The sequence below is a fragment of the Acanthochromis polyacanthus genome, chromosome 12 (genome assembly GCF_021347895.1).
Source record: "Acanthochromis polyacanthus isolate Apoly-LR-REF ecotype Palm Island chromosome 12, KAUST_Apoly_ChrSc, whole genome shotgun sequence".
Taxonomy (NCBI): Eukaryota; Metazoa; Chordata; class Actinopteri; family Pomacentridae; genus Acanthochromis; species Acanthochromis polyacanthus.
In genome coordinates this window covers 39,945,467-40,017,555 of record NC_067124.1, presented here as the reverse complement: position 1 = coordinate 40,017,555, position 72,089 = coordinate 39,945,467, and the positions used below count along the sequence as shown (strand labels likewise).

Below are 72,089 nucleotides of genomic sequence, written 5' to 3'. Positions count from 1 at the left end.
AAACAGCTTATTTCAGATTTTACAATGATTTTTTATGTAGATGTAGATGTTCTCCCCAACAAAATATTATTCCTTCTTTACAAATAGTTCTTCAGCTGCTGAGAGCTCCTGTATTCTTTTTGATATAAATGTTGCAGAGAAACTAAACCCTGCAGTTTATTCTAGCATCATTCAGCCTTTAGTCTCTTCCGTTGCATCCTCATCATCTGAACTCTGCTGTTGTTGTGCATTCCTGCTGAACTTCTGCACCAGAGTCGGTGAAACGGTCGTGATTGTTGTCGTTGGCGTTGAACGTCCGTGTTTAGAGATCTCACTGATTCAATAACTGCAGCTGGAACTGCAGCAGCGCAGCTTTTATCCACAACTCTGTGACCCGAGCATCAATTAACTCTCAGCCTCAGCGGTTAAAAGCGTCAGGTTCAGCCTCAGAGAGCAGAGAGAGGCAGAGATTCAGCAGCAGCAGAGATGGTGATCAGTAGACCAGTCGGTGTGCAGCAGCATGCACACACATGTGGCCTGAACATGCACACACATGCGGCCTGAACATGCACACACATGCGGCCTTAACATGCACACACATGCAGCCTGAACATGCACCCACATGCAGCCTGAACATGCACATACATGTAGCCTGAACATGCACACACATGCAGCCTGAACTTGCACACACATGTAGCCTTAACATGCACACACATGTAGCCTGAACATGCACACACATGTAGCCTGAACATGCACACACATGTAGCCTGAACATGCACACACATGCGGCCTGAACATGCACACACATGCGGCCTGAACATGCACACACATGCGGCCTGAACATGCACACACATGCGGCCTGAACATGCACACACATGCGGCCTTAACATGCACACACATGCAGCCTGAACATGCACCCACATGCAGCCTGAACATGCACATACATGTAGCCTGAACATGCACATACATGTAGCCTGAACATGCACACACATGCAGCCTGAACTTGCACACACATGTAGCCTTAACATGCACACACATGTAGCCTGAACATGCACACACATGTAGCCTGAACATGCACACACATGTGGCCTGAACATGCACACACATGTGGCCTGAACATGCACACACATGCGGCCTGAACATGCACACACATGCGGCCTGAACATGCACACACATGCGGCCTTAACATGCACACACATGCGGCCTTAACATGCACACACATGCGGCCTTAACATGCACACACATGCGGCCTTAACATGCAAATACATGCGGCCTGAACATGGACACACATGCGGCCTGAACATGCACACACATGCGGCCTGAACATGCACACACATGCGGCCTGAACATGCACACACATGCGGCCTGAACATGCACACACATGCGGCCTGAACATGCACACACATGCGGCCTGAACATGCACACACATGCGGCCTGAACATGCACACACATGCGGCCTGAACATGCACACACATGCGGCCTGAACATGCACACACATGCGGCCTGAACATGCACACACATGCGGCCTGAACATGCACACACATGCGGCCTGAACATGCACACACATGCGGCCTGAACATGCACACACATGCGGCCTGAACATGCACACACATGCGGCCTGAACATGCACACACATGCGCCTGCCCCTGCGCCTGAACATGCACACACATGCGGCCTGAACATGCACACACATGCAGCCTGAACATGCACACACATGCAGCCTGAACATGCACACACATGCAGCCTGAACATGCACACACATGTAGCCTGAACATGCACACACATGTAGCCTGAACATGCACACACATGCAGCCTTAACATGCACACACATGCAGCCTGAACATGCACACACATGCAGCCTGAACATGCACACACATGCAGCCTGAACATGCACACACATGCAGCCTGAACATGCACACACATGCAGCCTGAACATGCACACACATGTAGCCTGAACATGCACACACATGCAGTCCAACCTTTGTTGAAGTCTTGAAATGTTGAAACACTGCGATTTGTCTTGACACAAAAAATTCAGTACAGAAAATGCTAAGATTTGTTAATTTTGCGAATAAAATCCATATAATCAAGAAAGTAATCAACAGAATAATCAAAAATGACAATAATTTCCAGTATTTCTGAAGAATAGTTCCAGTAACTGAGGCCGATCACGTCTGTGCTGCAGATTCAAAGTAATTTGGATTTAAGAGATGAATATTAATAATGGAATAATACAAAGGGAAATAACACAAAACTTAAACAAAAGCCTAAAAACAACAGAATTTACCGGTCGACCTTCATTCCTTAAAATAAAAATAAAATAAAAATTAATGTTGATTTGGTGAATTCGAGCCAGTTCATTAAGAAAATAGTCACTGAGACGTAAATCTCATTTTTTAAAAATTATTTTGTGTCACTTTTTTTTTAAACCATTTTATGTCTCATTATTTTATGTCTCATTTTTATTATTAGGTCACATTTTAATCGTTTTTATCACTTTCTGCCTCATTTTTATCACTTTCTGCCTCATTTTTTATCATTTTCTGTCTCATTTCTGTCATTTTTTCTGTCTTGTTTTTAATCATTTTCTGTCTCATTTTTATCATTTTCTGTCTCATTTCTATCATTTTCTGTCAGGTTTTTATCATTCTCTGTCTCATTTTTATCATTTTCTGTCTCATTTTTTAAAATCATTTTCTGTATCGTTTTTATCATTTCTCATTTTATCATTTTCTGTCATGTTTTTGTCACTTTCTGTCTCATTTTTATCATTTTCTGTCTTGTTTTTATCATTTTCTGTTACGTTTTTATCATCTCTCATTTTTATGATTTTGTCTCATTTTTATCATTTTCTGTCATGTTTTTATCAGTTTCTCTTTTTTTATCATTTTCTGTCACGTTTTTATCATTTTGTGTCTCATTTTTATCATTTTCTGTCCCATTTTTATCATTTTATGTCTCAAAGAAACACAAACGGGCACAAAGAGATGCAAACTACCACAAAAGCACACAAAACTGGTCGACCTTCCTTGTCATACTGACTTTTCTCTAAACATTAATGTTGTTTTGGTGAATTGGAGCCAATTCGTTGAGAAAACAGTCAGAGATTTAAATCTGAACCACAAAAATGTGACTTCCTGTGAATCTTCTGGACTCCATTAAAGATCTCCGTCTGTTCTGAGCAGCTGCAAATCTTCACTTCCTTTGCTGCTTAATTTGCTCCTGACAGGGTGATAAATTAATAAGCGGCTGCTTTCAGTGTGAAATCCATAAATCTGAGGGCTGATCTGGAGCTGGATGTTCTGTCGGAGGGTTTTCATGTCGAGGCTTCGGCTCGCTCAGACACTTTGTTCTGAGGAGCTTTTAGAGCAGGTGTTGCTGGACTCTTCATGGCAGCTCAGCTCCACTACTTTTTAAACTTGACCTGTTTTCTCCTTTTATTGTCTTCGTTCTGACAGGCGTTGGGGTTTCTGGTTGCATATCTGCTGCACGCTGGAGGCTTTTTTATCTTTTCAATGCACCGACGTAAACATTTGACCTCAACTGTTTGGATTTTTCTCTTGATTAAGATGAGAAATAATGACCACAAAGAGACGCAAAATGACCACAAAGAGACGCAAAACAACCATAAAGAGAAAAATAACAACCACAAAGAGACACAGAATGACTGAAGAGACACAAAATAATTACAAAAAAATGTAAATCGACCACAAAGAGACACAAAATGACCACAAAGATACGCAAAACAACCACAAAGAGACGCAAAATGACCACAAAGAGACGCAATACGACCACAAAGAGACACAAAATGACTGAAGAGACACAAAGCAATCACAAAAAATGCAAAATGACCACAAAGAGACACAAAACGACCACAAAGAGACACAAAACGACCACAAAGAGAGACAAAATGACCACAAAGAGACACAAAACGACCACAAAGAGACACAAAACGACCACAAAGAGACACAAAACGACCACAAAGAGAGACAAAACGACCACAAAGAGACACAAATCGACCACAAAGAGACGCAAAATGACCACAAAGAGACGCAATACGACCACAAAGAGACACAAAATGACTGAAGAGACACAAAGCAATCACAAAAAAATGCAAAACGACCACAAAGAGACACAAAACGACCACAAAGAGAGACAAAACGACCACAAAGAGACACAAAACGACCACAAAGAGAGACAAAACGACCACAAAGAGACACAAAACGACCACAAAGAGACACAAAACGACCATAAAGAGAAAAACAACAACCACAAAGAGACACAAAATGACTGAAGAGACACAAAATAATCACAAAAAAAATGCAAAACGACCACAAAGAGAAAAATAACAGCAAAAAGACACAAAACATTTACGAGAAGAAAAACAACCACAAAGACACACAAATAGACACAAAATTACAACAAGGACACAGTAGCAACAAAATGACCACAAAGAGATGCAAAATGTTTGCAGAGACACCAAATTACTGAAGAGACACAAAATGACCACAACGATGCCCAAAATAGCCACAAAATTACAACAAAATGACCATGAAGAGACACAAAACAACAACAAAGACACACAAATAAGTGCAAAAATAGACCCAAAATTACAACAAGGACTTAAAAACAACTGCAAAGAGATTTTTTTTTTTTTTAAAAAGACACAAAACTGCCAGATATAGAAACAGAATGAGCGTTTTTCTGCAGGTCTCAGGCTGCACATGTGTTGCATTTAAGGGGCTCTTTATCCGTGCACGTGAGGATTTTTTATTTTTATTTTTTTTGCTTGTTGATCTTCTGTCCGTGTACGCTCACATGCACGGATGCAAACATTTGATCTCAGGTGTTTGTGTTTGTCTCCCGGTCGAGACGACGACGAGCAGAGAGTCTGAATGTTTGTGCGTGTTTTCCTGATGCTGCCGTGGAGCTGAGAATAGAATACGCTGCGAGTATTTTTAGATCTGTCATCAGAAGTAGGCTGCTGCTGCTGCTGCTGCTGCATCCTTTCCTCTCCTGGTCAAACCGTCACCCAGCTCGTGTCACTCCTCCCAACACGATTCTAAAAGCCGCCAGCCGCTCACACGTGTGCAGAAACTTATCACCGTTTATTCAGCGAGCCGTTTGGAGGCTGATTTACACGATGCATTCAAAGCCAGGGTGGGATTTATGTCTGTTTGGTCACAACACACAGAATGATCACAGAGAGACACAAAATGACCATAAATAGACACAAAACAACCACACAGAAGCATAAAAAGACTCAAAATGATGAAAATGACACACAAAATGACCATAAATAGACAGAAAACAACCACAAAGTGGCACAAAAAAGACACAAAATAACCATAAATAGACACAAATGATCATAGTTACACAAAAATGACACAAAATGGCCATAAATACCCTCAGAATGACCACAAAGAGACACAAAAAAACCACAATGTCGCCTAAAAAATATACAAAAGGACAATAAATAGACTCAAAATGACCATGAAAAGACACAAAACAACCACAAAGTTGCACAAAAAGACACAAAATGATAAGAAAGAGACATAAAACAACCACAAAGATTCAAAATGACTATAGGCACAAAACAACCACAAAGTCGCAGAAAAAAACGGCACAAAATGACCATAAATGGACACAAAATTACCACAGAGACACAAAATAATAAAAAAAAATAGACACAAAGCAACCACAAATGGACATGAAATGACCACAAAGAGACACAAAATGATTGAAGAGACATAAAACAATCGCAGAGATGCAAAATGACCGCAAATGGACACAAAAAGAAACCACAATGTCGCCCAAAAAATATACAAAATGACAATAAATAGACTCAGTGACCACAGACACAAAATGACCAGAAAAAGACAAAACAACCACGAAGTCGCAGAAAAATGGCACAAAATGACCATAAATGGACACAAAATTACCACAGAGACACCAAATGACCACAAAGAGACACAAAATAATAAAAAATAGACACAAAACAACCACAAAGACACTCAAAATGATTGAAGAGACATAAAACAATCACAGAGATGCAAAATGACCGCAAATGGACACAAAAAGAAACCACAATGTCGCCCAAAAAATATACAAAATGACAATAAATAGACTCAAAATGACAACAGAGACACAAAACGACCATAAAAAGACACAAAACAACCACAAATAGACTCAAAATGACCACAAAGAGACACAAAATAATAATACACAGACACAAAACAAGCACAGAGACCTAAACAGGTGCAAAAAGACCACATTAGACACAAAACAACTACTAACAGACACACAGATGATGAGATCTTACAATGTAATTCCAGACTGTATTACTGTTAATATCTGTCATTTTATTTCTGAAATCATTGTTCTCTTTCTGTCAGAACTCCCTCCTCAGTCCTTCTGCCCCGTTTAGTAAAACTCTCTTTTCTCGGTTTTCTTCTTCTTCCTTCACGCTCTGCCGCTCCGCTCCCTCCTTTCCCCTCTTTCTTAATTATTGGTGGAAAATAGAAATTACAGATAATTAAGTGACAATTATGATCTCCCACACAGGGGAGTTTGGCTGGGGGGAATAACGTAGTAGGTTATTCTTAAGGTCATTCATTAGAAAGCTGCAGTCAGAGACCACACACACACACACAACACGGTGTTAATCCCCGAAGACACGCATGTTCCTCACAGCCTGGAAGGTCATACTGCATGTTAGTTACACGCGTGTAGCCTCGGTTAGCATGAATCTGGTGTCAGTTACAGTTTAAATAATGACTGAAGGGAAGCGTTACCGGGATTAAATAGGACTGGACCGGAAAGAGACAGAAAATACACAAAGTAGATGGACAGCCACCACAAAGAGACACAAAACACCCATAAAGAGACACAAAATGACACAAAATAGATGGACAGCAACCATAAAGAGACACAAAAAAACCACAGAAACACAAAACAACACAAACATAGATGGAGAGCCACCACAAAGAGACACAAAACAACCATAAAGAGACACAAAACAACACAAATAGATGGACAGCAACCATAAAGAGACACAAAAAACCACAAAGAGACACAAAACAACACAAAATAGATGGACAGCCACCATAAAGAGACACAAAAAACCACAGAGACACAAAACGACACAAAATAGATGGACAGCCACCATAAAGAGACACAAAACGACCATAAAGAGACACAAAACGACACAAAATAGATGGACAGCAACCATAAAGAGACACAAAAAACCACAAAGAGACACAAAACAACACAAAATAGATGGACAGCCACCACAAAGAGATATAAAACAACCATAAAGAGACACAAAACAATCATAAGAAGACACAAAACAACCATAGACACAAAACAACCACAGATACACAAAACAACACAAAATAGATGGACAACAACAATAAACAGACACAAATTAGATAGATAACAACCACTAATAGACACAAAGCAACCAGAGAGACACAAAACAGATAAACAACAACCATAAAGAGACACAAAACAGCCTCAAAGAGACACAAAATCACCACAAAAAAACACAAAATAGACACACAACAACCACAAAGAGACACAAAACAACACAACATAGATGAACGACAACCATAAAGAGACGCAAAACAACACAACACAGATAAACAACAACCATAAAGAGACACAAAACAACCATAAGAAGACACAAAACAGCCACAGAGACACAAAACAACCAGAGAGACACAAAACAACACAAAATAGATGGACAGCCACCACAAAGAGACACAAAACAACCATAAAGAGACACAAAACAATCATAAGAAGACACAAAACAACCATAGACACAAAACAACCACAGATACACAAAACAACACAAAATAGATGGACAACAACAATAAACAGACACAAATTAGATAGATAACAACCACTAATGGACACAAAGCAACCAGAGAGACACAAAACAGATAAACAACAACCATAAAGAGACACAAAACAGCCTCAAAGAGACACAAAATCACCACAAAAAACACAAAATAGACACACAACAACCACAAAGAGACACAAAACAACACAACATAGATGAACGACAACCATAAAGAGACGCAAAACAACACAACACAGATAAACAACAACCATAAAGAGACACAAAACAACCATAAGAAGACACAAAACAGCCACAGAGACACAAAGCAACCAGAGAGACACAAAACAGATAAACAACAACCATAAAGAGACACAAAACAGCCTCAAAGAGACACAAAATCACCACAAAAAAACACAAAATAGACACACAACAACCACAAAGAGACGCAAAACAACACAACACAGATAAACAACAACCATAAAGAGACGCAAAACAACCATAAGAAGACACAAAACAGCCACAGAGACACAAAACAACCAGAGAGACACAAAACAACACAAAATAGATGGACAACAACAATAAACAGGCACAAATTGGATAGACAACAACCACTAATAGACACAAAGCAACCAGAGAGACACAAAACAGATAAACAACAACCATAAAGAGACACAAAACAACCTCAAAGAGACACAAAATCACCCCAAAAAAACACAAAATAGACACACAACAACCACAAATAGACACAAAACAACACAACACAGATAAACAACAACCATAAAGAGACGCAAACAACCACAGAGACACAAAAACTGCAAAGAGATGGAAGATGACCCCAAAGAGAATTAAAACGACCACAAATAGACACAAAACAACCACAACTAAAGAGAGTGCTGGTAGGCCTCAGAGAGCGTAATCTCCCTGCAGACATGTATGTTCCTCAGAGGCTGATGGGGCTGGAAGGTCATACAACATGTTTATTACACGCCTGTAGCCTCGGTTAGCATAAGTCTGGTGTCATTTTAACAACAGTAAGTCTCGTTAGAACCGGTCCGTCGTGTCTCAGCTCGGTTTCAGTCTCACAGACCCGACAGGATGTAACCTATTTTGATCGCGGTGCCATATTGCATCATCAAATATTAACCGAGTCGCCCGCGTCCGATGGATAATGTCAGTCGGGCGACGCCGAGCCGCCGCCGCCGCCGGTGGTTTTCCCGCCGTTATTTATGCGTCTTTGTGTGGCGGCGGTCGCAGCGTTTAGCGCCGGTGTGTGTCTGTTTCAGAGGCTTCACTGCTGCCTCTACCTCCTCTCCTTTCCCCCCTCCTCATCCTCCATCGCCGCTCTGTGCTGATCCAGACTTTGGAATAGGATGTTGCCATGGTAACAGTGGTCCTCCCGCCTCCCCCCTCTTTGCTCCTCTTGTTCGCAGGGATGCAGCTCGGTCGCTCTGGAGGCTCCTCAGCGAGTCACTGCTGCTCATTTAGCCGCATTACAGCACCAAACCTGCAGGAAGCATGCCTCCGTTTACGTTAAATACGTCTCTAGAGGGCAAAAAGACCACAGAGCAACACAAAATAGATGGACAAACACCGTAAAGAGACACAGAACAACACAACATAGATGGACAGCAACCATAAAGAGACACAAAACAGCCTGCAAAGACACACAAACAAGGGAAAAAAGATGTAAAACAACCGCAAAGAGACACAAAACGACAAGAAACGCATAACAACAAGTGACACAAAACAACAAGAGACACATAACAACCACAACGAGATGCAAAAGCGACTGTGTGGTCGCTTTGTGTCACTTTGTGGTTGTTTTGTGTCTCCTTGTTGTTGTTTTGTGTCTCCTTGTTGTTGTTTTGTGTCTCTTTGTAGCTGTTTTGTGTCTCCTTGTTGTTGTTTTGTGTCTCTTTGTGGCTGTTTTGTGTCTCCTTGTTGTTGTTTTGTGTCTCCTTGTTGTTGTTTTGTGTCTGCGTGTGGTCGTTTTGTGTGTCTTTGTTTTTGTTTTATGCCTCTTTGTTGTTGTTTTTTGTTTTTTTGTCATAATTTTGTATCTGAATATTTTCTGCCTTGTTCTGCGTATCTTGCGTCTCTTTGCAGTTGTTTTGTCTGTTTGTGGTCATTTTGTGGTTTAGTTGTGCGGTTAAACAGCTGCTGTATGCGGATATGATTGCAGTGTATGTTTCCAAAAACTAAAAATCTGGAACTGGAATGAGGAGTCAAAGTGTAGAATCTGAACTAGATGAATGAAGATGTGGATCTGAAATGTTCTTTTTGATCAGTTAAACTTCAGATTCCTGTAGCTTAGATCCAGTTTGATGTTAAACCTGCTGCTCCACCCTGTTAACCCGATATCGCCTGTTAGAGTTCAGGCTGAACACAAGAACTCATCGATCCTGTATCAGGTCTGACGTTCGTTCAGGTTTTAATCTTTGAAATAACAGCAGCCTCAGTATTGATTAATCTGTGGTGCTGAAGCCTTTTTCTCCCATTAATCTGTAATATTCTCCAAATATTACACTATAAATACTCCATTTTATACTATATTATTGCTTATGTACTCCATAGAGTCACCTGTATGATCAAAGACAGGTGTGTAGTATTCTTCAGATAGTCCTTTGATAATCAATCAGTGGCGCTGTGCTGCTTTAATCACCTGTTATCAGGGAGACCACAGATTTCTAGTCTGAATAGATGTCTGGTGTAACCTGGAAAAGCAGCAGGTCACGTGACTCGGGACGTTAACCTGCACCGACAGCATCACGCTCAGCCGTTATGTAATCAGAGGTAAAGTTTAGAACGTCAATGAAATAAGCTCCGTTAAATCCAGCCGCACTCAGGATGTGTGTTTATCTTAAGAGCAGCTCTGTAAAATCTGAATTCTAATCATAATGTTACGGCTTAGTTGAGGTGTGTGGGATGTAAAATAAGAAATAACCCAGTGGGATTAACCTGTGGTGAGTCTGTTTAACAGCTGATGAGATATTTCAGTCTGAAGAGGCTCATAAATAAATAAAGATCACAGCTTCAGCTTCTTAAATATGAGACTTTAATCTGTACAACGTGAGAGAAAATGGAACACGGAGCTTTGAGTTACATGCTAGCAGTCTCACAATGCTAATGGGCTGATTTTAAACAGGAAAAATACCAGTCTAGCATGTTAGCATGCTAATATTTGTTGTGCTAGTTGTGGACGATACAGGTGACAATATACTGAATAAATACAGGAATTTTCAGCAAATATAAAAATATATTTGAAGTTAATTGTGTTTCCTCGTGTTGCAGACAGAGAACCGGTTTTATTAAACATCCAAAACAACCACAAAGAGGCAAAAAACAACCACAAATAGACACAAAACTGCCCAGAAAAGCACACCAAACTGCCACAAAAGACACAAAATGACCACAAAGAGACGCCAAATCATCAAAGACACCACAGAGCCTTCAGGAAAAATGTCTGTTTACATTAAATACATCTTTTAATAACCAGTCCAGTGATTTATTCCACAACGTTACTGACCTGCGGCCTGCTAGCAGCCCTGTACAGCTTTGAGCTACATGCTAGCACTCTCACAATGCTAATGGGCTGATTTTAAGCAGGTAAAATGTCAGTGTAGCGTGTTAGCATGCTCGTCTTTGTTGCGCTAGTTCTGAATAATATTGAAGGAAAAATATAGTGCTATGTATTGAATAAATGCAGGAATTTTCAACTAATGTAAAAGAATAGTTGAAGCTAATTCATAGTGATGTCCTCAAACCTGTTTTTTTTAAGCGTTCTACTTCCTGTACTTGAAATATTTTGTATATTTGCAGCTATCCCTGTCCGTCCTGGTTCATCCTGTCCTGCCTTTGTTCCCCCTGCACATCACTGAGGTGTAGCACTGCCCTCTCTGGCTCATAATAAGGAATTCTAATAAAGAACATCAGCTTAGCTTTCAGGGAGGGCTGGTGATGGTCACACACATGCTCTAAATATTAAAAGATTTGGCTGCAAGGCTAAAATATGCATTAATCTCATAAAATGTTGACACCCTGTCTGTGGAGTTAAACAGTGAGAATAAATGCAGACTAAAAAAAGAGTTTCTTTTCAGTTATGTTGTGTCTTTGTTGTCGTTTTTCATCTCCTTGTGGTTGTTTTACATCTATTTGGGGGTGTTTTGTATCTGTTTGTGGACATTTTGCATCTCTTTGTGGTTGTTTGTGTCTGTTTTTGGTTGTTTTGCGCCCGTTTGTGGATATTGTGCCACTTTGAGGTCATTTTCTGTCTATTTCTTGCCATTTCTTTTGCCATTATTTCTTGGGATTTAAGCCATAACCCTGTGGGATTAACCTGTGGCAAGTCTGTTTAGCAGCTCATGAGATATTTCAATCTGAAGAGGCTAAAAAATAAATATCACAGTTGTAGGTTCTTATATATTAGACTTTGCTGCTCTAATCTGTCAGTAAACTGAACATCTTTGGGGTGTTTTTTTACTGGACAGAATGGAATGTTTATACCTCTAAGAGTGCATGATGGAAAAAATATGACCGAATAATTCACAGGTCTGTGAAAATCTGTATTCACTGAGTATTTGTTTATCTATGATCTTTATAATTTGCTTTTTTTTTAAACACAGGCTGCTTCAATTTGAACTTTTACCTCAGACAAAACCCAAATTTCTCAAACTTACGTCACATGTTTTAGTCCACTCAACATTAGAGCTGCAACTAATGATTATTTTCATTCTTGATTAACCTGCTTTATTTGAGCCCTTCAGAATAAAAGCACAGAACATGCATGTGGTGCTGCTGCAACACTCCCAGTCAAATGCCATCTTTCTCCTTGTTTGTGCAGCAGCAGAGCAGTGACGATGGGTTTCCTGCTGCAAGTTTCCTGCTAACGGCGGACGGATAAGCAGGACCAGAATCCACCTTCCTCAACCAGAACCGGACCTGCAGAGACCCAGAACCAGAACCAGCAGAGAGGAAGCAGTGAGCAGACGGAGGCGGCGGGTGAACTCAGTCGATGGATGCTGTCCGGATCGAGGGGGCAGCAAGTTCTTCACTGACGAGGAAAAGAAAGATTTCAAAATTGAGTCGAAGGACAGAAACTCGCCGTCAGGTGAGTCTCAGTCTGACACACTCTGACCTTCTGCAGTTCTAAAGAGAAACTTTAGATGGAAGAGAAAACATCTGAGTTCATTCTGAGCTGTACTGAAATCCAAGAAATAAAACGAGGGCTTAGTGACATATGTGAAATTCGCATTTCAACGACCCCCATCGATACACCCAACGACCATCGTTGAGGAGCCAGACGGGTCTTGGCAATGGTCGTTGGAATATGACTAGCACTTACTACACCTCACAGAGGTTAAAAGCTGAGGCAACACCAACCACCACCAGAACTGAAGAAGCCTCTTGGATAAGAGGTGAAACGTCTTCAAGGAACTTTCTTAAAGCTCGTGTCCGGAGTTTGAATCGCAGCGTCTCCCAGAACACTGTTGGTCCCTCCCTCTGATTTCGCCCCTTTATTTGTGCACGTGTGCAGTACATGAGAGAAGTGCCCGGAGTGCTGCAGCATCTCGCCTGTTTTGCTGTTTTCCACTCTTCTACATTTAGTACATTTAGTAAATAATAAAGGAATTACGTTAGAATGCTGTATTGAGTCTAACTTGTCCTAATACCAAAATAACATGAATCTGCTAGGACGAACGAGTAAAGTTTCAATATGTGATTACACTCGTGTATCCCTCTGGATGATGTTGTTTATCAAACTTAGTGCATTTACGCATGTATATGTGTTACATTGTTTATTTCTATCTAGAGTTCAGAATTGCATGACTCCTCTGACGAAGAGTATGTCCCAGACGCCCCAACATCTTCCTCCAGAGGTCGGGCATCTAAACGAAGCCGTCAGGCGGGCTATGGAGGCCGTGGTCGGGGAGCGACGCGAGCACCCCGAGCCAAAAACGTCCTGCAGTCTCTTGGCCTGACAAGCCGTGGGATTGGTAACTTTTCTGGAAGTTGCTGATCCCTGATGCTCTCTCCTCCACAAGCAAAACAAATGTGCGCGCGGTTGCGTAGTGCGTAGCTCGCCCACCTCTGCATGGGCTTGCTTGCTGTGCGCGTAACCGTTGATTGACAGCATGACAAAGCTGAAGCTCGAACTTGATTGGTCGGCAGCAAACGGCGCTTTTTGGAATAACATGGGGGTCTATGAGAGGAAGGCGGAGCTCAGGAATAAATTTTCATATTGCGTTATTCTAACTTTATATTATAGTATCGAACTAGACTAACACATTTAAGCTTTGTTAAAAAATGATACATAGATTGAAAACAAACGGAAACTCCGGACAGCAGCTTTAAAGTCCGGTGGATTCATTTAAACGACTTTGGATGAAGTAATAATCACTGCTGCTGTTGGATGGATGCTGTTTGGTGGCAGATGGATGCTGTTGGATGTTGGATGGATGCTGTCGGATGTTAGATGATGCTGTTGGATGATGGTTGCTGTTGGATATTGGATGGATGATGTTGGATGTTAGATGGAAGCTGCTGGATGGATGCTGTTGCATGTTGGATAGATGCTGTTGGAAGATGCTGTTGGAAGTTAGATGGATGCTGTTGGATGGTAGATGGATGGATGTTCGATGGATGGCGTTGGATGATGGATGAATGCTGTTGGATGATGTTGAATGATGGATGGATGCTGTTGGATGTTGGATGGATGAATGCTGTTGGATGCTGTTGGATGTCAGATGGATGCAGGAGTTAAAGGTGTCTCCAGAATAAATCAGGTTTCTTCCTGATCAGGTTCATGAATATGGAGCACAGATCTGCTGCATCGATTCTCATTAAGTCGAGTCAGCAGAGTCTCCTCAAGGACACAACAGACCTTCCTCCCCCGTCCTCCATCATCTTCCTCCATCTCCCATCCTCCCCCATCTTCCATCCTCCCCATCCTCCTCCATGTTCAATCCATGCTTTTATTTTCTCCAAAATAAAAGCCCGTCCTTCCTGTCTGCTGCAGGCATGGTGTGTGAGAAGGGGATCCAGATTGTCCTCACCATATTCTGTAGAAAATATGTCCTAATATTATAAAGTACGTCTTAATATTATAAAATTAAAGCTATAAAATACATTTAATACTACAAAATATATCCTAAGACAGTATTAACGCAATAAAATCCGTCTTAAAAAAATGAAATCTGTGTAAACATTATAAAATATGTGTGCTCAGTTGTCAGGTCTCTCCAAAATAAAAGACTGTCCTTCCTGTTTCCTGCAGGCATGGTGTGTGAGAAGGGGATCCAGATCCTCCTCACCACCGTGGGGGCGTTTGCCGCCTTCGGCCTGATGACGGTGGCCATAGGGACGGACTACTGGCTGTACTCCCGCGCCCTCATCTGCAACAGCACGGCCAACGTCACCCAGGACGACCCCCACAACAAGGACAAGAAGGACCCCGGGGCCCTCACCCACTCAGGGCTGTGGAGGATCTGCTGCCTGGAAGGTGAGCCAGAGGATATTTTGGGTTCTGGAGGCAGATGTAGGACGAAACCTCTGCAGCCGCCTTCAGATGTTTAGGTTCTAACCCTACAGACCCCCAGCAGCAGATACTAGCTGTTTATTATGGGATGTAGAGTGACCACGGTAACCAGTCATCTGCTGCAATGTTCATTTTTACCCACTGTTGGTTAATTTTTACCCACTGTTGGTTCATTTTTACCCCCTGCTGGTTCATTTTTACCCATTGTTGGTTCATTTCTACACACCATGGTTCATTTTTCTTCACTTTCTGGGCTCATGATGGACCCATGAGAGCTTTTCATCACAGAACTCTGCAGACTTTAGTTTTTCTGTCGAGTATTTGACTATTTAATGCTCACCTGACTCAGGCTGCTGTTGCTGCATCTTTCAGAAAACCACATTTCCCATCAGTCATTCTGTGTTAATTTAACTTTGCATGTAATATTTTGTTTGTGCAGCAGCATCAGTGTGTAGCAACTTCACGAGACTTCAAAGTTTGCCTAGGATATCGCTGCACAACCAGTCATCTTTATTAGCATCAACACACACACGTTTCACTGGTGTTTGTCAGACCGTGCCGTAGTGGCAAGAAAACAGTTTTGCATAATTGCAATATAATTACATGATAGTGAAGCGTAACCCTCGCTCAAAATAATCCATTAATCATTGTCTTGGATCTGGGCTGCAGAAACAAAAAGCTCAGCCGCCGCCGGAGATGCACAAACTGGCAGCGAGCGTCTCTCAATCTTCAGCTTGTCACTGCAACACAAGCTGCTAATTCATTATACATCACAGCAACGGGCTGCCAGGCGGCGCCGAGGCTGGAGGAGTTAACGGAGAAGCAGCCAACGGCAAAGTGAGAGTCACAATCTGAGCCGCATTCAGTCGGAGGTGGAATGAAAATGAGAAAATGAGACAGAAAACAACAAAAACGAGACACGAAAACGACAAAAACGAGACAGAAAACGACAAAAACAAGACTGAAATGACATAAATGCGACACAAAATGACAAAAACGAGACACAAAATGAGAATAACAAGAAAACGACACGGAAACAACAAAAAACGAGACACAAAAAAAAGACGAAAACAAGACACGAAAAAGACAAAAGACACGAAAACGACAAAATGAGACAAAAAATACATGAAAACGACAAAATGTGACACAAAATGCCAAAACAAGACAGAAAATGATAAAAACAAGACGCGAAAACGACATGAAAATGACTAAAACGATACACGAAATAACAAAAACGAGTCAGAAAATGATAAATGAGACATGAAATGACAAAAAAAATATAAAATTGACAAAAACACAACACATGACAAAATCGAGACACGAAAACGACAAAAACGAGACACGATAACGACAAAAACGAGATACGAAATGACAAAAACGACAGAAAATGACGAAAACGGCATGAAAATGACAAACGATACACGAAAAAAAAACTAGACAGAAAACGGCAAAAATGAGACATGAAATGACAAAACAAAACATAAAATTGACAAAAACGCAACACAACATAAAAAAATGAGACTCAAAACGACAAAAACAAGACACGAAAACGACAAAAACTAGACAGGAAGTGCTAGACGGCGCTGAGGCTGGAGGAGTTAACGGAGAAGAGTCACAATCTGAGCCGCATTCAGTCGGAGGTGGAAGGAAAAAGCTGGAGGCTCCTGCAGCATCCAGGCTTCACTCTTTCTGCAAATGTGTCCTCATCTCTCAGCTTCCTGATAGCAGCGGCCAATCAGAGACAAGCTGGAGCCTCTGCAGCATTTGTCATTTTGTGTCTCGTTTATGTCGTTTTGCATCTCGTTTTTGTCATTTTGTGTCTCGTTTTTGTTATTTGTGTCACATTTTTGTCTTTTTGCATCTATTTTTTCTTGTTTTGTGTATGTTATTGTCATTTAGTGTCTCCTTTGTCGTTTTCTGTATTTTCTGTTGTTTTGTGTCTATTGTTTTTGTCATTTTGTCTCGTTTATGTTGTTTTGTGTCTCGTTTTTGTCATTTTGTTTCTCGTTTTTGTTATTTGTATCACATTTTTGTATTTTTGTGTCTGGTTTTGTTGTTTTGTGTATGTTTTTGTCATTTTATGTCTTGTTTATGTTGTTTTCTGTCGTTTCTGTTGTTTTGTGTCTTGTCATTTTGCATCTCATTTTTATCCTTTTGTGTCGTTTTTGTTGTTTTGTGTCTCGTTTTTGTAATTTTTCTGTCGTTTTCCTCGTTTTGTGTCTTCTCTTTGTCATTTTGTGTCTCGTTTTTGTCATTTTGTGTCTTGTTTTTGTTGTTTTGTGTCATTTTTATCATTTTCTGTCTCGTCATTTCCATTTTATGTCTTGTTTTTTATTATGTTGCGTCCGTGGTTACTTTCTGTCTCATTTTTTTGTTTTTCTGTGGTCAGATGGAGGACGGCTGACCTCCATGTAGCCTCCTCCAGCCTCAATAGTCGTGCAGCAATGCAGCGATGCGGCGAAGTGCAGCCGAGCGGCGATACAGGACATGCGAGCTGTGAAAGATTAATGCAGGCGGTGGGCGGATGGAGACGAGTCCCACCTCCTGTCCTGCTGCAGGTTTACTGCAGCCCAACGAGGAGGATCTCTGCTCGTTTATCAGACGAACCGATGAGCCCGAACACAAACACAGAGAACAGGAGAACAGGTCACTTAGTGCTCGTCTGGATCCACTAAACCCTCTGGACTGCAGCTCTAGAGGCGCTTTTATTTATCTCCTGTCTGGTTTTAACTCACTGTGGCTCATTTTTAATTTTAAAACCTTGCAAAAAAAATCTTATGTTCTTAAGATTTCTGCAGCTGATCCGTGTCGCCCTTTTGTACCTCCATCTGTTTCTTTGCAGAACATCCAGTGGAAATATTCCAGCTGTGACCCCACATCTGTCCGTCTGTCCCTGCGTCTGTCTCTTCATCCCATCACTCCATCTCTCTCACAATCCATCCGTCAGCAACAGTGGTGTCCGTCCATCCATCTGTCTGTTCTCCTGCAGGACGCCGGCGGCTACTTTTCTGTCCGCCAGCGTGTCTGAACGCCTGTATGTATCTCTGTGTGTATTACTAACATCATCTGTGTGTTCAAGTTTATTTTCTGTGTGTTAACCCCTTCAGGTTTCATCTTCATAATGTCTCATTATGCTGACGACACACTAATATACCCGCATGTTAATCCATAACATAAGTTAACTTAACTTATGTAGTTTAATGTAGTATAACATCGTGTCACGTAGCACAACTTAATGTAACTTAACATAACTTATCTTATGAAACATATAGTACACGTTATTATTTTGTCTCATTTTTATCATTCAGTCTCATTTTTCTCATTTTATGTCATGTTTTTATCATTTTATGTCTCATTTTTATCATTCTGTCATGTTTTTTTATCATTTTATGTCTCATTTTTATCATTTTGTCATGGTTTTATCATTCAGTCTCATTTTTATCATTTTTTCTCGTTTTTATCATTTTATATCTCACTTTTATCATTCTTCGTCAGGATCTCATTCAAATGATGAGAAAATGTGTCAGAAATTTTGGCAGTTTATAAGTGAGTGTTAAAGTTGGGACTGATGGTGGAGCAGAAGGAGGTAGGAAAAGTGTGAAGGTCTGAAGGATGCAGGTGATGGAGGTGTGTTCAGGTGAGCAGCAGGACCTGGTGTCTGTAGAACAGTGATGATCTCAGCAGCTCTGAATGACTGCAGGAGTTTACTGGAGTCACTGCAGTGATCACTGAGGATGTGACCAGGATTTAAAAAGAGAAGGAAGGACCAAGTCAGGAAATACTGCAGAGCTGAAAGCAGGCAGGATGAGGGATGCTACCGATGTCTACTGTCTAGTACAGGGGTGTTAAACATGTGGCCTGCTGGCCAAAAGTGGTCCTCCAGAGGGTCCAATCTGGCCCTCAAAGTGTAAAAATTACAGAGAAGATGTTAACTGCAGAACAACATCTCATTTTTGTTGTTTTGTCTCTTGTTTTTGTCATTTTCTCTCTTGTTTTTGTTGATTTGTCTGTTTGTCGTTTTGTCTCGTTTTTGTTTTTTCACGTCTTGTTTTTGTCGATTTGTGTCTCATTTGTTGTTGTGCGTCTTGCTTTTGTCGGTTTCTCGTTTTTGTCATTTTTTGTCTCATTTTTGTCAGTGTCTCGTTTTTGTCATTTTGTCTTTTACATCATCAACCAATCTGCTACTGTGGCTTTTGGGTGACACATTTTATGTTATTTTCTGTCTAGTTTTTCATTTTGTGTCTTGTTTTTGTCGTTTTGTGTCTCATAATGCATGTTTGCATTGGTTTCTCCTAATTATCTGAATATCTCCGTATTATACATTTATTATACTCAAAAATATAAACGCAACACTTTTGTTTTTGCTCCCATTTTTTATGAGATGAACTCAAAGATCTAAAACTTTTTCCACATACACAATATCAGCATTTCTCTCAAATATTGATCACAAATCTGTCTAAATGTGTGATAGTGAGCACTTCTCCTTTGCTGAGATAATCCATCCCACCTCACAGGTGTGCCATATCAAGATGCTGATTAGACACCATGATTAAATGGTCTGTATTTATATAGTGCTTTACTATACCTGCAAGGTACCCAAAGCACTTTACATGATACGTCACATTCACCAATTCACACACTGATGGGGGAAGCTGCCATGCAAGGTGCTAACCACGACCCACCAGGAGCAATTAGGGGTTCGGTGTCTTGCTCAGAGACACCTTGACATGAGCACAACGGGGCGAGGATCGAACCAGAAACCCTCCGGTTGCAAGACGGCCACTCTACCCACTGAGCCATGCCGCCCCACAGGTGTGCCTTAGACTGCCCACAATAAAAGGACACTCTGAAAGGTGCAGTTTCTTTTATTGTGGGGGGTCCACTCTTCTTAAATGGCTGTGCAAAGTTGCTGGATATTGGCGGGAACTGGTACACACTGCCGTATACGCCGATCCAGAGCATCCCAAACATGCTCAGTGGGTGACATGTTCGGTGAGTCTGCTGGCCATGCAAGAACTGGGACGTTTTCAGCTTTCAACAATTGTGTACAGATCCTTGTAGCATGGGGCCGTGCATTATCCTGCTGCAACATGAGGTGATGTTCTTGGATGTATGGCACAACAACGGGCCTCAGGATCTGGTCACGGTATCTCTGTGCATTCAAAATGCCATCAATAAAATGCACCTGTGTTCTTGGTCCATAACAGACGCCTGCCCATACCATAACCCCACCACCACCATGGACCACTCCATCCACAACAGTGACATCAGAAAACCGCTCACCCACATGACGTCACACACGCTGTCTGCCATCTGCCCTAAACAGTGTAAACCGGGATTCATCCATGAAGAGAACAGCTCTCCAACATGCCAGACACCATTCAATGTGAGCATTTGCCCACTCAAGTCGATTACAATGATGAACTGGAGTCAGGTGGAGACCCCATGAGGACGACGAGCAGCAGATGAGCTTCCCTGAGACGGTTTCTGACAGTTTGTGCAGAAATTCTTTGGTTCTGCAAACCGATTGTTTCAGCAGCTGTCCCAGTGGCTGGTCTTAGACCGTCTTTGAGGTGAACATGCTGGATGTGGAGGTCCTGGGCTGCTGTGGTTACACGTGGTCTGTGGTTGTGAGGCTGGTTGGATGTACTGCCAAATTCTCTGAAACGTCTTTGGAGACGACTTATGGTAGAGAAATGAACATTCAGTACACCAGCAACAGCTCTGGTTAACATTCCTGCTGTCAGCATTCCATTGCACGCTCCCTCAAATCTTGCCACATCTGTGGCATTGTGCTGTGTGATAAAACTGCACCTTTCAGAGTGTCCTTTTATTGTGGGCAGTCTAAGGCACACCTGTGCACTAATCATGGTGTCTAATCAGCATGTTGATATGGAACACCTGTGAGGTGGGATGGATTATCTCAGCAAAGGAGAAGTGCTCACTATCACAGATTTAGACAGATTTGTGAACAATATTTGAGAGAAATGGTGATATTGTGTATGTGGAAAAAGTTTTAGATCTTTGAGTTCATCTCATAAAAAATGGGAGCAAAAACAAAAGTGTTGCATTTATATTTTTGTTGAGTGTATGTTTTCCAGACTGATTTTAAAGTTTTTCTGCTGTTTTAAATGTTCCATATCAATGCATTTCATTCATCATTCAGCTCTCGTGCTCAGATCCGATTCATTCCTCCGGAGAGCAGCTTCTGTTTATCCTGCAGACGTGAGCTCCTGATCTTCCTGCTGGCTTCGCTCACCTTTTCTTTCTCTTCTTCTCTCTCAGGAGTGAAGCGAGGAGTGTGTTCTCAGATCAACCACTTCCCGGAGGACGCAGACTTTGACCACGACGGGGCCGAGTACGTCCTACGTAAGTCCACATCTGCACCGCCGGACGAGGAGGGGGAATGGAAGGAGCTCGCTCCTCGGAAGATAATCTCATGAGGAAACAAACACGTGACGGCGTGCAGGCAGTCGTGGCCTAGTTGGTCCGTGCCCCGCGGCGCTCCGTCATACTACATGTGTGTCCGTGCACACATGAACAACGGCTCTGTTTACCACGCTGCAGAGGCTGTTTGTTGGCATTTAGGTGGCATTTCCTCTCCCATGGCCTCGTTGTCCTAGATGAGGGACCAGCATTAATGTGTGTGTGCGTGCACGTGCGCGTGTGCACGTTTGGCAGACATCCTGAAAGCACTGAAGGCCACATGGGAAGGTTTGATTCGATTGTGTGCTGAGAACTGAGTAATTAATTTACCCACTAGTTATTTCTGTTATGTGTCTCGTTTTTGTCGTTTTACATTTTATTTTTTCGTTTTGTCTTGTTTTCGACCTTTTGCGCCTCATTTTTGTTGTTTCGTGTTGTTTTTTGTCGTTTTGTGTCGTTTTGTGTCTTGCTTTTGTAACTTTGTCTTGTCTTTGTTGTTTTGTCTCGTTTTGTCACTTACTGTCTTGTTTCGATCATTTTGTCTTTTTTGTCACTTTGTGTCTCGTTTTTATCATTTTACGGCTCGTTTGTCATTTTGTGTCTTGCTTTAGTCACTTTGTCTTCTTTGTCGTCTTGTTTCGTTTGTCATTTTGTGTCTTCTTTTTATCACTTTGACTTGTTTTTTGTCGTTTTATGTCTTGTTTTTATTTTGTCTCATTTTTGTCATTTTGTGTCTTGTTTTTGTCGCTTTGTGTTGGATTTTTGTTGTTTTATTTCTTGTTTTTTGTTTTATGTCCAGTTGTTGTCATTTTGTGTCTTGTTTCGATCATTTTGTCTAGTCTCTTTTGTTTTGTGTCTAGTTTTGTCATTTTGTGTCTCGTTTTTGTCATTTTCTCCTTTTTGTTGTTTTCTGTCTAGTTTTTGTCTTTTGTCTTGTTTTTGTCGTTTCGTGTCTCGTTTTTGGCACTTCGTGTTTTCTGTCTTTTTTGTCATTCTGTCTCGTTTTTGTCATTTTGTGTCTTCTTTTTATCACTTTGACTTGTTTTTGTCATTTTGTGTCTTGTTTTTGTCGCTTTATGTTGGATTTTTGTTGTTTTATTTCTTGTTTTTTTGTTTTATGTCCAGTTGTTGTCATTTTGTGTCTTGTTTCGATCATTTTATGTCTAGTCTCTTTTGTTTTGTGTCTAGTTTTGTCATTTTGTGTCTCGTTTTTGTTGTTTTATGTCTTGTCTTGTGTTTTCTTGAGGGACCGGTGTTAATGTGTGTGTGCGCATGTGCACGTGTGTGTGCACGTTAGGCAGACGTCCTTAAAGCGGTGAAGGCCACATGGGAAGGTTTGATTCGTTTGTTTGCACAGAACTGAGTAATTAATTTCCCCAGCTGATATCCGGTGTTTATTCATGGAACCGTTCTTTTTTTCTGTCTGTGACAACTTTATTCTTTTCTTTTACATCTTTTAAACCTGCAGTAAGTTCAGAAACGTGTGTTTGTTGTGCACCAGATTGGCGACATTTTCCTCCTGGATCATTCCTTTTAAAGTCAACCAGGTCTGTAGAATAGTTCCCACCTGATCTCCTCAAAATCAGCAGTTTTTTTTAATGTACAATACTTTAGTGAAACCATCCAGAGTTCTACCTTCAAACTGTGAATATTTCCAGAGTTCCAGGTCCTTGAAGTCCATAGAGGAGGCTCCAGATTACCACAAAGACTCCACTCCATTTTTTTGCATCTTTCAGTGAAGATTTTGTTTCTTTTTGTGGTATAGTCATCTATTTTTGAGCCTTTTTGTATTGATTTTGCAACTCTTTGTGGTAGTTTTTGACCTTTTGTGGTGATTTTGCTTCAGTGGCAATTTTGGACCCTTTGTGCTGATTTTGCACCTTTTATTCTAATTTTGTGTCTTTTTGTGGTATATTTACCTCTTTTTGTGGTGAATTTGGGTATTTTTCTGGTGATTTTGTGTCTCTTTGTGGAAATTTTGATCCTTTTGTAATGATTTTGTGTATTTTTGGGGTAATTTTCCAGCTTTTTTAGTTATTTTAGTTGCAGTTTTCACTCGAACTCAGACATGTTTCTCCTCCTAAAAGTCATGGTTCTATCTGCTGGACTGATAAAGTTCTGAAACTCAGAATGGATGGAAAAAGTCAGTTAAAAAGCAATAAATCTGGACCCACCTCTCTGGACTTCAAGGACCTGGAACTGGAAATATTCCCAGTATGAAGGTAGAACTCTGATCATGAATAAAGTTACTGGAAATGAAGAACAAGATGGTTCTTTGTGGTACTTTTACTTCTTTGCATTGAGATTTTGTGTCTTTCTGTGATATATGCACCTAATTTTGTGGTGTTTTTGTGTCTTTTGTGGTAGTTTTGACTTTTTTGTGGTTATTTTACAGCTTTCAATTGAAATGTGGAGCCTTTTGTGGTACATTTTGTGGTTATTTTGTCTCTTTTTGTGGTAATTTTCCAACTTTTTTAGTTATTTTAGTTGATGTTTTTATCAGAACTCAGATGTGTTTTTCCTCTTAAATATTGTGTGTATCTGCTGGACTGATGAAGTTCTCGGGCTCAGAAAGGATGGAAAAAGTCCATTAAAAAGTGATATATTTGCCTGGAACTCTGACATACGCACAATATGAAGGTAAAACTTTGATCATTAAATAAAGTTATCAGTTGATTCTGAGGAGATCTAGTTGAAGAATGGAGTCATTTTCATTGGTTGATTTTGCTCTTTCAATTTTTTATTGTTAACTGATGCTAATGAAAGAAGAAATAATATTGCACATATTGCAATACCAGAAATAATATTCGTAGTAACTGAAACTTTTGCATCACTTTTGATTCAGATTATGCTGTTATTCTGGTCATGCTTCCTCTAACACTTTGTTCTTGTCCTCTGCTGTGTTTAGGGGTAGTCAGAGCTTCCAACATCTTCCCAATCCTCAGTGCCATCCTGCTGCTGATGGGAGGCATTTGCATCGCTGCTAGTCGTTTCTACAAAAGCAAAAGGAACATCATCCTGGGGGCAGGAATCCTCTTCGTGGCTGCAGGTAACTCTGGAATATTCTAACATCTGGACATGTATGCGAGTCAAAAATTTGTGTTTAACTAAGCTTCTTTATCAGTCATGTTGGGACAGAAATGTGACTTCAGTGGGTTAGGATTTTGTTGGAAAAATATCCTGGTTTTGGTTATTTGGTCATTTAATGGCATTTTTGCATCTTTAAGTGTCATTTTGGACAAACGTCATAGTATATACATGAAAATCGTCATACTTTAGTATTTTGTCCGAAATATGACAGAAATGTCATCCTTTAGTGTGTCATCCAAAGTGTGGTAAAAACATCATAGTTTAGTATATGTTGTTGAAAATATCACAAAAACGTCATAGTTTAGTATGTCGTCCAAAATGTGATAAAAACATCATAGTTTAGTATGTCGTCCAAATGTGGACAAAAACGTCATAGTTTAGTATGTCGTCCAAAATGTGATAAAAACGTCATTGTTTAGTATGTCGTCCAAAATGTGATAAAAATTTCAAAGTTCAGTATGTCGTCCAAAATGTGACAAAAACGTCATAGTTTAGTATGTCGTCCAAAATGACGACAAAAATGTCATAGTATAGTATGTCGTCCAAAATGTGGACAAAAACGTCATAGTTTAGTATGTCGTCCAAAATGTCGACAAAAACGTCAGTTTAGTATGTCGTCCAAAATGACGACAAAAACGTCATAGTTTAGTATGTCGTCCAAAATGTGGACAAAAACGTCATAGTTTAGTATGTCGTCCAAAATGTGATAAAAACGTCATAGTTTAGTATGTCGTCCAAAATGTGGACAAAAACGTCATAGTTTAGTATGTCGTCCAAAATATGGAAAAAAACATCATAGTTTAGTATGTCGTCCAAGAAGTCGACAAACAGGTCATAGTTTAGGATGTCATCCAAAAGGTGACAAAAACGTCACAGTTTAGTATGTCATCCAAAAAGTCGACAAAAAACGTCATAGTTTAGTATGTCGTCCAAAATGTGGACAAAAACGTCATTGTTTAGTATGTCGTCCAAAATGTGATAAAAACGTCATAGTTTAGTATGTCGTCCAAAAAATCGACAAAAACCTCATAGTTTAGTATGTCGTCCAAAATGACGACAAAAACGTCATAGTTTAGTATGTCGTCCAAAATGTGGACAAAAACGTCATTGTTTAGTATGTCGTCCAAAATGTCGACAAAAACGTCAGTTTAGTATGTCGTCCAAAATGACGACAAAAACGTCATAGTTTAGTATGTCGTCCAAAATGTCGACAAAAACGTCATAGTTTAGTATGTCATCCAAAATGTCGACAAAAACGTCACAGTTTAGTATGTCGTCCAAAATGTGGACAAAAACGTCATAGTTTAGTATGTCGTCCAAAATGTGATAAAAACGTCATAGTTTAGTATGTTGTCCAAAAAGTCGACAAAAACGTCATAGTTTAGTATGTCGTCCAAAATGTGATAAAAACGTCATAGTTTTAGTATGTCGTCCAAAATATGGAAAAAAAACCCTCATAGTTTAGTATGTCGTCCAAGAAGTCGACAAACAGGTCATAGTTTAGGATGTCATCCAAAAGGTGACAAAAAACGTCATAGTTTAGTATGTCGTCCAAAAAGTCGACAAAACGTCATAGTTTAGTATGTCGTCCAAAATGTGGACAAAAACGTCATTGTTTAGTATGTCGTCCAAAATGTCGACAAAAACGTCAGTTTAATATGTCGTCCAAAATGTGATAAAAATTTCAAAGTTCAGTATGTCGTCCAAAATGTCGACAAAAACGTCATAGTTTAGTATGTCGTCCAAAATGACGACAAAAACGTCATAGTTTAGTATGTCGTCCAAAATGTGGACAAAAACGTCATTGTTTAGTATGTCGTCCAAAATGTCCCACAAAAACGTCAGTTTAGTATGTCGTCCAAAATGACGACAAAAACGTCATAGTTTAGTATTCGTCCAAAATGTCGACAAAAACGTCATAGTTTAGTATGTCATCCAAAATGTCGACAAAAACGTCACAGTTTAGTATGTCGTCAAAATGTGGACAAAAACGTCATTGTTTAGTATGTCGTCCAAAATGTCCGACAAAAACGTCAGTTTAGTATGTCGTCCAAAATGTGATAAAAATTTCAAAGTTCAGTATGTCGTCAAAATGTCGACAAAAACGTCATAGTTTAGTATGTCGTCCGAAATGACGACAAAAACGTCATAGTTAGTATGTCGTCCAAAATGTGGACAAAGTCATTGTGTCGACAAAAACGTCATAGTTTAGTATGTCGTCCAAAATGTCCACAAAAACGTCAGTTTAGTATGTCGTCCAAATATGACGACAAAAACGTCATAGTTTAGTATGTCGTCCAAAATGTCGACAAAAACGTCATAGTTTAGTATGTCATCCAAAATGTCGACAAAAACGTCACAGTTTAGTATGTCGTCCAAAATGTGGACACAAAAACGTCATTGTTTAGTATGTCGTCCAAAATGTCGACAAAAACGTCATAGTTTAGTAAGGTCGTCCGAATGACGACAACAAACGTCATAGTTTCAGTTGATGTCGTCCAAATGGTGGTACAAATAACGTCATTGTTTAGTCATGTCGTCCAAAATGTCAACCAAAGAAACGTCAGTTTAGTTAGTGTGTTTCCCAAAATCGACGACAAAACGTCATAGTTTAGTACATGTCGTCCAAATATGTCGACAAAAACGTCATAGTTTTAGTATGTCCATCCAAATGTCGACAAACGTACAAGTTGTTAGTCATTATCACAAATGTCGACAAAACGTCACAGTTTAAGTATTGCTGTCCAAAATGTGGACAAAACGGTCATAAGTTTACGTAATGGGTCGTCAAAATGTGATAAAAACGTCATAAGTTTAATAATGTCCAATCAAGTCGACAAAAACCTCATAGTTTAGTATGTCGTTCCAAAATGTGATGAAAATTTCAAAGTTCAGTATGTCGTCAAAAAGTCGACAAAACCTCATAGTTTAGTATGTCGTCCAAATGTGATAAAAATTTCAAAGTTCAGTATGTCGTCCAAAATGTGACAAAACCGTCATAGTTTAGTATGTCGTCCAAAATGTCGACAAAAATGTCATAGTTTAGTATGTCGTCCAAAATGTCGACAAAAACGTCATAGTTTCGTATGTTCGTCCAAAATGTGATAAAAACGTCATAGTTTAGTATGTCGTCCAAAATATGGAAAAAAACATCATAGTTTAGTATGTCGTCCAAACGTGGACAAAAACGTCATAGTTAGTATGTCGTCCAAAATGTGGACAAAAACATCATAGTTTACTATGTCGTCCAAAATGTGACAAAAACGTCGTAGTTTAGTATGTCGTCCAAAATGTGGACAAAAACGTCATAGTTTAGTATGTCGTCCAAAAAGTCGACAAAAACGTCATAGTTTAGTATGTCGTCCAAAATGTGGACAAAAGCGTCATAGTTTAGTATGTCGTCCAAAATGTCGACAAAAACATCATAGTTTCGTATGTCGTCCAAAATGTGACAAAAACGTCATAGTTTAGTATGTCGTCCAAAATGTGATAAAAACGTCATAGTTTTGTAAGTCGTCTTTTTAGCAAAATCTCATTCCACCCACAATCAGACTGTGTGAGATAGCTCCTCCGCGTTCGTTGAATGAATGGCAGGACAAGGTATTTAGGTCTCATTAAACCATGTTTATTCAACAGTAGATTGAATATAGCAGCCAGAGCTCCAAACTTGTATCAGTGTCAACAACAGGATATTGTCAGTTCATGTTGTCTGAAACGCTATTCTTCCCCTGACCCAGCCTCAAATCCAGTTTCAAAGGTGCGTAAGCACTCAGGAGTGTCTTTCTTCTGATTGGTGGTCTTCTGTGCATCTGACCCCTTCCTTTGTGTATGAGCCGCCATCTTGTTCTGCTCCTGCTCTGGTTTGCTGTGCTCTGGGTACCAAGACCGAAGCAGTTGTTCTTACCTGTGGAACAGAGTTTTCCAGCATAACCTTGAAACAGTCCTCGTACTTTTCTTCTCTTAACAGCACACAGTGTAAACATTTGGAATAGGAATCTATAAAAGCAACAGTTAGTATGAAAACAATTAGTATAAAACAGTTGGTATCAAACTCATTTTGTAGAAATATCATACAAATCCCAGACGTCCAAAATATGACCAAAACATCGTCGTATAGTATGCCGTCCAAAAACTCGACAAAAACGTCATAGTTTAGTATGTCGTCCAAAATGTGGACAAAAGCGTCACAGTTTCATATGTCGTCCAAATGTGACAAAAACGTCATAGTTTAGTATGTTGTCCAAAATGTGATAAAAACGTCATTGTTTAGTATGTCGTCCAAAATGTCGACAAAACGTCATAGTTTCGTATGTCGTCCAAAATGTGACAAACATCATACTTTAGTATGTCCGTCCAAATGTGGAAACAAACGTCTAGTTAAGTATGTTGTCCAAATGTGGAAACAACGTCATAGTTTAGTAATGTCGTCCAAAATATGGAAAAAATGTCATTGTTTAGTATGTCATCCAAAACGTGGACAAAAACGTCATAGTTTAGTATGTCGTCCAAAATGTGGACAGCAACGTCATAGTTTAGTATGTCGTCCAAAAATGTGGACAACAACGTCATAGTTTAGTATGTCGTCCAAAATATGGAAAAAAATGTCATAGTTTAGTATGTCATCCAAAACGTGGACAAAAACGTCATAGTTTAGTATGTCGTCCAAAATGTGACAAAAACGTCATAGTTTAGTATGTCGTCCAAATGTGGACAACAACGTCATAGTTTAGTATGTCGTCCAAAATGTGGGACAAAAACGTCATAGGTTAAGCTATGTCGTCCAGAGTCGACAAACAGGTCATAGTTTTGGATGTCGTCCAAAAGGTGACAAAACGTCATAGTTCAGTATGTCATCCAAAAGTCGACAAAAAACTCATAGTTTAGTATGTCGTCCAAAATGTGATAAAATTTCAAAGTTCAGTATGTCGTCCAAAATGTGACAAAACCGTCATAGTTTAGTATGTCGTCCAAAATGTCGACAAAAAACGTCATAGTTTAGTATGTCGTCCAAAATGTCGACAAAAACGTCATAGTTTCGTTTGTCGTCCAAAATGTGATAAAAACGTCATAGTTTAGTATGTCGTCCAAAATGTGGACAAAAACGTCATAGGTTAGTATGTCGTCCAAGAAGTCGACAAACAGGTCATAGTTTAGGATGTCGTCCAAGAAGTCGACAAAACATCATAGTTTCGTATGTCGTCCAAAATGTGACAAAAACGTCAATAGTTTAGTATGTCGTCCAAAATGTCGACAAAAACGTCATAGTTTAGTATGTCGTCCAAAATGTGGACAAAAACGTCATAGTTTAGTATGTCGTCCAAAATGTGGAAAAAACATCATAGTTTAGTATGTTCGTCCAAAACGTGGACAAAAACGTCATAGTTTAGTATGTCGTCCAAATGTGATAAAACGTCATAGTTTCGTATGTCGTCCAAAAGTCGACGAAAACTGTCATAGTTTAGTATGTCGTCCAAAAAGTCGACAAAACTCATAGTTTAGTATGTCGTCCAAAATGTGGACAAAAGCGTCATAGTTTAGTATGTCGTCCAAAATGTCGACAAAACATCATAGTTTCGTATGTCGTCCAAAATGTGACAAAAAACGTCATAGTTTAGTATGTCGTCCAAAATGTGATAAAAAACGTCATAGTTTTGTAAGTCGTCTTTTTTAGCAAATCTCATTCCACCCACAATCAGACTGTGTGAGATAGCTCTCCGCGTTTCGTTGAATGAATGGCAGGACAAGGTATTTAGGTCTCATTAAACATGTTTATTCAACAGTAGAATTGAATATAGCAGCCAGAGCTCCAAACTTGTATCAGTGTCAAACAGGATATTGTCAGTTCATGTTGTCTGAAACGCTATTCTTCCCCTGACCCAGCCTCAAATCCAGTTTCAAAGGTGCGTAAGCACTCAGGAAGTGTCTTTCTTCTGATTGGTGGTCTTCTGTGCATCTGACCCCTTCCTTTGTGTATGAGCCGCCATCTTGTTCTGCTCCTGCTCTGGTTTGCTGTGCTCTGGGTACCAAGACCGAAGCAGTTGTTCTTACCTGTGGAACAGAGTTTTCCAGCATAACCTTGAAACAGTCCTCGTACTTTTCTTCTCTGAAACAGCACACAGTGTAAAACATTTGAATAGGAATCTATAAAAGCAAGCAGTTAGTATGAAAACAATTAGTATAAAACAGTTGGTATCAAAACTCATTTTGTAGAAATATCATACAAATCCCAGACGTCCAAAATATGACCAAAAACATCGTCGTATAGTATGCGTCCAAAAACTCGACAAAAACGTCATAGTTTAGTATGTCCGTCCAAAATGTGGACAAAGCGTCACAGTTTCATAATGTCGTCCAAAATGTGACAAAAACGTCATAGTTTAGTATGTTGTCCAAATGTGATAAAAACGTCATTGTTTAGTATGTCCGTCCAAATGTCGACAAAAACGTCATAGTTTCGTATGTCGTCCCAAAATGTGACAAAAACATCTACTTTAGTATGTCGTCCAAAATGTGGACAAAAACGTCATAGTTAAGTATGTTGTCCAAATGTGGACAACAACGTCATAGTTTAGTATGTCGTCCAAAATATGGAAAAAATGTCATTGTTTAGTATGTCATCCAAAACGTGGACAAAAACGTCATAGTTTAGTATGTCGTCCAAAATGTGGACAGCAACGTCATAGTTTTAGTATGTCGTCCAAAATGTGGACAACAACGTCATAGTTTAGTATGTCGTCCAAAATATGGAAAAAATGTCATAGTTTAGTATGTCATCCAAAACGTGGACAAAAACGTCATAGTTTAGTATGTGTCCCAAAATGTGACAAAAACGTCATAGTTTAGTATGTCGTCCAAAATGTGGACAACAACGTCATACGTTTAGTATGTCGTCCAAAATGTGGACAAAAACGTCATAGGTTAGTATGTCGTCCAGAAGTCGACAAACAGGTCATAGTTTTGGATGTCGTCCAAAAGGTGACAAAAACGTCATAGTTTCAGTATGTCATCCAAAAAGTCGACAAAAACTCATAGTTTAGTATGTCGTCCAAAATGTGATAAAAATTTCAAAGTTCAGTATGTCGTCCAAAATGTGACAAAACCGTCATAGTTTAGTATGTCGTCCAAAATGTCGACAAAAACGTCATAGTTTAGTATGTCGTCCAAAATGTCGACAAAACGTCATAGTTTCGTTTGTCGTCCAAAATGTGATAAAAACGTCATAGTTTAGTATGTCGTCCAAAATGTGGACAAAAACGTCATAGGTTAGTATGTCGTCCAAGAAGTCGACAAACAGGTCATAGTTTAGGATGTCGTCCAAGAAGTCGACAAAAACATCATAGTTTCGTATGTCGTCCAAAAATGTGACAAAAACGTCATAGTTTAGTATGTCGTCCAAATGTCGACAAAAACGTCATAGTTTAGTATGTCGTCCAAAATGTGGACAAAAACGTCATAGTTTAGTATGTCGTCCAAAATGTGGAAAAAAACATCATAGTTTAGTATGTCGTCCAAAACGTGGACAAAAACGTCATAGTTTAGTATGTCGTCCAAAATGTGATAAAACGTCATAGTTTCGTATGTCGTCCAAAAGTCGACGAAAACGTCATTGTTTTACTGTCGTCCAAAATGTGGACAAAAACATCATAGTTTACTATGTCGTCCAAAATGTGGCAACAAACGTCGTAGTTTAGTATGTCGTCCAAAATGTCGACAAAAACGTCATAGTTTCGTATGTCGTCCAAAATGTCGACAAAAAACGTCATAGTTTCGTATGTCGTCCAAAATGTGACAAAAAACGTCATAGTTTAGTATGTCGTCCAAATGTGATAAAAACGTCATAGTTTAGTATGTCGTCCAAAATGTCGACAAACGTCACAGTTTCGTATGTCGTCCAAAATGTCGACAAAAACGTCACAGTTTCGTATGTCGTCCAAAATGTGATAAAACGTCATAGTTTAGTATGTCGTACAAGATGTGGACAAAAGCGTCATAGTTTCGTATGTCGTCCAAAATATGATAAAAACGTCATAGTTTAGTATGTCGTCCAAAATGTGGACAAAACGTCATAGTTTAGTATGTCGTCCAAAAAGTCGACAAAAACGTCATAGTTTAGGTATGTCGTCCAAAAAGTCGACAAAAACGTCATAGGTTAGTATGTCGTTCAAAATGTGGACAAAAACTTCATAGTTTTGTAAGTTGTCTGTTTTAGCAAAATCTCATTCCAACCCACAATCAACTGTGTGAGATAGCTCCTCCGCGTTCGTCTGATGAAATGACAGGACATGGTATTTTGGTCTCATTAAACATGTTTATTCAACAGTAGATTGAATATAGCAGCCAGAGCTCCAAACTTGTATCAGTGTCAACAACAGGATATTGTCAAGTTCATGTTGTCTGAAACGCTATTCTTCCCCTGACCCAGCCTCAAATCCAGTTTCAAAGGTGCGTAAGCACTCAGGATGTGTCCTTTCTTCTGATTGGTGGTCTTCTGTGCATCTGACCCCTTCCTTTGTGTATGAGCCGCCATCTTGTTCTGCTCCTGCTCTGGTTTGCTGTGCTCTGGGTACCAAGACCGAAGCAGTTGTTCTTACCTGTGGAACAGAGTTTTCCAGCATAACCTTGAAACAGTCCTCGTACTTTTCTTCTCTGAAACAGCACACCAGTGTAAAACATTTGGAATAGGAATCTATAAAAGCAAGCAGTTAGTATGAAAACAATTAGTATAAAAACAGTTGGTATCAAAACTCATTTTGTAGAAATATCATACAATCCCAGACGTCCAAAATATGACCAAAAACATCGTCGTATAGTATGCCGTCCAAAAACTCGACAAAAACGTCATAGTTTTAGTATGTCGTCCAAAATGTGGACAAACAACGTCATAGTTTAGTATGTCGTCCAAAATATGGAAAAAAATGTCATAGTTTAGTATGTCGTTCCAAAACGTGGACAAAAACGTCATAGTTTAGTATGTCGTCCAAAATGTCGACAAAAATGTCATAGTTTAGTATGTCGTCCAAAATTGTGGACAACAACGTCATAGTTTAGTATGTCGTCCTAAAAGTCGACAAAAACGTCATAGTTTACTATCTCGTCCAAAATGTGACAAAAACATCATAGTTTCGTATGTCGTCCAAAAAGTCGACAAAAACGTCATAGTTTAGTATGTCGTCCAAAATGTGGACAACAACGTCAATTGTTTAAGTAATGTCGTCCAAAATATGGAAAAAATGTCATAGTTTAGTATGTCGTTCCAAAACGTGACAAAACGTCATAGTTTAGTATGTCGTCCTAAAAGTTGACAAAAACGTCATAGTTTACCTATCTCGTCCAAAATGTGACAAAAACATCAATAGTTTCGTATGTCGTCCAAAAAGTCCACGAAAACGTCATAGTTTAGTATGTCCTCCAAAATGTGGACAAAAACGTCATAGTTTAGTATGGCGTCCAAATTGTTGACAAAAACGTCATAGTTTCATATGTCGTCCAAAAGGTTACAAAAACGTCATAGGTGAGTATGTCGTCCAAAAAGTCGACAAAAACGTCATAGTTTCATATGTCGTCCAAAAGGTTACAAAAACGTCATAGTTTAGTATGTCGTCCAAAATGTGGACAACAACGTCATAGTTTAGTATGTCGTCCAAAATATGGAAAAAAATGTCATAGTTTAGTATGTCGTCCAAAACGTGGACGAAAACGTCATAGTTTAGTATGTCGTCCAAAATGTGGACAAAAACGTCATAGTTTAGTATGTCGTCCCAAAATGTGGACAACAACGTCATAGTTTAGTATGTCGTCCAAAATATGGAAAAAAAACGTCATAGTTTAGTATGTCGTCCAAAACGTGGACAACAACGTCATAGTTTAGTATGTCGTCCAAAATATGGAAAAAAATGTCATAGTTTAGTATGTCATCCAAAACGTGGACAAAAACGTCATAGTTTAGTATGTCGTCCAAAATGTGACAAAAACGTCATAGTTTAGTATGTCGTCCAAAATGTGGACAACAACGTCATAGTTTAGTATGTCGTCCAAAATGTGGACAAAAACGTCATAGTTTAGTATGTCGTCCAAGAAGTCGACAAACAGGTCATAGTTTTGGATGTCGTCCAAAAGGTGACAAAAACGTCATAGTTCAGTATGTCATCCAAAAAGTCGACAAAAAACTCATAGTTTAGTATGTCGTCCAAAATGTGATAAAAATTTCAAAGTTCAGTATGTCGTCCAAAATGTGACAAAACCGTCATAGTTTAGTATGTCGTCCAAAATGTCGACAAAAACGTCATAGTTTAGTATGTCGTCCAAAATGTCGACAAAAACGTCATAGTTTCGTTTGTCGTCCAAAATGTGATAAAAACGTCATAGTTTAGTATGTCGTCCAAAATGTGGACAAAAACGTCATAGGTTAGTATGTCGTCCAAGAAGTCGACAAACAGGTCATAGTTTAGGATGTCGTCCAAGAAGTCGACAAACAGGTCATAGTTTAGGATGTCGTCCAAAAGGTGACAAAAACGTCATAGTTTAGTATGTCGTCCAAAAAGTCGACAAAAACGTCATAGTTTAGTATGTCGTCCAAAATGTGGACAAAAACGTCATAGTTTAGTATGTCGTCCAAAATATGGAAAAAAACATCATAGTTTAGTATGTCGTCCAAAACGTGGACAAAAACGTCATAGTTTAGTATGTCGTCCAAAATGTGATAAAAACGTCATAGTTTCGTATGTCGTCCAAAAAGTCGACGAAAACGTCATTGTTTACTGTCGTCCAAAATGTGGACAAAAACATCATAGTTTACTATGTCGTCCAAAATGTGGCAAAAACGTCGTAGTTTAGTATGTCGTCCAAAATGTCGACAAAAACGTCATAGTTTCGTATGTCGTCCAAAATGTCGACAAAAACGTCATAGTTTCGTATGTCGTCCAAAATGTGACAAAAACGTCATAGTTTCGTATGTCGTCCAAAATGTGATAAAAACGTCATAGTTTAGTATGTCGTCCAAAATGTCGACAAAAACGTCACAGTTTCGTATGTCGTCCAAAATGTCGACAAAACGTCACAGTTTCGTATGTCGTCCAAAATGTGATAAAAACGTCATAGTTTAGTATGTCGTACAAGATGTGGACAAAAGCGTCATAGTTTCGTATGTCGTCCAAATATGATAAAAACGTCATAGTTTAGTATGTCGTCCAAAATGTGGACAAAAACGTCATAGTTTAGTATGTCGTCCAAAAGTCGACAAAAACGTCATAGTTTCGTATGTCGTCCAAAATGTGACAAAAACGTCATAGTTTAGTATGTCGTCCAAAATGTGATAAAAACGTCATAGTTTTGTAAGTCGTCTTTTTAGCAAAATCTCATTCCCACCCACAATCAGACTGTGTGAGATAGCTCCTCCGCGTTCGTTGAATGAATGGCAGGACAAGGTATTTAGGTCTCATTAAACATGTTTATTCAACAGTAGATTGAATATAGCAGCCAGAGCTCCAAACTTGTATCAGTGTCAACAACAGGATATTGTCAGTTCATGTTGTCTGAAACGCTATTCTTCCCCTGACCCAGCCTCAAATCCAGTTTCAAAGGTGCGTAAGCACTCAGGAAGTGTCTTTCTTCTGATTGGTGGTCTTCTGTGCATCTGACCCCTTCCTTTGTGTATGAGCCGCCATCTTGTTCTGCTCCTGCTCTGGTTTGCTGTGCTCTGGGTACCAAGACCGAAGCAGTTGTTCTTACCTGTGGAACAGAGTTTTCCAGCATAACCTTGAAACAGTCCTCGTACTTTTCTTCTCTGAAACAGCACACAGTGTAAAACATTTGGAATAGGAATCTATAAAAGCAAGCAGTTAGTATGAAAACAATTAGTATAAAAACAGTTGGTATCAAAACTCATTTTGTAGAAATATCATACAAATCCCAGACGTCCAAAATATGACCAAAAACATCGTCGTATAGTATGCCGTCCAAAAACTCGACAAAAACGTCATAGTTTAGTATGTCGTCCAAAATGTGGACAAAAGCGTCACAGTTTCATATGTCGTCCAAAATGTGACAAAAACGTCATAGTTTAGTATGTTGTCCAAAATGTGATAAAAACGTCATTGTTTAGTATGTCGTCCAAAATGTCGACAAAAACGTCATAGTTTCGTATGTCGTCCAAAATGTGACAAAAACATCATACTTTAGTATGTCGTCCAAAATGTGGACAAAAACGTCATAGTTAAGTATGTTGTCCAAAATGTGGACAACAACGTCATAGTTTAGTATGTCGTCCAAAATATGGAAAAAAATGTCATTGTTTAGTATGTCATCCAAAACGTGGACAAAAACGTCATAGTTTAGTATGTCGTCCAAAATGTGGACAGCAACGTCATAGTTTAGTATGTCGTCCAAATGTGGACAACAACGTCATAGTTTAGTATGTCGTCCAAAATATGGAAAAAAATGTCATAGTTTAGTATGTCATCCAAAACGTGGACAAAAACGTCATAGTTTAGTATGTCGTCCAAAATGTGACAAAAACGTCATAGTTTAGTATGTCGTCCAAATGTGGACAACAACGTCATAGTTTAGTATGTCGTCCAAAATGTGGACAAAAACGTCATAGGTTAGTATGTCGTCCAAGAAGTCGACAAACAGGTCATAGTTTTGGATGTCGTCCAAAAGGTGACAAAAACGTCATAGTTCAGTATGTCATCCAAAAAGTCGACAAAAACTCATAGTTTAGTATGTCGTCCAAAATGTGATAAAAATTTCAAAGTTCAGTATGTCGTCCAAAATGTGACAAACCGTCATAGTTTAGTATGTCGTCCAAAATGTCGACAAAAACGTCATAGTTTAGTATGTCGTCCAAAATGTCGACAAAAACGTCATAGTTTCGTTTGTCGTCCAAAATGTGATAAAAACGTCATAGTTTAGTATGTCGTCCAAAATGTGGACAAAAACGTCATAGGTTAGTATGTCGTCCAAGAAGTCGACAAACAGGTCATAGTTTAGGATGTCGTCCAAGAAGTCGACAAAAACATCATAGTTTCGTATGTCGTCCAAAATGTGACAAAAACGTCATAGTTTAGTATGTCGTCCAAAATGTCGACAAAAACGTCATAGTTTAGTATGTCGTCCAAAATGTGGACAAAAACGTCATAGTTTAGTATGTCGTCCAAAATGTGGAAAAAAACATCATAGTTTAGTATGTCGTCCAAAACGTGGACAAAAACGTCATAGTTTAGTATGTCGTCCAAAATGTGATAAAAACGTCATAGTTTCGTATGTCGTCCAAAAAGTCGACGAAAACGTCATTGTTTACTGTCGTCCAAAATGTGGACAAAAACATCATAGTTTACTATGTCGTCCAAAATGTGGCAAAAAACGTCGTAGTTTAGTATGTCGTCCAAAATGTCGACAAAAACGTCATAGTTTCGTATGTCGTCCAAAATGTCGACAAAAACGTCATAGTTTCGTATGTCGTCCAAAATGTGACAAAAACGTCATAGTTTAGTATGTCGTCCAAAATGTGATAAAAACGTCATAGTTTAGTATGTCGTCCAAAATGTCGACAAAAACGTCACAGTTTCGTATGTCGTCCAAAATGTCGACAAAAACGTCACAGTTTCGTATGTCGTCCAAAATGTGATAAAAACGTCATAGTTTAGTATGTCGTACAAGATGTGGACAAAAGCGTCATAGTTTCGTATGTCGTCCAAAATATGATAAAAACGTCATAGTTTAGTATGTCGTCCAAAATGTGGACAAAAACGTCATAGTTTAGTATGTCGTCCAAAAAGTCGACAAAAACGTCATAGTTTAGTATGTCGTCCAAAAAGTCGACAAAAACGTCATAGGTTAGTATGTCGTTCAAAATGTGGACAAAAACTTCATAGTTTTGTAAGTTGTCTGTTTTAGCAAATCTCATTCCACCCACAATCAGACTGTGTGAGATAGCTCCTCCGCGTTCGTTGAATGAAATGACAGGACATGGTATTTTGGTCTCATTAAACATGTTTATTCAACAGTAGATTGAATATAGCAGCCAGAGCTCCAAACTTGTATCAGTGTCAACAACAGGATATTGTCAGTTCATGTTGTCTGAAACGCTATTCTTCCCCTGACCCAGCCTCAAATCCAGTTTCAAAGGTGCGTAAGCACTCAGGATGTGTCTTTCTTCTGATTGGTGGTCTTCTGTGCATCTGACCCCTTCCTTTGTGTATGAGCCGCCATCTTGTTCTGCTCCTGCTCTGGTTTGCTGTGCTCTGGGTACCAAGACCGAAGCAGTTGTTCTTACCTGTGGAACAGAGTTTTCCAGCATAACCTTGAAACAGTCCTCGTACTTTTCTTCTCTGAAACAGCACACAGTGTAAAACATTTGGAATAGGAATCTATAAAAGCAAGCAGTTAGTATGAAAACAATTAGTATAAAAACAGTTGGTATCAAAACTCATTTTGTAGAAATATCATACAAATCCCAGACGTCCAAAATATGACCAAAAACATCGTCGTATAGTATGCCGTCCAAAAACTCGACAAAAACGTCATAGTTTAGTATGTCGTCCAAAATGTGGACAACAACGTCATAGTTTAGTATGTCGTCCAAAATATGGAAAAAAATGTCATAGTTTAGTATGTCGTCCAAAACGTGGACAAAAACGTCATAGTTTAGTATGTCGTCCAAAATGTCGACAAAAATGTCATAGTTTAGTATGTCGTCCAAAATGTGGACAACAACGTCATAGTTTAGTATGTCGTCCTAAAAGTCGACAAAAACGTCATAGTTTACTATCTCGTCCAAAATGTGACAAAAACATCATAGTTTCGTATGTCGTCCAAAAAGTCGACAAAAACGTCATAGTTTAGTATGTCGTCCAAAATGTGGACAACAACGTCATTGTTTAGTATGTCGTCCAAAATATGGAAAAAAATGTCATAGTTTAGTATGTCGTCCAAAACGTGGACAAAAACGTCATAGTTTAGTATGTCGTCCTAAAAGTTGACAAAACGTCATAGTTTACTATCTCGTCCAAAATGTGACAAAAACATCATAGTTTCGTATGTCGTCCAAAAAGTCCACGAAAACGTCATAGTTTAGTATGTCCTCCAAAATGTGGACAAAAACGTCATAGTTTAGTATGGCGTCCAAATTGTTGACAAAAACGTCATAGTTTCATATGTCGTCCAAAAGGTTACAAAAACGTCATAGGTGAGTATGTCGTCCAAAAAGTCGACAAAAACGTCATAGTTTCATATGTCGTCCAAAAGGTTACAAAAACGTCATAGTTTAGTATGTCGTCCAAAATGTGGACAACAACGTCATAGTTTAGTATGTCGTCCAAAATATGGAAAAAAATGTCATAGTTTAGTATGTCGTCCAAAACGTGGACGAAAACGTCATAGTTTAGTATGTCGTCCAAAATGTGGACAAAAACGTCATAGTTTAGTATGTCGTCCAAAATGTGGACAACAACGTCATAGTTTAGTATGTCGTCCAAAATATGGAAAAAAAACGTCATAGTTTAGTATGTCGTCCAAAACGTGGACAACAACGTCATAGTTTAGTATGTCGTCCAAAATATGGAAAAAAATGTCATAGTTTAGTATGTCATCCAAAACGTGGACAAAAACGTCATAGTTTAGTATGTCGTCCAAAATGTGACAAAAACGTCATAGTTTAGTATGTCGTCCAAAATGTGGACAACAACGTCATAGTTTAGTATGTCGTCCAAATGTCGACAAAAACGTCATAGTTTAGTATGTCGTCCAAGAAGTCGACAAACAGGTCATAGTTTTGGATGTCGTCCAAAAGGTGACAAAAACGTCATAGTTCAGTATGTCATCCAAAAAGTCGACAAAAAACTCATAGTTTAGTATGTCGTCCAAAATGTGATAAAAATTTCAAAGTTCAGTATGTCGTCCAAAATGTGACAAAACCGTCATAGTTTAGTATGTCGTCCAAAATGTCGACAAAAACGTCATAGTTTAGTATGTCGTCCAAAATGTCGACAAAAACGTCATAGTTTCGTTTGTCGTCCAAAATGTGATAAAAACGTCATAGTTTAGTATGTCGTCCAAAATGTGGACAAAAACGTCATAGGTTAGTATGTCGTCCAAGAAGTCGACAAACAGGTCATAGTTTAGGATGTCGTCCAAGAAGTCGACAAACAGGTCATAGTTTAGGATGTCGTCCAAAAGGTGACAAAAACGTCATAGTTTAGTATGTCGTCCAAAAAGTCGACAAAAACGTCATAGTTTAGTATGTCGTCCAAAATGTGGACAAAAACGTCATAGTTTAGTATGTCGTCCAAAATATGGAAAACACATCATAGTTTAGTATGTCGTCCAAAACGTGGACAAAAACGTCATAGTTTAGTATGTCGTCCAAAATGTGATAAAAACGTCATAGTTTCGTATGTCGTCCAAAAAGTCGACGAAAACGTCATTGTTTACTGTCGTCCAAAATGTGGACAAAAACATCATAGTTTACTATGTCGTCCAAAATGTGGCAAAAACGTCGTAGTTTAGTATGTCGTCCAAAATGTCGACAAAAACGTCATAGTTTCGTATGTCGTCCAAAATGTCGACAAAAACGTCATAGTTTCGTATGTCGTCCAAAATGTGACAAAAACGTCATAGTTTCGTATGTCGTCCAAAATGTGATAAAAACGTCATAGTTTAGTATGTCGTCCAAAATGTCGACAAAAACGTCACAGTTTCGTATGTCGTCCAAAATGTCGACAAAAACGTCACAGTTTCGTATGTCGTCCAAAATGTGATAAAAACGTCATAGTTTAGTATGTCGTACAAGATGTGGACAAAAGCGTCATAGTTTCGTATGTCGTCCAAAATATGATAAAAACGTCATAGTTTAGTATGTCGTCCAAAATGTGGACAAAAACGTCATAGTTTAGTATGTCGTCCAAAAAGTCGACAAAAACGTCATAGTTTAGTATGTCGTCCAAAAAGTCGACAAAAACGTCATAGGTTAGTATGTCGTTCAAAATGTGGACAAAAACTTCATAGTTTTGTAAGTTGTCTGTTTTAGCAAAATCTCATTCCACCCACAATCAGACTGTGTGAGATAGCTCCTCCGCGTTCGTTGAATGAAATGACAGGACAAGGTATTTTGGTCTCATTAAACATGTTTATTCAACAGTAGATTGAATATAGCAGCCAGAGCTCCAAACTTGTATCAGTGTCAACAACAGGATATTGTCAGTTCATGTTGTCTGAAACGCTATTCTTCCCCTGACCCAGCCTCAAATCCAGTTTCAAAGGTGCGTAAGCACTCAGGATGTGTCTTTCTTCTGATTGGTGGTCTTCTGTGCATCTGACCCCTTCCTTTGTGTATGAGCCGCCATCTTGTTCTGCTCCTGCTCTGGTTTGCTGTGCTCTGGGTACCAAGACCGAAGCAGTTGTTCTTACCTGTGGAACAGAGTTTTCCAGCATAACCTTGAAACAGTCCTCGTACTTTTCTTCTCTGAAACAGCACACAGTGTAAAACATTTGGAATAGGAATCTATAAAAGCAAGCAGTTAGTATGAAAACAATTAGTATAAAAACAGTTGGTATCAAAACTCATTTTGTAGAAATATCATACAAATCCCAGACGTCCAAAATATGACCAAAAACATCGTCGTATAGTATGCCGTCCAAAAACTCGACAAAAACGTCATAGTTTAGTATGTCGTCCAAAATGTGGACAACAACGTCATAGTTTAGTATGTCGTCCAAAATATGGAAAAAATGTCATAGTTTAGTATGTCGTCCAAAACGTGGACAAAAACGTCATAGTTTAGTATGTCGTCCAAAATGTGGACAAAAATGTCATAGTTTAGTATGTCGTCCAAAATGTGGACAACAACGTCATAGTTTAGTATGTCGTCCAAAGTATGGAATAAAATGTCATAGTTTAGTATGTCGTCCAAAACGTGGACAAAAACGTCATAGTTTAGTATGTCGTCCTAAAAGTCGACAAAAACGTCATAGTTTACTATCTCGTCCAAAATGTGACAAAAACATCATAGTTTCGTATGTCGTCCAAAAAGTCGACAAAAACGTCATAGTTTAGTATGTCGTCCAAAATGTGGACAACAACGTCATTGTTTAGTATGTCGTCCAAAATATGGAAAAAAATGTCATAGTTTAGTATGTCGTCCAAAACGTGGACAAAAACGTCATAGTTTAGTATGTCGTCCTAAAAGTTGACAAAAACGTCATAGTTTACTATCTCGTCCAAAATGTGACAAAAACATCATAGTTTCGTATGTCATCCAAAAAGTCGACGAAAACGTCATAGTTTAGTATGTCCTCCAAAATGTGGACAAAAACGTCATAGTTTAGTATGGCGTCCAAATTGTTGACAAAAACGTCATAGTTTCATATGTCGTCCAAAAGGTTACAAAAACGTCATAGGTGAGTATGTCGTCCAAAAAGTCGACAAAAACGTCATAGTTTCATATGTCGTCCAAAAGGTTACAAAAACGTCATAGTTTAGTATGTCGTCCAAAATGTGGACAACAACGTCATAGTTTAGTATGTCGTCCAAAATATGGAAAAAAATGTCATAGTTTAGTATGTCGTCCAAAACGTGGACGAAAACGTCATAGTTTAGTATGTCGTCCAAAATGTGGACAAAAAAGTCATAGTTTAGTATGTCGTCCAAAATGTGGACAACAACGTCATAGTTTAGTATGTCGTCCAAAATATGGAAAAAAAAGTCATAGTTTAGTATGTCGTCCAAAACGTGGACAAAAACGTCATAGTTTAGTATGTCGTCCAAAATGTGACAAAAACGTCATAGTTTAGTATGTCGTCCAAAATGTGGACAAAAACGTCATAGGTTAGTATGTCGTCCAAGAAGTCGACAATCAGGTCATAGTTTAGGATGTCGTCCAAGAAGTCGACAAACAGGTCATAGTTTAGGATGTCGTCCAAAATGTGACAAAAACGTCATAGTTTAGTATGTCGTCCAAAATGTGATAAAAATTTCAAAGTTCAGTATGTCGTCCAAAATGTCGACAAAAACGTCATAGTTTCGTATGTCGTCCAAAATGTGATTAAAAACGTCATAGTTTAGTATGTCGTCCAAAATTTGAGAAAAACGTCATAGTTTAGTATGTCGTCCAAAATGTCGACAAAAACGTCATAGTTTCGTATGTCGTCCAAAATGTCGACAAAAACGTCACAGTTTCGTATGTCGTCCAAAATGTGGACAAAAACGTCATAGTTTAGTATGTCGTCCAAAATGTGACAAAAACTTCATAGTTTAGTATGTCGTCCAAAATGTGATAAAAACGTCATAGTTTAGTATGTCGTGCAAAATGTGGACAAAAACGTCATAGGTTAGTATGTCGTCCAAGAAGTCGACAATCAGGTCATAGTTTAGGATGTCGTCCAAGAAGTCGACAAACAGGTCATAGTTTAGGATGTCGTCCAAAATGTGACAAAAACGTCATAGTTTAGTATGTCGTCCAAAATGTGATAAAAATTTCAAAGTTCAGTATGTCGTCCAAAATGTGGACAAAAACGTCATAGGTTAGTATGTCGTCCAAGAAGTCGACAATCAGGTCATAGTTTAGGATGTCGTCCAAGAAGTCGACAAACAGGTCATAGTTTAGGATGTCGTCCAAGAAGTCGACAAACAGGTCATAGTTTAGGATGTCGTCCAAAATGTGACAAAAACGTCATAGTTTAGTATGTCGTCCAAAATGTGATAAAAATTTCAAAGTTCAGTATGTCGTCCAAAATGTCGACAAAAACGTCATAGTTTCGTATGTCGTCCAAAATGTGATTAAAACGTCATAGTTTAGTATGTCGTCCAAAATTTGAGAAAAACGTCATAGTTTAGTATGTCGTCCAAAATGTCGACAAAAACGTCATAGTTTCGTATGTCGTCCAAAATGTCGACAAAAACGTCACAGTTTCGTATGTCGTCCAAAATGTGGACAAAAACGTCATAGTTTAGTATGTCGTCCAAAATGTGACAAAAACTTCATAGTTTAGTATGTCGTCCAAAATGTGATAAAAACGTCATAGTTTAGTATGTCGTGCAAAATGTGACAAAAAAGTCATAGTTTAGTATGTCGTCCAAAATGTCGACAAAAACGTCATAGTTTCGTTTGTCGTCCAAAATGTGATAAAAACGTCATAGTTTAGTATGTCGTCCAAAATGTGGACAAAAACGTCATAGGTTAGTATGTCGTCCAAGAAGTCGACAAACAGGTCATAGTTTAGGATGTCGTCCAAGAAGTCGACAAGCAGGTCATAGTTTAGGATGTCGTCCAAAAGGTGACAAAAACGTCATAGTTTAGTATGTCGTCCAAAAAGTCGACAAAAACGTCATAGTTTAGTATGTCGTCCAAAATATGGAAAAAAAACATCATAGTTTAGTATGTCGTCCAAAACGTGGACAAAAACGTCATCGTTTAGTATGTCGTCCAAAATGTGATAAAAACGTCATAGTTTCGTATGTCGTCCAAAAAGTCGACGAAAACGTCATTGTTTACTGTCGTCCAAAATGTGGACAAAAACATCATAGTTTACTATGTCGTCCAAAATGTGGCAAAAACGTCGTAGTTTAGTATGTCGTCCAAAATGTGGACAAAAATGTCATAGTTTCGTATGTCGTCCAAAATGTCGACAAAAACGTCATAGTTTCGTATGTCGTCCAAAATGTGACAAAAACGTCATAGTTTAGTATGTCGTCCAAAATGTGATAAAAACGTCATAGTTTAGTATGTCGTCCAAAATGTCGACAAAAACGTCATAGTTTCGTATGTCGTCCAAAATGTGATTAAAAACGTCATAGTTTAGTATGTCGTCCAAAATTTAGACAAAAACATCATAGTTTAGTATGTCGTCCAAATGTCGACAAAAACGTCACAGTTTCGTATGTCGTCCAAAATGTGATAAAAACGTCATAGTTTAGTATGTCGTACAAGATGTGGACAAAAGCGTCATAGTTTAGTATGTTGTCCTAAAAGTTGACAAAAACGTCATAGTTTACTATCTCGTCCAAAATGTGACAAAAACATCATAGTTTCGTATGTCGTCCAAAAAGTCGACGAAAACGTCATAGTTTAGTATGTCCTCCAAAATGTGGACAAAAACGTCATAGTTTAGTATGGCGTCCAAATTGTTGACAAAAACGTCATAGTTTCATATGTCGTCCAAAAGGTTACAAAAACGTCATAGGTGAGTATGTCGTCCAAAAAGTCGACAAAAACGTCATAGTTTCATATGTCGTCCAAAAGGTTACAAAAACGTCATAGTTTAGTATGTCGTCCAAAATGTGGACAACAACGTCATAGTTTAGTATGTCGTCCAAAATATGGAAAAAAATGTCATAGTTTAGTATGTCGTCCAAAACGTGGACGAAAACGTCATAGTTTAGTATGTCGTCCAAAATGTGGACAAAAACGTCATAGTTTAGTATGTCGTCCAAAATGTGGACAAAAACGTCATAGTTTAGTATGTCGTCCAAAATGTGACAAAAACGTCATAGTTTAGTATGTCGTCCAAAATGTGGACAAAAACGTCATAGGTTAGTATGTCGTCCAAGAAGTCGACAATCAGGTCATAGTTTAGGATGTCGTCCAAGAAGTCGACAAACAGGTCATAGTTTAGGATGTCGTCCAAAAGGTGACAAAAACGTCATAGTTCAGTATGTCATCCAAAAAGTCGACAAAAAACTCGTAGTTTAGTATGTCGTCCAAAATGTGACAAAAATTTCAAAGTTCAGTATGTCGTCCAAAATGTGACAAAACCGTCATAGTTTAGTATGTCGCCCAAAATGTCGACAAAAACGTCATAGTTTAGTATGTCGTCCAAAATGTCGACAAAAACGTCATAGTTTCGTTTGTCGTCCAAAATGTGACAAAAACGTCATAGTTTAGTATGTCGTCCAAAATGTGGACAAAAACGTCATAGGTTAGTATGTCGTCCAAGAAGTCGACAAACAGGTCATAGTTTAGGATGTCGTCCAAGAAGTCGACAAGCAGGTCATAGTTTAGGATGTCGTCCAAAAGGTGACAAAAACGTCATAGTTTAGTATGTCGTCCAAAAAGTCGACAAAAACGTCATAGTTTAGTATGTCGTCCAAAATATGGAAAAAAAACATCATAGTTTAGTATGTCGTCCAAAACGTGGACAAAAACGTCATCGTTTAGTATGTCGTCCAAAATGTGATAAAAACGTCATAGTTTCGTATGTCGTCCAAAAAGTCGACGAAAACGTCATTGTTTACTGTCGTCCAAAATGTGGACAAAAACATCATAGTTTACTATGTCGTCCAAAATGTGGCAAAAACGTCGTAGTTTAGTATGTCGTCCAAAATGTGGACAAAAACGTCATAGTTTCGTATGTCGTCCAAAATGTCGACAAAAACGTCATAGTTTCGTATGTCGTCCAAAATGTGACAAAAACGTCATAGTTTAGTATGTCGTCCAAAATGTGATAAAAACGTCATAGTTTAGTATGTCGTCCAAAATGTCGACAAAAACGTCATAGTTTCGTATGTCGTCCAAAATGTGATTAAAAACGTCATAGTTTAGTATGTCGTCCAAAATTTAGACAAAAACATCATAGTTTAGTATGTCGTCCAAAATGTCGACAAAAACGTCACAGTTTCGTATGTCGTCCAAAATGTAATAAAAACGTCATAGTTTAGTATGTCGTACAAGATGTGGACAAAAGCGTCATAGTTTAGTATGTTGTCCTAAAAGTTGACAAAAACGTCATAGTTTACTATCTCGTCCAAAATGTGACAAAAACATCATAGTTTCGTATGTCGTCCAAAAAGTCGACGAAAACGTCATAGTTTAGTATGTCCTCCAAAATGTGGACAAAAACGTCATAGTTTAGTATGGCGTCCAAATTGTTGACAAAAACGTCATAGTTTCATATGTCGTCCAAAAGGTTACAAAAACGTCATAGGTGAGTATGTCGTCCAAAAAGTCGACAAAAACGTCATAGTTTCATATGTCGTCCAAAAGGTTACAAAAACGTCATAGTTTAGTATGTCGTCCAAAATGTGGACAACAACGTCATAGTTTAGTATGTCGTCCAAAATATGGAAAAAAATGTCATAGTTTAGTATGTCGTCCAAAACGTGGACGAAAACGTCATAGTTTAGTATGTCGTCCAAAATGTGGACAAAAACGTCATAGTTTAGTATGTCGTCCAAAATGTGGACAACAACGTCATAGTTTAGTATGTCGTCCAAAATATGGAAAAAAAACGTCATAGTTTAGTATGTCGTCCAAAACGTGGACAAAAACGTCATAGTTTAGTATGTCGTCCATAAAGTTGACAAAAACGTCATAGTTTAGTATGTCGTCCAAAATGTGACAAAAACGTCATAGTTTAGTATGGCGTCCATAAAGTTGACAAAAACGTCATAGTTTAGTATGTCGTCCAAAATGTGAGAAAAACGTCATTGTTTAATATGTCGTCCAAAATGTCGACAAAAACGTTATAGTTTACTATCTCGTCCAAGATGTGACAAAAACGTCATAGTTTAGTATGTCGTCCAAAATGTAATAAAAACGTCAATAGTTTAGTATGTCATCCAAAACGTGGACAAAAACATCGTAGTTTAGTATGTCGTCAAAAAAGTTGACAACAACGTCATAGTTTAATATGTTGTCCAAAATTTGACAAAAACGTTATAGTTTACTATCTCATCCAAAATGTGACAAAAACGTCATAGTTTAGTATGTTGTCCAAAATGTGGACAAAAACATCATAGTTTAGTATGTCGTCCAAAATGTCGACAAAAACGTCATAGTTTTGTATGTCGTCCAAAATGTGGACAAAAACGTCATAGTTTAGTAAGCCGTCCAAAATGTGGACAAAAACGTCATAGTTTAGTATGTCGTCCAAAATGTCGACAAAAACGTCATAGTTTAGTATGTCGTCCAAAATGTGAGAAAAACGTCATAGTTTAGTATGTCGTCCAAAATGTCGAAAAAAACCTCATAGTTTAGTATGTCATCCAAAATGTGAGAAAAACGTCATAGTTTAGTATGTCATCCAAAATGTGGACAAAAACATCATAGTTTAGTATGTCGTCCAAAACGTGGACAAAAACGTCGTAGTTTAGTATGTCGTCCAAAAAGTTGACAACAACGTCATAGTTTAATATGTTGTCCAAAATGTGACAAAAACGTTATAGTTTACTATCTCGTCCAAAATGTGGACAAAAACGTCATAGTTTTGTATGTCGTCCAAAATGTGACAAAAACGTCATAGTTTAGTATGAAGTCCAAAATGTGGACAAAAACGTCATAGTTTAGTATGTCGTCCAAAATGTGACAAAAACGTCATAGTTTAGTATGTCGTCCAAAATTTGAGAAAAACGTCATAGTTTAGTATGTCGTCCAAAATGTCGAAAAAAACCTCATAGTTTAGTATGTCGTCCAAAAGTTGACAACAACGTCATAGTTTAATATGTTGTCCAAAATGTGACAAAAACGTTATAGTTTACTATCTCGTCCAAAATGTGACAAAAACGTCATAGTTTAGTATGTCGTCCAAAATGTGGACAAAAACGTCATAGTTTTGTATGTCGTCCAAAATGTGACAAAAACGTCATAGTTTAGTATGTCATCCAAAATGTGAGAAAAACGTCATAGTTTAGTATGTCGTCCAAAAAGTCAACAAAAACGTCATAGTTTAGTATGTCGTCCAAAATTTGAGAAAAACGTCATAGTTTAGTATGTTGTCCAAAATGTCTAAAAAAACCTCATAGTTTAGTATGTCGTCCAAAAGGTGACAAAAACGTCATAGTTTAGTATGTCGTCCAAAATGTCGAAAAAACCTCATAGTTTAGTATGTCGTCCAAAAAGTTGACAACAACGTCATAGTTTAATATGTGACAAAAACGTTATAGTTTACTATCTCGTCCAAATGTGACAAAAACGTCATAGTTTAGTATGTCGTCCAAAATGTGGACAAAAACGTCATAGTTTTGTATGTCGTCCAAAATGTGACAAAAACGTCATAGTTTAGTATGTCATCCAAAATGTGAGAAAAACGTCATAGTTTAGTATGTCGTCCAAAATTTGAGAAAAACGTCATAGTTTAGTATGTCGTCCAAAATGTCGAAAAAAACCTCATAGTTTAGTATGTCGTCCAAAAGGTGACAAAAACGTCATAGTTTAGTATGTTGTCCAAAAAGTCGACAAAATCGTCATAGTTTAGTATGGCGCCCATAAAGTTGACAGAAACGTCATAGTTTCGTATGTCGTCCCAAAAGTCGACAAAAACGTCATGGTTTCGTATGTCATCAAAAATGTGGACAAAAACGTCATAGTTTAGTTTGTCGTCCAAAATGTGGACAAAAATGTCATAGTTTAGTATGTCGTCCAAAAAGTCGACAAAACGTCATAGTTTAGTATGTCGTCCAAAATGTGGACAAAAACGTCATAGTTTAGTATGTCGTTCAAACTGTGCTATAAACGTCATAGTTTCGTATGTCATCGGAAAATGGACAAAAAACGTCATAGCTTAGTATGTCATCCGAAATTGGACAAAAAAACGTAATTTTTGTCCGAAAATGGACAGAAACAACATTGTTTAGTTTGTCGTCCGAAAATGTACAATAACATCATGAAACTATGATGTTTTGACTACAAAAACATCATAGCATAGCATGTCGTCTGAAAAATGTCATGGTATCGTATCTTGTCTAAAAGATGTCATAGCATCGCATGTCGTCTGAAGAATGTCATGTATCGTATGTCATCTAAAATAAACGTCATAGCATGTCATCTAAAAAACGTCATAGTATAGCATGTTGTCTAAAAGATGTCATAGCATACAATGTCATCTGAAAAATGTCATGGTATCGTGTGTCGTCTAAAAACGTCATAGCATAGCATGTCGTCTGAAAGATGTCATAGCATAGCAGGTCGTCTAAAAAATGTCATCGTGTCGTATGTGGATAAAAAAAATCATAGTCTCGTCCACCCACTGCACATTGTTTTGTTCACTTGGAGGTCACATTCCTGTTGAACCCGACCTGCAGCAGGAACAGAAATGTCAAAAGGGATGATTAGGGGGACATTGCTTTAAAAACTCTCTCACTCAAAATCGTCATAACATAGCATGTCGTCTAAAAATCGTCATAGCATAGCATGTTGTCTAAAAATCATCATAGCACAGCATGTCATCTAAAAAAGTCATAGCATGTTGTCTAAAAAAATCATAGTGTAGCATGTTGTCCAAAAAACGTCATGGTAAACTCATCAACAAAAAACCCTCCTGTCACAGACTAACATAACAATCCTCCATTGTTCTGTTTCCTTGGTAGAACTGAAGTCTCATCCACCCACTGCGAGTTGTTTTGTTCACTTGGAGGTCACATTCCTGTTGAAGCTGTTGGACCCGACCTACAGCAGGAACAGAAATGTTAAAAGGGATGATTAGGGGGACATTCCTTTAAAAACTCTCACTCAAAAACGTCACTATAGTATGTCGTCCAAAATATGTCATTGTATAGTACGTTGATAATAAAAAAAGTCATAGTAAAGCATGTCGTCCAAAGAACGTCATCGTATAACGTCTTTAAAAAACGTCCTAGTATAGCATGTCAATAAAAACAGTCATAGTATAGCATGCTGATAAAAAGTCAGTCTAGTATGTCAATTCAAAAATGTCATAGTATAGCATGTCATCCAAAAACGTCATCGTATAGTATGTCATTCAAAATTCATTAACAAAAAACCTTCCATCACAGACTAACATAACAAACCTCCATTGTTCTGTTTCCTTGGTAGAGCTGGAGTCTCATCCACCCACTGCTAGTTGTTTTGTTCACTTGGAGGTCACATTCTTGTCAAAGCTGTTAGACTCGACCTGCAGCAGGAACAGAAATGTCAAAAGGGATGATTAGGGGGAGTTTGAGTTTGAGTTTATTTCGAGCTTTTACAAGGTAAAGTTTATACATGTTGTGAACAGTACTTTGGCAGTTTTTCTACTATTTCAAGATGTGTTGATACAATTTCTTTGATCCTCATAAACATATCAAACATGTTATACAAAAAAAAGAAAAAAAAAGAAGAAACCCCACACAAAAAAACCCACACAAAAAAGAAAAACAAAAAGCTCGAAAGGGACATTAATTTTAAAACTTGTACAACACTGTGCTTTCCCCGATTTCCTGCAGTAGAAAAATGACAATGTGTTTTAGTCCCAAGTTGGTAAATCTGGTGTCACTTTTGTCTCTTAGGTCTGAGTAACATCATCGGTGTGATAGTCTACATCTCAGCCGCGTTGGGCGACATCTCTCCGAAGAAGGACGAGGACAAGAAGTGGCAGTACTCGTACGGCTGGTCCTTCTACTTCGGCGGTCTGTCCTTCATCATGGCCGAGATGGTGGGCGTTTTGGCCGTCAACATCTACATCGAGAAAAACAAGGAGCTGCGTTGCCGCTCGCGCACCGACATCTTTAAGAGCACCACGCACGCCATGCTGCGCCTGCCCAGCTACCGATTCCGCCGCCGCTCCCGATCCTCGTCCCGGTCCACCGACCCCTCACGCTCCCGGGACCCCTCACCAGTCGGAGGCGGCGGAGGGAAGAACTTCGGCCTGCCTCCGTCGGCGCTGCTCTCCCAGGGTCCCATCTCGGTGTCCACCCTACCGAACCCCCACTCCCGCTCCCACACGGCGCTGGCCGGCGGCGACATCTCCCTCTACACGCTGTCCCGAGACCCCAAGCTGGGGGGTTTGCCGCCGATGTACGGAACGGTGGACAGGGCAACGCTCTACCAGCTGCACAACTGCTTCCCAAAGGACGGCGGCGGCGGAGGCGGGGTGATGATGAGCGGCACCCTCCCCTCGCTGAAGTCCCACAACCCTTCCAACTCTTCCAACTCCAATGCGCCGATGCCGAACTCGGTGGGCTCTGGACCGCCGCCCTTCACCTCGTCCACGGTGGACCGGGAGCGAGGGATGGGGACTCTGGACAGGCTGAAAGGCGATCGGGAGAGCAACTCCAACACCCTGAACCGCAAGACGACGCCTGTATAAAGAGAGAATAAGATGAGGTGGGTGAGGAGGAAGGGAGAGAATGGGTAGAAGTTGAAAAAAAAACAAAGCTCGCGAAGGAACGCCGCGTCCACGTGGCTCGAAACGGCAGCCGGCGGGTGGAAACGCTGCATCTCTCCCTCCATGTTCACTGTTATTTAGTCAAATCTCACTGAGAACAAAAAGAAAAGTAATAACAGAGCGATAATAACAACAACAATGAACTCTCACAATAAAACTATTTTGATATTTAACGTGCTAGAAATGATTTATTTTGTTAACGATCAAACGCAATTAACCTTGGGCTATTATGAAAAATGTCTCACATGATTTTGTGCAATACTTCTTCTGCTAATTTAACCAGATCATCATTAGTGTCGAATTGTTGTTGTGATTATTCTTAGCGTTATTACAGGCTAGACGTATTTGCAAACACTATAGTTTGGAATGAAGATTTTAATTTCTCTTTTTTGGACTTTTACTGTGAATTTCTTCCATGCGGAGCCGCTGAGCCGTCGACCAGCGAGCTGTGTGTCAAAGTGTCGAGCATGAGTGTGCACAACATGTGGACGAATGAGAGCCTGTATTATTTTTTAACCCCTATATTACATGAGTTTCATTTATAATACAGAGTCAGATGTGAATACTGTAAATTGTCTTCCAATATTGATACTGAAAATAATGCAACAATAACGCAAGCGACTGAGACGACTTCATTGTTACGAGTTTTCTATGGGCCTCTGTTCGTCTTATTTCCATTCTAATCAGTGTTAACAGTAGTACTTGTAGCTATAGTCGTGTTGAAGATGTTTGTTCTTGGGCATTAACAGAAACCTCCGATCGGAGGACACAGAAAAAAAAAGAATTTGTACAGAATCAGGTGAAGGTTGCTGCCTGAGCAGAAAAACAAACAAAAAATAATGTTTTTCTATGACAAGTCCCAAAGTGACACATGCAAATCATCATTTTCAGTGGCAAAAAAATAAAAACAAAACACAATATGTATATGTGGGCTGAGAGGGTTTAAAAAACAATGTAGAGAACTTTTCAGAACATACGTGTACATTGTAATTTACGCATATTTGTAAAGTCTGTAGGTAGGTTTTTTCGGGACCACTGTTCTAACATTTCGGGCAGGGCGGACTCTGATTAGGCGGTTTCATCCCCCTTCCTCCCGTCCATATTTGGTCACATGATCAGTGTTTACCCAATCCCATCGCCGTGGAGACGAACCCCCCAAAGATTCTGCTCACTGTGCTTCCTCAGCTTCCGGAACTTTCTGACCTGTTTGTGTTGATGAGAATGTAAACACACAGAAACCCCGCCCATCCACCCCGTACCCCCTCCCACCCCATCGCCGTGAGTGACTGCAGATCAGGTGGTTACCGTGGAAACACCTGCAACAACGAAAATCAAAACGATCAGACGCTTCCAGATTCTCTAAGTTTTGATTTCTTTGATTTTGAGAAAAAGAATAATGTGATAAAAACTGCACACAGATAGCATTTATGTGGGCAATATGAATAGTATGTAGTTGAGAATAGATATATCTAGACAAATGATTATGGTTTATCTAAATGTGTGATAAACTTAAACACTGTATTGCACGAAGTTTATAAAAAAAACAATAACAGACCTGTTCACAGACTGCTGTCTTTTGTTTCTTTCTTGCTCATTAGAAACTGTTGTTTTAGGTATTAAAGACTTGTGGAAGATATTTTTTGATTCTAGGCGTACAAAACCTCCATTTCACTTAACTTTGAATTTTTTCTTTCATTCATGAAGACATTCTGCTTGTTTTTACTCTGTTGATGTTGCATAAATTGACACTACAGATGGTCCTTGTCAATCTGTAGGAATGGAACTCTGACGTAAGCTGATTTTCACAATAAGTCGGAACTCCAGCGAAAATGTAAACAAAGCCGTTAAGTGCATCATGATATTGATCAGTTCTTCAGAAGAGTCATGTATACATGCATGTAAATGACTTCATGCATGTATGAATTATTTTACAAGAACATCATCAGAAGGGTCTGGCACATGTGGGAGCCATAATGAAGGGCGAAAAGTTAGCGAATGCAGCACAATCCAAGGTGGCATACAATTGGAGAATGTGAACAGTCGTCTTATCGCACTGCGGGACGACGTATTCATCCGCTCCACTCACCAACTAGTTCCAACTAACCAGTTCCACTGTAATGACGAAATGCCATACACGGTAAACCAAGGACCTGTCCATAACCAGTTCCAACGTAGCGATGAAACGCTGTACGTCATAAACCAAAGATCCACCTGTTACTAATTCTGATGTAACAACGAAACAGCGTAGTTCAGGGACATCGTAAACCGAGGACCTGCTCGTAACTATTTCCGACAAAACACTGTATATCGTAAACCAAAAACCTGCCTGTAACCAGTTCTAACGTAACAACGAAACGCTGTACGTCGTAAACCAAGGACCCACCCGAAACCAGTTCCGATGTAACAACAAAATGCCTTAGGTCGAGGATGTCGTAAACCGAGGACCCCCTGTATATTACTAAGAATAATTCTGGTAATAAAGCGCCTTTCTAAAATTAAATTTCTAGGTGCTACACAATAAAGCTCAACCGATGAAACACAAAATATGTGTAACACTGACAAAAGGTCAAAGAAAAAGAACCTGTGGACCAACATACAGTCTTCAACAAAAGTTTACATCCACTTGAGAAGACCATCTATGTCGTTACAGTCTTTAGTTTCCAGTGACTCCAATAATTCAGAATTTTCTATGCTGGAATCATTGAAACACATAAATCTTTGGCGGAGACCAGCTACTGTATTTTGGTTCTTTTATAAATTTGACAAAGGTCTTCTTGAAATCTGACAAAAATCTGTCGGATCATAAATTATCATACAGAAGTGTTAATATTTGGTCAAATTTGTCCATTTCCACCTCAGTTTGGTTCTTTTGGTTTCAATCTTTGACTCATCTGGACACTACACCTAATGTCAAGCATGGAAGTAGCAGTATCATTATGTTACCAGTTTAACTGACTCAAGTCTGAGGCAGAGAGACAACAAATATAGTTGAACTGCACCAATGCCATGGTAGGTTTGGTGTTCTTAGGGTTCAAAAAAACCCTGCCCAAGACAATCTGAAACCAGTCTTAAAAAATCTAAAACCTGAAGAAAGTCCAAGACCCACTCCAGACGATCTAAAAGCAGTCCTCAGCCAGGGCCAAATCCCGTCTGAAATAAAGTCCTTAGACTCAAACACTACAGTGGGACAGTCTGAGGAGCTCAGCAAAGATCTGAAAAAGCAAATCATTGCACTGACTTGAACTCAAAAGTTGCCAAAATTGATGCAAAAACTGTTAAAGTTGACTCAAAATTAGTCCAAATTTACTCAAAATTACTCCAAGATGACTGAAAACATTTCGATAATGATTAAAAAACTGTGCAAATTGATGTTAAAATTTACCAAAATACCTCAAGAATTGTCCAACTTGACTGAGAAATAGTCTAAGATGGCTGGAAATATGTCTTAAATACTCAAAAGTTGCCTGAGGATTCCCTCAACATTTTCCATGTAAACCTAAAACCGTCAACAGAAAGTTGATCTTGGACACAGTTGGACGTTTCAACAAGACAATGAGTCCAAACACACATGAGACGTGGTAAAGAAATGGTTCAATCAGGCTGGAATGAAGGTTCTAGACTGGTCTCCCCAAAGTCCTGACTTAAACCCATCAAGAACCTGAAGAACCAGGTCAGGAAGACGACAAGCTTAGGTGAACTGCACCAGTTCTCTTTAGAGGAGTCAAAGATAAACCAGAAGATTGAAACCAAAAGAACCGAACTGAGGTGGAAATTAACCAAATATTAACATTTCTGTGTCTATATTTATGATCCAGCAGATTTTGTCATATTTCCAGAAAACCTTCAATGAATGCATAAAAGAACCAAAATACAGGATTGTTTTTGTGACAAAGATTCATGTGTGTCAATGATTCCATCTATCAAAAAAAAATAAAAAAATCCAGAGTTCTAGGAGTCATTGGAAACTAATGACTGAATGATAAACATGAACTTCACAAGTGGATGGAAATTTTAGTTCATGACTGTAGCAAACCTCAATAAACCAGTTAAGAGAAGAACTTATAACTTACCGACAGTCTGAGATCTTCTGGGAGGATTTCCACAGTTCAGAGACACAAACAGCAAAGATTGGATCACTTCTGGTCACCAGGGCAGATTCAGGAACAATCAGAGGATCCTAAACAGACATCAGGCACATAAAGAGTTAAAAGATCAAATCAAATGTCTCTATGTAGAATATTTAAAACAAGATTCGACCAAAGAGCTGTACAGCAACAGAATTATGTGCAAAACATCAAGACGTGATAAAACTAGAAAATCATATTGTAAAACAAAATAGAATAGAAGAAAATACTAAAACAAGTTAGCAACTTGTAAGATCAATTTTCTAAGAATTAAATATGAAATACTCCGACCATTAAGAGCAGCGAAAGGCAACTGAAAACACCGAACTCTGGAGGTTTTTCCTGAAAGTATCAGTGATGGAAGAACATTTGATTGAAAGACTCAGGCTGTTAGTCCACCAAGATAAAAAATGTTCGATGATGACCGCATTGATCCTGTTCTTACTGGTTTCAGACTCCTGCACACTGTCCAGCCTGCAAGAACACATTTATACTACTGCTCAAAAGTTTAGAGTCATTTAGAAATGTCCTTATTTCTGAAAGAAAAGCATTTTTTTCAATGAAGATAACATTAAATTAATTATAAAGTCAGTGCAGACATTGTTAATCTGGTAAACGACTATTCTAGCTGGAATTGACTGATTTTTAATGGAATATCTCCATAGGGGTACAGAGGAACATTTCCAGCAACCATCACTCCTGTGTTGTAATGCTACATTGTGTTAGCTAATGGTGCTGAAAGGCTCATTGATAATTAGAAAACCTTTGTACAGTTATGTTAGCACATGGATAAAAGTGGGAATTTTCATGGAAAACATGAAATTATCTGGGTGATCCCAAACTTTTGACTGTTGGTGTATGTGCAATATTTTGGTTCTTTGTCATTTTTTCATATGCATATCTAACACCAAATCATTGCTAATGCTAATACTTTCATGTATTCTTGCAGGTTGGACAGTGTGCAGGAGTCTGTTTAGAACCAGTAAAGACCAGTGAGAATTGGAGTAATGTGGTGACTTCTGCAACAACCAATTAAAAACTGACCAGCATTTCAGATTAATTACAGAGCGTGAATGTTTCTAGTGCTGATAAAGTAGTGCATTACAGTTATCAAGTCTGGAAATTAGCTTTTCTAATTCTGAAAATAAAATGTGGAGTTCACCTTAGAAATCAGCCTCAGCAGGATGAAACAGGACCGCAAAACCTCTGTCGGCTGACATTAAATGATCCTTTTATTGCTTTTGCACCTATAAGGATTAATTCTGATTATTTATAAATATGTATGTCATAAAGTCATTTGGTATGAGGACAGTTTGGCCTCCAGCATTTAATGTCGACCAGTGAGAGAATCTGAGAATTTCGCCAAACAGAAGCAATTTTATGGAAAACCAAAGAGGACCCATAATGAAGCCCTGAGGCACTCCACACCTGATTAGAGCCTTAAAAATCTGTTTTCATATTTATCTGCTGAAGGTGGAAAATCAAGGCTCATATTGAGTATCTACACTAGTTGCTCTATAATCATTAAAGTTGCTCTATATTAAAGTTCCTCTATGTTAGTTAAAGTTGCTCTATATTAGTTAAAGTTCCTCTATTTTACACAGTTTGGGATCCAGCATTTAATGTCGACCAGTGAGAGAATCTGAGAATTTTGCCACACAGAAGCAATTTTATGGAAAACCATAGAGGACCCAGAATGAAGCCCTGAGGAACTCCACAGCTGATTGGAGCCTTAAAAAGATACTTTTGATATTTATCTGCTGAAGGTGGAAAATCAAAGTTAATATTGAGTATCTCTAAGATGAGTTTGTGACTAATTTAGAGTTTCATATTCAACTAAAACTAAAGCAAAACGTTGAAACTAAAAATCTCCACTCCACAGACACTGATAACAGACTTTTCAGTCGACTCGAAGACGTCTTTTCTGTGGTTAAAGATTTAGACATGGACATTATTTGCATATTCATACATATTTGAATTGTGGAGAAGGAGAATAACATCTAACCTTTGGTGTCAAGATCTGAAGTACAGCAGTAGAGGTTTTCTGTTTAAAAAAGAAATCCTGTTGGTGTTAGATTATTAAATTATTCGGAAATTTGCATTATTCATGAACTAACCTGAGCAGAATGTCATAGCTTTGTCTGCTGAAACATATTTGACTTCTCTTTCATGGGTTAGTTTGTACAATTTGCAAAGTAATTACAAGGTTTAGATTAATATAATGGAGTAAAGTGAAAACAATAGAAAACAGAGAAAACACAAATGTACAATAAAATGTACAGTTAAGCCGAATATTATATATTTCCGTGCCCGTTTCTGGATTTAAAGAGGTTTTTAATTTGATGAACATGTTTCTTCAGGCTGGCAATGACATACACAAGAGACAAAATGTTCTGTTGGAGATGCTAATGATAAGATTTTAACTGAATCATTCTGGTGTTTTACGTCTTGCTGTCTTCAGTCTCTTGTTTGTGTCTTTTCCAGCAGAACGAAGCTGTTTTCATCAGCATGAACTCAGCACTTCTGTTAGTTTCTCAGTCTGAAGGTGTCTCTGCTGATCTCCGGTGTTCTGTGATCCCAGAAAGACTTCGACCTTCACGTCAGACCCGAGGCTCGTAATGTTTGCTAATATATGGACAGTGGCAGATGGAGGGAGTGCAGATGAGAAAACAAGCTCAAAGTTATTTCACTGGACTTTTTTTGTGACCGTTACTTTGACAGAACCATCTGCTGCCTCATGCATGTCCCTGCATGAACAATTCTGAGGTACGGTGAAGGTCTTCGGTCACTGCAGGAGGTTTGTTCCACCGCAGAGGAAAAATCAACTCTTCACTAAATCTCTTAACCCCTTAACACTGATCCAGTTCTCATCATACCGCTTTCATTCAGACTGCAGCTGAGATCTCGCATCATTCCCCCAGTGTCAGTACGTACTTAGGAACCTTTTGCAAGCACTGGTTTCTGGTAGGATCAATCAGAGTGGGACCTACATTATTATAACTATTTTCTTGTCTTCTTTTATTTGTTTTAGTGCACGGTCGAAGGTGCTGGATCCTAGATTGGCCAATTAAAGGGCCGATTACAGGATCAATTAACCCTTTAAGCTTCAGTGTACCGCCGGCGGTACACCTACTAATTTGCATAGGAATTTCAAGAATGTCCGACGGGTGCAAACGCGATTATACAAACACTATACACCGATGGAAAGCTTAGATTCTCATGAATCCGCCGGTATAAACCACTTTCAGATGCGATTACCACAGCGGGTGAGAAAAACACATTTGTCCGACAATAACAAATATTCATCCATCCGTTCTCTATACACGGCTTCAACGCACGCAGCGCGACTCACATTTCCGGGTTTATTATTACACACAAAAAAAAAGATTCCACAAAAAACGGCCATAATCCAACCTTTTACATCCAGACGAAACAAGCCAGTAAACTATTTTGTCCAAAACATGTCCTGAAGTCGGTATAAAATCCCCGAATCGGTCGTTTTCAAGGAAATGCACCTCCCGATGCACGTCCAATATTCCCCGTATTTTTCGTAATTTTTTTTATTTAAAAATAGAATATTAGCGATTTTTTGTACTGAAAACGGCTGGAAATGACTGAAGCTTAAAGGGTTAAATATACATTATTTCCTGTAAACTTCCTATTATTTCTGTTTTAACTGACTTAAATACAGAAAAAATGTGTTATTTTTTTACAGTTAAATGTTAGAAAAAAAACAAATTCTAATTTGTAAGAAAGCAGATTTTTGATGTGGACGTTATTTACCGCTGGGGAAAAAGGATTTTTTTTTCCACAGAAAAAAAATGTAAAATAATGATACTTTAAGATGATTTAGATACAGCCAAAATGTGTTACAGTTAAATGTTGTTAAAAGAAACAAATTGTAAACAATTAAAGAATGTGTTAAAAGACTAATTAAATAACTAATTTACACGAACAATTAAGGGACCAATTAAGGGATCAATGAAAGGCCAATTAAAGGACCAATTAAAGAAAACATTTAAAAGGACAAATTAAGGGATCAATTAAATATACATTATGTTCTTCCTTATTTCTAATCCAGTAACTATTATTTGTTTTAGTGCACAATTGAAGGTGTTGGATCCTACATTGACCAATTAGAGGACCAATTAAATGACCAATCAGGGGATCAATGAAAGAACCAATTAAATGACCAATTAAGAAACCAATTAAAGGACCAATCAATGGTCCAATTAAGAGCCTAATTAAGGAACCAATTAGAGGACCAGTTAAAAGATCAATGAAGTGGCCAATTAGATGACCAATTAGATGACCGATCAAAGGACCAATTAAGGGACCAATTAAGGAACCAATTATCTGATCCTGGGTCCTGCAGTAGGAAGTCGCCTCTTCAGATACGTTAACTCTTTGATTCACAACAAGGGTCAAAGGTGACCCAAACCCAGTGGTAGATGGGTATCTCCTGACCTACCCTGAGCATCAAAGGGTTAACTGTGGAGGAAGCAGCTCCATATCCCTGACAAGAGTCCTGAGATTCCCAGCAGCCCCCTGGACCCTGAGGATTAGTGATCCGGAGTGCCTTCCTGCTATTATCATACCTCCAGAAGTCTCAGCGATGAGCGACCGGAGGGGCGAGGCTGCCAAAGCAAACCAATCACAGATGTGCTACTATAAAATAAAGAGCGACTAATGATCTGGCAGAGAACCAACAACAACAGCGGAGGCCGTCGTCCTGTTCTGGGAAGCTCTTTTCCATCCAACCCAGCAGAACTATTAACAGCTAAATATACAGGCAGGATAGTGTATCGGCCGGATTCGGTTTCTGTCCGCTGGGAGTTAAAAGCAGGTGAGCGTCTGGATCCCAGCGGGCCGGCGTGACGAGTTCCCGGGACGACGGAGGAGGAGGACAGTCAGCCGAGGGGAGGCGAGGCCACGGGTCTGAGGACCGCATGGCTGGAATTCAAGGATCAGGTTTCCTCAAAGCTCAGCGATGAGCTCCGTCCTAATTATAGAGGAGCCAGAGGGGGGGATGGGAGGCTGGCAGAGGGGTGAGGAGTCACACCTGGAAGGGGTGAAAATGGGTGAATGTCAGATGGGAGGGCAGAGCCGGTGTCACGGCAGCAAACCAGAGGGAGGCGGCCAGTTTCTGTCAAATGTGGTTAATAAAGAGCAGCAGTGGAGACAGAAATAAAGACTCTGTGACAAACAGACTGAGAATAAAAGGCTGGGTTCCACTGCAGGGACTCACTGGAACCTTGAACCGTCTCTAATAAACTTCAGGTTCTGCTGGAAAGAATCAAGTAAAATTAAAAACAATGAAAATGTGTCAGCAAAGGTGCCAGAAGAAAAGAAAAAAGTGATGAAATGCTGCAACACTGATAAAAAGAGTGAAAAATATGAGCAAATAATAAAAAAATCTGTAAAATAATGACATTCTGTGCTGATGTAAATACTGGAAAAGTTTCATAATTTTATTGTCAAATCACTGTAAAAATTGTCAATTTTTAGAATCAGATATTGATAAAATAATGATAATAATAATAATAATAATAATACACTCAACAAAAATATAAACGCAACACTTTTGTTTTTGCTCCCATTTTTTATGAGACGGGCAGTCTGAGGCACACCTGTGCACTAATCATGGTGTCTAATCAGCATCTTGATATGGAACACCTGTGAGGTGGGATGGATTATCTCAGCAAAGGAGAAGTGCTCACTATCACAGATTTAGACAGATTTGTGAACATTTGAGAGAAATGGTGATATTGTGTCTGTGGAAAAAGTTTTAGATCTTTGAGTTCATCTCATAAAAAATGGGAGCAAAACAAAAGTGTTGCGTTTGTATTTTTGTTGAGTGTAATAATAATAATAATAATAATGATAATAAAAATAACAGTCTGATGTAGACATTATTTACAGTTTTATCCAGTAATATTATCATATATACATTTTTGTTAAATATAGTATAAAATTAACAAATGAATTACTGTTAGTAAAAAATATATTAGTGTAAAAATTATTTTTTACATGCAAATGTTGCAATGAAATAATATTAACAATAACAATGCTAATAATACCTATAATGATAATAATAATAATACTGCTAATAATAATATTCTAGTTTTGATGTAGACGTTATTTACATTTATTATATAATTTTTATTTACTTTTTTTACAAATAAAAAAATGTGACATGTTTTCTCCATTTTGTGAAACTAACAGATAATAATCTCTAAAATCCCAGATGTTTTTATTTATTTAAAAAATTATCCATCCGTTCTCTATACACCGCTTAATCCTCATTTGGGTCACAGGATAAAAAAAATGATTTTTTTATACATAATATTAATATAATATATAATACTACAGGCCAAAACTATAAATAATGTCTACATCAAAACTGGCCCTATTATTATCATTATTATTATTATTATTATTATTATTATTACAACATTTGGCTACAAAAATGGACATTTTTCTTTACAATATTTGACGGTAAAATTATACAATTTACAAAATCCCAGATTTTTTCTGAAAATTAGTTTAGGCCAAAACTGTAAATAATGTTTACATCAAAACTAGCATTATGTCATTAGTGATTTATTTATGCATTCATTTTTACTGCATTTGACTATAAAAATTGACAAAAATTATAATTTTTAATAATACTTTTATTCTGTGATTTTATTACGTTATCAGTAATTTTAAAAAATCTGTAGATGAAGTTCAGAAATGACAGAACATTTTTGCCTGTAAAATAAATATTATTAAATAAATAATGACTAATAATATTTTTATTACCAATTTAAATGCAGTAAAAGTTGTGTAATTTTAGCTCCACGTGTTGTAAAAGAACAAATAGTTTATTGTGAAACAATGACGTCAGTTTTTGCCTGTTTTTAAAATTTTTTACAGTCAACATGAAAATTAATTTGTTTATTACTACCTGCAATTAAAACCAAATAAGAACAAAAAAATTAATCGTTTTTTTAAGTTTTAGAATTTTATTGAATATTTCTGTTTGAGATAAACATCTGGCAAACAATTACATGGCAGTTTCTGAATGAATTCCCATTTGTTTACAGTTCTACAAGCTTTTCAAAAATCCGCTTTTTCTACGTTCTGATTGGTTAAAGCTCCGTTTGTGTTCCCTGCGGTAGAAATCTGCCCGACGACACCACAAACAGTGAGGAAATGTGGAACACCTTCATCTTATGTACAGCGCTGAGCTCAGAAAGTGAGTCTATACAACCAATCGATATACAAAATGTGGTTTTAATCTCTTCTCACATCCGTCTGACACACAAAGCTACATCCAAAGAACATTTAAAAGACTAAAGAACTCAGATAGAAGCAACTTTACCGACTAACAGCATCAGAAAGATCATCTGATGCTAACAGGGTTTGATTAACAGCTTATTTCTACCTTTAAGCCTGTTATACATGTCTCTTTATGTTGTGTCTTGTTGTTGTCGTTTTGTCTCATTTTTGTCCTTTTGTGTCTCATTTTTGTCATTTTCAGTCTTGTTTTTGTCATTTGTGTGTCGTCATTTTCGTGTCTCCTTTTTTTGTTTTCTATCTCGCTTTGTGTCTCATTTTAGTAGTTTTGTCTCGTTTTTGTCATTTTTTCATTTTATCTTGTTTTTGTCATTTTCTGTCTTGCTATTTGCCATTTTGTATTTTGTTTTTGTTGTTTCGTGTCTCATTTTTGTCGTTTGTCTCATTTATGCAGTTTTCTGTCTCGTTTTTGTCATTTTCTCTCATCTTGTCGTTTTGTCTCGTTTGTCAATTTCTGTCTCATTTTTGTCATTTTGTGTCTTATTTTTGTTGTTTGTGTCTCATTTTTGTCATTTTGTGTCTCACTTTTTGTTATTTGCTGTCTCATTTTTGTCCTTTTGCCTCATTTTTGTCATTTTCTGTCTCGTTTTCGTTGTTTGTGTCTCATTTTTGTCATTTCTCATTTTTGTCATTTTCTGTCTCGTTTTTGTTGTTTGTGTCTCATTTTTGTAATTTTCTGTCTCGTTTTTGTCATTTGTGTCTTATTTTTTGTCATTTGCTGTCTCATTTTTGTCCTTTTGTCTCATTTTTGTCCTTTTGTCTCATTTTTGTCATTTTCTGTCTCGTTTTTGTTTTTTGTGTCTTGTTTTTGTCATTTTGTACCTCGTTTTTGTCATTTTCTGTCTCGTTTTTTTGTTTGTTTCTCGTTTTTGTCATTTTCTGTCTCGTTTGTGTCTTATTTTTTGTCATTTGCTGTCTCATTTTTGTCCTTTTGTCTCATTTTTGTCCTTTTGTCTCATTTTTGTCATTTTCTGTCTCGTTTTTGTTTTTTGTGTCTCGTTTTTTTCATTTTGTACCTCGTTTTTGTCATTTTCTGTCTCGTTTTTTTGTTTGTTTCTCGTTTTTGTCATTTTCTGTCTCGTTTGTGTCGTTTGTGTCTTATTTTTTGTCATTTGCTGTCTCATTTTTGTCCTTTTGTCTCATTTTTGTCATTTTCTGTCTCAGTTTTGGTCATTTTCTGTCTTGTTTTTGTCGTTTTGTGTCGTCTGAGAACACTTCTGGGGAAACACATTTTTCATTTGTGTTTTCAACTAGCTTTTTTTTTTTCTTGGCAGACTCGGGCTTCCATACAAAACAGACTACAAAAATAGAAAAGTGTCTGAGCAATAAAAAATGATTCACCCTACTTCTGGAGCAGAAACACTAGCTCCTGTTCAGCCTAATATAGCGACACTTTTACACGTAAACACATCAGCTGCAGCTTCTTCTTCTACTGTCTACTAAAAATTACAAAAACTACGTCCTGCTAACCTCCGTGTGTTGTGTTTGTGCTGACTCCTCCTCATCTGTGTGATTAAGACCTTCTCTGGAGAATAACAAGCTCACAGTAGTTGCTCTAAAACATGACATCCAGAACAGTGTGTGCATATTTGGGCTGGCTAGGTGGCGCTGTTCTTGTGCGGCAGACATTTCTGCCAGGGGCTGAAGGGGAGCGAGAGGATGATGAAGAGGAGACCCCCGAAGATGAGGATGGCTCCGGCCGACCCGACACAGGCCACCGACCAGGAGAGCTCGTGGTGTAGAGGAACCGAGTGGTCGCTGGACAGCAGAGCCAGAACAGACTGGTGGAAGATCAGCACCGAGAGCAGAACCAGCACACCTGGACAGGTAAAGGACAGGTAGAAGACAGATAGAGAGCAGGTAGAAGACAGGTTGAAGACAGTCAGAGGACAGATAGAGAGCAGGTAAAGGACAGGGACAGGAGGGATTAGAGGAGTTTAAAGTTGGGCTGAGACTTCAGCGCATTCACTACGATTCATTCATTACAGAACAAATAAGGCTTTTAATGGCACTTTTCTGACACACCAATAACACTGATGAACACTCCAGCCCAGTAGGTGGCGCTTATGAACCTAAAGTCTGTTTTCCAGCCATGAAGAAGATAAACAGGACGTGTTCAGTCATTTTGTCTCGTTTTTGTCGTTTTACATCTTATGTCGTTTTACATCTTGTTTATGTCATTTTACATCATTTATGTCATTTTGAGTCTTTTTTTGTTTTATATCTTGTTTATGCTTTGTTTATGTCTTTTTGTGTCTTGTTTACAGCATTTTACGTCTTGTCTTGTCATTTTATGTCTTGTTTATGTCATTTTGTGTCTTGTTTGTCATTTCATATCCTGTCGTTTTTCATTGTGTCATTTTACGTCTTGTTTAAGCCGTTTTGCATCTTATTTATGTTGTTTACATCTTGTTTATGTCATTTTACATTTTGTTAATGTCTTTTTGTGTCTTGTTTACAGCATTTTACGTCTTGTTTATGTCATTTTGCATCTTGTTTATCTCATTGTACATCTTGTTTATGTCATTTTGGGCCTTATTTGCGTCGTTTTGCATCTAGTTGTCTTTTTGCATGCTTTGTCATTTTGTCTCATTTTTGTTGCTTTCTCTCTTGTTTTGTCATTTCGTACCTTGCTTTTGGCATTTCTGTCTCGTTTTTTATCATTTTCTGTCTAGTTTTTGTCGTTTTGCATCTTGTTTTTGTTGTGTGTCTCATTTTTGTCATTTTGTGTCTTGTTTTCATCATTTTCTGTCTTGTTTTTGTCATTTTCTGTCTTGTTTTTGTTGTTTTCTATCTTGTTTTTGACCAACATGGTGGCTTGATCGCGAAACTTTACTAAGAAAACTGTTCAGCAAAAAGTTTAGTTCAATAAAAGGAATGAATAGTTTGCTAAAAGGAATAAATAGTGAACTAAAAGGAATAAGTAGCTAGTTAGCAATAGCAAATAGCTAGCTAAAAGGAATGACTAGTTACCTAAAAGGATTAAATAGTTTGCTAAAAGGAATAAATAGTTAGCTAAACGTAGTGAACAGTTAGCTAAAATGAATGAATGGTTAAATAATAGGAATAAATAGCTAAAAATAGTCAACTGTTTATGTTTAGCTAATTATTTAATGGATTACATTTTTATCAGTGTATTGCTTCTTAGTTAACTATTTGTTAGTGTGAACAAACTATACCTATTCATAATAATAATGCATTTTAACTAGATTAACCTCTGCTGCAGGGGTTCCTGCTATTTTAAAAAAGGTCCTGGAGAGTTTTCGTTCAGTAAAAGTCACCTGAGAGGATGAAGCAGAAGGAGGCTGGTTTGAGGAAGAAGGCGACTCCTTTGCTGAGCGCCATGGCGATGCAGAGGGAACCCATCACCATCATGGTCAGACTGAGGAGGGCCAGGATGGCTGCAGCCAGGTTCAGATCTGGAAACCAGCAGGAGAACAGAAAGTTTCAAAATAAATGTCTAGGACTGTGTGCAGAGAGAAACCTGCAGCAGAAATAATATAAAGTTCTGTGCAAAAAGCCACCTGACCAAGCTGTTGGTTTGAGTGAAAACATCCAGCTGGCTCCTCTTAAAACACATTTTACTGGCATCCTAAACCTGAACAGGTGCAACCTAAAAACCTGATCACGTTTCCTGCCGCCCTGCCAGTTCTGTGTTTCTAACGGACATTATTTCATTAATTAAAGCGAGCAGATAACTGGAGCGTAGGTGAGATAAACAACAAACGACCGGCTGCAGCTTCATGTATGTCCAACTTCACTTTAGACTTTCCTGGTTGCTACAGAAAATGATTTATCGCCACAACAAATGTTGATTTATAGTGATTTTTTTATTCACCAGCAGGTTTCTTCTGAATGGAAACAAGAGATAAAAGACAGTAAATCACTGTGTTAGAGATGTAAATGATGAATCTGAGCTATTATTATCTGGTTGAGCTGCACCATCATCTTCATATTTGTTTGTCTTGTTGAAAGGTTCACGAAGCTGCATCTCCTCAAAAATATATAACAATTTCAAAAGTAAGGACAATTTAAACTGATTAAAATTATCTTTTTTAAAGTGATAACTAGTTAGCTAAAATGACTAAATAGTTAGCTAAAGGAATAAATAGTGAGCTAAGAATAACATATTATTAGCTAAAAGTATATTAAATAGTTAAAAGTAGTGAATAGTTAGCTAAATGTAATAAACAGTTAGAGATAAGGAATAAATAGTTAGCTGAAAGGAACAAACAGTTTGCTAAAAGGAATGAATAGTTAGCTGAAAGGAATAAATAGTTAGCTGATGGTTAGCTAAAAGGAATAAATAGTTAGCTAAAAGTAATAAACAGTTAGCAAAAAGAAATGAATAGTTAGCTGAAAGGAATAAATAGTTAGCTAATAGTTAGCTAAAAGGAATAAATAGTTAGCTAAAAGTAATAAACAGTTAGCAAAAAGAAATGAATAGTTAGCTGAAAGGAATAAATAGTTAGCTGAAAGGAACAAACAGTTTGCTAAAAGGAATGAATAGTTAGCTGAAAGGAATAAATAGCTAATAGTTAGCTAAAAGGAATAAATAGTTAGCTAAAAGTAATAAACAGTTAGCAAAAAGAAATTAATAGTTAGCTGAAAGGAATAAATATTTTTGCTAAAAGGAATAAATACTTAGCTAATAGTTAGCTAAAATGAAAAAATACTTAGCTAAAAGGGATAGTTAGTCAAAATGAATACATAGTTAGCCAAAACAAACATATAATGAGCTGAAAGTATTAAATAGCTAGCTAAAACTACTGGATAGGCTGCTAAAATGAATAAACATTTACCTCAAAGTGCACAGGAAACTGTTCTGATAAGGTTTTCTGCACACCTGGCTCATGATATGAACATGTAAAGAGTTTATTGGTCTATTGTCATTGATAGTTTAGGTTTATGCTGCGATTACACTCAAAAAATTAACCTTAACAGGGAGTTTCATGTGTTTTTATCAAACTGAGTATTTCTTGACTTTATTCTTTGTCAGACTTCTGTAGTTTTCAGTGTTTTAATGCCACAGAAGCTCAAACATGTAACTGTCTGAACTTTAGCTGATGTTTCTGGAGGCAGCTTCCTCTCACAGCTTCGTGTCAAATGTCAGAATTCGCTTCAATGCATTGATTTTTTTCCAAACTTCTGACACAAAAAGATGGCCTATGGTGGCCATGACGTGAGTATTAAACCAAATTGATGATGATTTATAGAGTTACCTAAAAGGAAATAGTTTGATAAAAGTAGTGAATAGTTAGCTAAAAGGAATAAATAGTGAGCAACAAGGATCAAAAAGTTAGCTAAAATAGTCAATATTTAGCTAAAAGGGATAGTGAACTTGAAGGAAAAATAGTGAAAAGGAATAAATACTTAGCTAAAAGTAGTGAATAGCTAGCTAAAAGTAATAAATAGTCAGCTAAAACTAGCAAATACTTAGCTAAAAGTAGTGAATAGGTAGCTTAAAGGATTAAATAGCTTAAAGGAATAAATAGTGAACTAAAAGGAACAAATAGTAAGCTAAAGGGAAAAAATCATGAACTAGCAGGAACAAATAGTGAGCTAAAAGGAATAAACAGTGAACTAAAATAAATAAATAATGAGCTAAAAGTAATAAATAGTCAACTAAAAGAAATGAATAGTTACCTAAAAGTATTGAATAGTTAGTTAAATGGAAGAGGAGGATGAGGTGGAGAGACGGGCACTGAGCAAGATGGAGGCCAGTCTGACAAACATGGATCATCCACTTCACATCTGCTTCAATAAACAAGGAAACATCAGTGGACGGCTCCTATCCCTGCGCTGCAAGACCGAAAGATTTAGGAAATCTTTCTTGCCATCAGCAGTCAGGCTATTCAATTCAAAATTAAACAGATAAGAACCCTGACAACTGAATTTGCCTTTGGGGATGAATAAAGTGATTCTGATTCTGATTCTGAAATAATTAGCTAAAACAAGCAAAAAGTTATCTAAAAGTATTAAATAGTTACCTAAAAGTAGTAAATGGTTAGCTAAAAGTAGTGAATAGTAGTGGCATCATTAGGCCTATTTTAGGGGGGCTTAGTTTCAGTGTTTTCCATTGATGTGTACGGTGCGAAAACTAAAACAAGAAGAACGCCAGCTCATTGTCCATCCATTCTCTATACAGCGCTTTATCCTCACTAGGGTCATGGGGGGTGCTGGAGTCTATCCCAGCTGACTCGGGTGAAGGCAGGGGACACCCTGGACAGGTCACCAGTCTGTCACAGGGCTACATATACAGACACACAGTCACACCGACGGACAATTTAGAGTAACCAATTAACCTCAGCATGTTTTTGGACTGTGGGAGGAAGCCGGAGTACCCGGAGAAAACCCACGCATGCTCAGGGAGAACATGCAAACTCCATGCAGAAAGATCCCAGGCCCACCCCAGGATTCGAACCAGGGATCTTCTTGCTGCAAGGCGAAAGTGCTAACCACTACGCCGCTGAGCAGCCCCCAGGATTTGAACAGGGGATTTTCTTGCTGCAAGGCAAAAGTGCTAACCACTACGCACTGTGCAGCCCCCGGCTCATTGTGCTGCATAGTACAATTGCACACTACGTCGGTTTCCAGAGGGTTAGACGAGTATTTATTTGAAAGAGTAAGTTTACAACAACCCAACATGTGAGGGGGTTAAAAGCAAATGGGTGTTAGTAAAATGCAAATAAACAGAACTAAAAGTGAACTTCATGTTGACATTGATGGGCATTCCAACCAGGAACAAAGTAAAAGATCATCAATACGAAAAAACCAACTCTTCCTGTTCACCTCTTAAAACCCAAAAACACACCGCAGTAGCACCCTAAACTAAAACTACCAATGGGTTCCTGTTTTCCTTTCTTTCACAAATGGCCGTGATATGAATATTAAACCTGAGAAAGAAAACAAACATTAATCAGGCTGAGAGCTGACGGCTTGCTTTGGGAAACTGGGCGACGGCGAGTTAATGGACTGAAACATGCAAACAACAGCATCACTGAGCATCTCTATCCTACTGGTCTTACTCTTATTGGTTGTCTTCTTGAAGATGACGGCGTTCTCTCCAGAGGTGAAGAACTTGAAGTAGGTGCAATTGGATTCTGTGGGTTAAAAAAACAGAAAAGGAGATGAGACAGAGACACGCATCCTCCCTCTGGATGCTCCTAACTATTTACATCAGCTGGAAAACACCTCAACCCTGATCCCAGATCTGCTGGATGATGTGGAGAGAAGGAGGAGTAGCTGCAGGCAGATGGAAGGTGGAGAGCCCCAGATGGAGGAGGAGGTGAGGAGGGGGAGGTTAGCTCTGTCTCCCCCCTCCTCTATATTTAGACAAAAACTGTGAAGTAGTCAGATTCCAGTCGGCTTCACAGACGCATAGTGACGACTTCCAGCCTTGGAAGATTATTCTGTGCATGATGATGGAACGATGCAGATGCAGAAAAACCATTCAGCACGTTAGGAAACATCTTTCACCAAAATATGGTGAAATATGATGATAAAGGATGCTATAGTCAACAGGACAAAACATCAGAAAGTGCTAATCCATTCTTTTACAAGTGAGCTAAAAGGATTAAATAGCGAGCTAAAAGGAATAGCTAGCTAAAATAAAATAAAGAGTTAGCTAAAAGTAATGGTTAGCTAAAACAAAATAGTTACC

The 72,089-nt window shown here is 38.4% G+C and overlaps 2 protein-coding genes across 2 annotated transcripts in view; one reads left to right on the top strand and one right to left on the bottom strand.

Moving 5' to 3' along the window:
* The first annotated feature begins 12,676 nt into the window (after positions 1-12,676).
* cacng8b (calcium channel, voltage-dependent, gamma subunit 8b) lies at positions 12,677-54,527 on the top strand. Its single transcript, XM_051956461.1, has 5 exons — positions 12,677-12,929; positions 15,096-15,320; positions 21,642-21,725; positions 24,691-24,831; positions 52,084-54,527. The coding sequence occupies exons 2-5, from the start codon at positions 15,098-15,100 to the stop codon at positions 52,881-52,883; spliced, it is 1,248 nt and encodes a 415-aa protein (XP_051812421.1). The 5' UTR covers positions 12,677-12,929; positions 15,096-15,097; the 3' UTR covers positions 52,884-54,527.
* Positions 54,528-64,069: 9,542 nt separating this feature from the next.
* The window catches only part of cacng6b (calcium channel, voltage-dependent, gamma subunit 6b), a 17,484-nt gene continuing 9,464 nt past the window's right edge, over positions 64,070-72,089 (bottom strand). Inside the window, 3 exon segments of the mRNA XM_051957281.1 lie at positions 64,070-66,245; positions 67,708-67,845; positions 71,455-71,529. Coding sequence (XP_051813241.1) covers positions 66,025-66,245; positions 67,708-67,845; positions 71,455-71,529 — 434 coding nt within the window. The 3' untranslated portion in view covers positions 64,070-66,024.

Excerpts from the sequence above, each read along its gene's own strand:
- cacng8b (XM_051956461.1), top strand. The coding sequence starts at position 15,098 with ATGGTGTGTGAGAAGGGGATCCAGATCCTCCTCACCACCGTGGGGGCG. Across the intron at positions 21,726-24,690 it reads CGGGGCCGAGTACGTCCTAC|GGGTAGTCAGAGCTTCCAAC; the intron begins GTAAGTCCACAT and ends TGCTGTGTTTAG. Across the intron at positions 24,832-52,083 it reads AATCCTCTTCGTGGCTGCAG|GTCTGAGTAACATCATCGGT; the intron begins GTAACTCTGGAA and ends TTTGTCTCTTAG.